This window comes from Lathyrus oleraceus, chromosome 7 (assembly GCF_024323335.1).
Source record: "Lathyrus oleraceus cultivar Zhongwan6 chromosome 7, CAAS_Psat_ZW6_1.0, whole genome shotgun sequence".
Lineage (NCBI taxonomy): Eukaryota > Viridiplantae > Streptophyta > Magnoliopsida > Fabales > Fabaceae > Lathyrus > Lathyrus oleraceus.
In genome coordinates this window covers 520,719,320-520,791,408 of record NC_066585.1, presented here as the reverse complement: position 1 = coordinate 520,791,408, position 72,089 = coordinate 520,719,320, and the positions used below count along the sequence as shown (strand labels likewise).

The 72,089-nt window shown below is 38.3% G+C and overlaps 3 protein-coding genes across 8 annotated transcripts; 2 read left to right on the top strand and 1 right to left on the bottom strand.

The window, feature by feature from the left end:
• The first annotated feature begins 18,085 nt into the window (after positions 1-18,085).
• LOC127108269 (uncharacterized) lies at positions 18,086-60,152 on the top strand. Of its 6 annotated transcripts, none has more exons than XM_051045712.1 (14): positions 18,088-18,297; positions 19,998-20,123; positions 20,299-20,439; positions 20,532-20,868; positions 21,362-21,437; positions 21,607-22,049; positions 22,547-22,801; positions 25,130-25,384; positions 57,617-57,864; positions 57,950-58,153; positions 58,227-58,319; positions 58,684-58,791; positions 58,870-59,282; positions 59,703-60,152. In XM_051045712.1, the coding sequence occupies exons 2-13, from the start codon at positions 20,121-20,123 to the stop codon at positions 59,128-59,130; spliced, it is 2,424 nt and encodes an 807-aa protein (XP_050901669.1). In that variant the 5' UTR covers positions 18,088-18,297; positions 19,998-20,120; the 3' UTR covers positions 59,131-59,282; positions 59,703-60,152. The 6 variants fall into 6 exon arrangements, with proteins under 6 accessions (XP_050901673.1, XP_050901669.1, XP_050901670.1 ...); XM_051045714.1 differs by having other exon boundaries at positions 18,090-18,297; positions 20,299-20,371; XM_051045713.1 differs by lacking the exon at positions 58,227-58,319 and having other exon boundaries at positions 18,089-18,297.
• On the top strand, positions 26,984-35,909 carry LOC127108270 (uncharacterized). The gene is made up of 3 exons (XM_051045718.1): positions 26,984-27,065; positions 30,787-30,851; positions 34,244-35,909. The coding sequence occupies exon 3, from the start codon at positions 34,246-34,248 to the stop codon at positions 35,692-35,694; it is 1,449 nt and encodes a 482-aa protein (XP_050901675.1). The 5' UTR covers positions 26,984-27,065; positions 30,787-30,851; positions 34,244-34,245; the 3' UTR covers positions 35,695-35,909.
• A 4,746-nt stretch (positions 60,153-64,898) lies between the features above and the next one.
• LOC127106516 (probable pectinesterase/pectinesterase inhibitor 36) lies at positions 64,899-68,126 on the bottom strand. Its single transcript, XM_051043800.1, has 3 exons — positions 67,648-68,126; positions 65,807-66,139; positions 64,899-65,681 (listed from the first exon to the last, which is right to left on the bottom strand). The coding sequence occupies exons 1-3, from the start codon at positions 68,093-68,095 to the stop codon at positions 64,990-64,992; spliced, it is 1,473 nt and encodes a 490-aa protein (XP_050899757.1). The 5' UTR covers positions 68,096-68,126; the 3' UTR covers positions 64,899-64,989.
• Between the last annotated feature and the right edge of the window lie 3,963 nt (positions 68,127-72,089).

Sequence of the window (72,089 nt, the reverse complement as noted above, 5' to 3'; positions counted from 1 at the left end):
TCATTCCATATTATCTCTTGATTTTTCCTCAGTAATGTTCTTGTCTACTTCAGTACCTAGATTCAGTTGATTCCTCATGCGGTTGTATAGTCTTTTCTTCTTGCAGTACCAGTCTGGCAAGTTCTCCAGGGACTTCACAATCTTCCTCACTCCCATTGTCGGTTTGGTAGATCGGATTTTCAAAGTCATAATGAACAGTAGCAGAGTTATTACCAACAGGATCCAGAATGGATATGGATCGGCAAATTGTTACGTGAGTGTGTGCAAGAAAACATAGTTTGTTTGAAAAAAAATGACAGGAAAGATAAAGAGCGCAATATTTGAATGCAAAAAGTCCATTGATTTATTGAATATGAATATGCTTATGAAAATGACAAGACATTTAACCAAATTTGATACACTAAATAAGCAATAACAATTATTCCTGACTAAAGGAAATCGGGATAGTGTCTTCAGCCTTCCAATTATGGAGTCTGTCACCAATTGTTGGGAAAATCCAGCTATCCAGGTTGCAATCGCTATCAGCATCTTCCACAACATTGACAGTCTCGTCATGGTTAGGCAGAGGGGCAGTGATGTCATTAGGAGTCTCCGGAGGATCAGAGGTAGCCGCCTGTATCTTTCCATTTCGAATGCCGCGTTCCACATGCTCACCTGTCAATATAAGTTCAGTGAAACCCGATGAGGGACTTCTCAATAGATGGCTGTAGAATGGGCCAGTCAGTGTGCTCATGAACATGTCCACTAATTCTCGATCAATCATGGGGGGTTTGACTCTGCCAGCCAAATCTCTCCATTTTTGAGCATATTCTTTGAAGCTTTCTTTAGAGCCCATAGTCATATTCTGCAACTATAGTCGAGTAGGCGCCAATTCAGAATTGTATTGGTAGTGCTTGTAGAAAGCTGTCGCTAAATCAGTCCAGGTGTGGATGTTAGAGCTCTCGAGCTGATAATACCATTCCAACTGTGCGCCAGACAGACTCTCTTGGAAGAAATGGATCCATAGTTTCCTATCAGTGGTATACGGCTGAATCTTTCTCACATAAGCTCTCAGATGCATCTGAGGACAAGATGCCCCATCGTATATAGTGAAAGTGGGGATCTTGAATTTGCGAGGAATGACCACATCGGAGACCAGACCCAAGCTTCGAAATCCAGACCGGGCGCCTTCTGACCCTCCATAGCTAGCATGCGTTCTTCCAGCAACTTATATTTAGCATCTTTTGGAGAGTACAGTTCATTTTCATAATCTTCATCGTCGTCCTCCTGGTTGAGAGGATTAGCATTCTCATCTTCCGAATCATTTTCTGTCTCCTCTTCTTGATCCTTTGGAAGTCTAATCTTGACTCCCGCAGCCTGTCCTTTAAGCCTTCTTCCCGGGTTAATGTAACTCACAAGTTTCTTGTCTTTCTTCTCGAGCAATAGAGCCTTTAGTTCCTCCTGCCCCTTGGATAAGTTCAAGATCATCTCCTGGAGTTGAGCATTCTGAGCCTGGAGATCTTTGACGGCTTGTTCGAGGTCCATTTTTCTGTTTGGAGGAAAACCGTGAGAACATTGATTCCTTTAGAGTACCTGTTATGCAATGTTATGTTATGCTATGCAATGTATGAAATGTTTTCAATGTTTAGAGTCCTTAAAATGGTTAGTACAATGCCATGATGTTATGATGTTATGATGTTATGATGTTAATAACAAGCACAAGCAAGCCACACAACCATCATTCCTGAGTTTTAAGGCTTGCATGAGTTCCATGGGTAAGTACCCTCCCCACTGAAGTTTGGTTGGTTCAACCTGTCCTAGAATAGTAACAGGGTTCTAGAAGGATCTCAAATCATTGACCTTTCCTTAAGTCCACTTCAGTGCAACACCAAGTGGTTGACCGAAGCTTCCCTAAAGTCCAATCTCAAAGAGTGTAGTATCGAGTCTCAACCAACCTCAGTCGGAACCGAAGTCAGTTATCTCACTACTTTCTAATGGCTAGGATGAGTCAATTAGGGTTCTAAAGGTCTGGTTAATGCTTTGATGACACCACGCGGAAGCCAAATTTTTCCTCAAGTAAACATGAGGAACATCAGGACATCCAAAGCGTCACATTAACCGTAGCCATCATTTTAACCATTCCAGTATACGCCGGATAGTCGCGATGATCTATTGCTACTTACCTAAGGTACACTAGATCCGGGTGTAGGATCTTTCACTCAAGCATAAAATACCCAAGCAATCCCTTAAAAGTAAATCAGACAATTTAAATAAGTGATCTTGTTTTTAAGGTAACCTCTCTTTAATATTATCCCCAGCAGAGTCGCCAGTTCTGTCATACGGTGAACTGACTTTGGGGTGTTTTGCTTTTAATCGCAATGTCGCGGATAGCAAGAGTCGCCACCGACTTTTCTTTCATCCAATAAGGAAAGGCGGAAAAGAACAGGAAAGACCTTAATTTAGATTTTGGGTTCGGGAGGTACATTATACAAAGGGAAGGTGTTAGCACCCTTTGTATCCATGGTTATCCATGGGCTCTTAATTGCTTGATCACTTATGTTTGTCTGAAAAAGTGTTCGTGAATTGCTTAGAAAATGTTTTGAAAAGAGAATTTAACTTTGTAATGATTCTTGTATGAATGTATACAAAGTGGTTATCTCGTTCAGTTTTGAAAGTTGTTTAGAAAAATATAACTCGGTAATGATTCTAGCACGAATGTATACCAAGTGGTGATTTTCTAAAAGATGTTTTGAAAAGGTGTGAGGTATGAAAAGTATTTTGAGTTGTGATTCAACATTTAAGAGTTATACCTACCCAAGGTCTTTATAGGCATTTCCAATCCTTATGAGGGTAAAATTGTCCTTACTATTGAGAAGTAAGTAGTTTTATCCTTTGGATGTAAAAGGGTCATCGTAGGGTCGTCGATTGGTCATTGAAGGCAACAGTTGTAAGGATACCTTAGCATTCGAAGGGACGATCATCATTTAACCGTAGGCTACACCGAAGGGTCATTGAAGGACAAAATCATATATTCGAAGGCAACATCCGAGGGGCTATGATTTATTTTAGAGGGACATGATGATTTAATCGAAGGGTCTTGGCTAAGCGTATCCCTACATTCGCGGGACATGACCGTTATACCGTAGGGCAACGAAGAGAGGTCCGAGATCACATATTCAAAGGCCGTATTTTACAATCAATTAGATAATTAGGAGGAACCCCCCCACATTAAAATTAATACATTAAGATCAATTAAGCAATTTAGGGGGGATCTTTGCCATAAGATTAATACATTAAAATCAATTGAGTAATTCAGGGTGAATCTCCACAAGGGTCTCCCACAAATAAAGTGGAAGACCTAAACATCAATCTTTTCCTGGGGTGTGTGAACCTTTGCAACATTCAGCAAACGCGTTAGAATACCAAATCAGGGTGCAATCGAGGATTACACCGCAAAACGAACACAGCAGTATGCATGTCAGGCAAACAACGCAGAATTAACATAGAATAGATCAGATAAGCATAGGACATAACAACCAAAATGTTAGCGACTGTCACGTTCGCCTCTGCCTCGCCTAGCGAGAGCCTAGCGAATATTCGCTACATGCTCGCTTAGCGATGTGCTAGCGAGCGTCTGCGGGTTTTGAATTTTAGAACAGTATAATCTCAGCATGTTGCAAGCCTTATGGTATTCAATTACAGAAATAATATGGTCAAACATTCAGGATAGGCAGGCATACTTAAACTCACATGCAAAATCTAACTACATATCCAAAAATTCGATTATGATGCATTATGTATTTAGAGATTACAACTTGGAAGCATAAAACAATAGTGATGCGCAAACCTGTTGCAGCTGAATTGTAACACTGAACTGGCAGATCGCTTTTGGTATCGGGTGGAGTTGGATGGCGGTAACTTCGGTGCGGATGAGCGGCCGTCAGGGTTTCTTTTCTTCGACCTCTCTGGACTAGTCTTTAGGGTTTCTATGCCAGGGTTTCCGTCCGTCGTCGTCTGTTTTTCGTCCTCCCTTTTTCTGACTGAAGCTTGGCTATTTATAATGCTCTTGTTGTGACCTAATGGGCTCAGAGTGAAGCCCGAAAATTCTGATGTTCGCAAGCTTCGCTAGGCGAGGGAGTTGCTCGCCTAACGAGCAAGCTAGTTTGGGCTTTTTCTGGATTTGGTGCTTCGCTGGGGCGAGTGTCATGACGAAGGGTTCGCTAGGCGAAGGAATTGCTCGCCCAGCGAGCAAGTTAGTTTGGGCCATTTTGGATTGAGTCCGTTGTGAGCTGGGCTTTTGTTCCTTTAAGATCAGTGCCTTGCAGAATAAGTCGGAGTGCCTTGAAAAATGTTTTGCAAGATTAATGGGCAAATTTTGGGGTATGACACTAACGACCATGGATGGTGAGGATTTTCCATCCCCTGTGAATGCAAACGCGGTTAAAAAATACTTCGTATAAAGAGACCCGCTGGACGAAAAGAATAACATAGTCCAGGCAAAAATGGGCATCCCGGCGAACCAAAAACAGAAAGAAGGGTTCGGGCAAAAATTAGGGATAAAATGAAAAAACTGTACACCCGGCAAGTCGAAAACCTGAAAAGGCGACTTGGGCAAAAAAGGGTATCCCGGTGGACTGAAAACCCGAAAGGGCGGTCCAGGCAAAAGAGGGGTTGAAACGAACAACTGCGTCCGACATGATCGTTTGCGCTTTGGTTAAAGCATCATGGATAATACCCGGTAGGGATCAGTCAGAATCGTCTTGTTCAGAAGGCAGAAAGCACGGAGAGTCTGAGGACATATGGGGTGTAACCGAGTTGGAACTCGATGAGATCACGGGTTTCACATTGCCATTAGGATAGATTTTTCCTTTTGTGCGCAATTACCTCTTTTCAGGGATTGCTTCCTTTGTATTGCTCAGTATGAGCCACACTTTTTCAATCAATAAAATGCATATTCAGTCAGATAATTTTGTTTTTGTTTTTCATTACCGCTTTGATTGCAAAAACATCCAATTATTGTGATAAAGAATCTTTGCATTTTAAGACATACAGGTCCCTTCCGATGCATGTTTATAAGATTGAAAGCTTGAAATCTTATTCGGAATTTTGAGTGACCCAAGTGTTGAAATCTTGACACGCCTGGGGCACGGTTTTATCTAACGATCTCTTTTGCAGGTGCTGTTAGATATCTTTTCACTCACTTGCAGGTTGTGATGTGGAGGCTTTTGACGAAACAAATCCCAATGGAGTCCAATCAGGGACGGATGAATGGAAGCGATGAAAAGACGACGGTGAGACGTACGACGATCCTTGAAATTAATCAAGAAGACTCTTCAAAGTCGGAAGATTGAAAAGTCTGTATAGTCCCCAGGAGTTCGCTCTCCGTCGAGTATGGAGCGATTGGGAATGCAAGATGATGGAGCAGAAAAGGTCCAGACAAGTAGGGATGTATATCCCCAAGCGGAGTCGTGAGGACTAACTCCCCAGCAGATTCAAGGTCTCCCTAGCAGGGTCAGGATGGTTATCCCCAGCAGGTCTTGGATCAATATTCCCCAGTCGCCAGGTCTGAAGGTGACAATTTCCCCAGTGGAAGTATCTGTGGGCGGTGGTTTCTCAAGCAGAGTCGGGATTGATATCCCCAGCAAGTCAAAGACTGTTGTATCCCCACAGAGTGCATTGGTGGTTCTATCCCCAGCATATCCCTAAGCGGATCGGGTGCAAAGGAGGTTTTCCCCAGCAAGGGTTGCCTTTTTCCAGCAGCAACGCTATTCCCCCAGCAGGGCGGAAATCGGAGTGTTGTCGAGTTCCTCAGCAGAGTGTCTCGAGCTCCCCAGAAGAGTCCCTTGAGGGGGATGCCTTTTTATACATTCATCATGAAAAAATAGCATAGCATGTTGCATAATAAATTGCGTAACATTTCCATGATTATGGAGCATTACGCAGAAAAATCAATCATGCATCATATTGCAAGCATGAGCTAGTCTCAGACCGTGGTTACCGTTTGAGAAGTGGTTGCCTGAGGGTGAAGGTGCTGCTCTGAGGAGTTTGGCACCGTTTTTATCAACAGTACTTCCCCAGTAGTGTGATACTGGAGGAAACTTTTTCCGTCGGGCAGAGATGGGAATGTTATGCGATCAGCGCGACTCAAGCCGTGGTTACCGCTTGAGAATTGGTTTTGCCAGAAGTTGGAAGATGTTACTCTGAGGAGTCTAGCATCATGACGTCAGATCAGCAAAGTTCCCCAGTAGTGCGATACTGGAGGAAACTTTTCCGTCGGGCGGAGATGGAAATGAAATCAAAGGACGTTACGCGATCAACGCGACAATCGGGGTTCAAATGGAGAAAGGGAAATGTTGAGACATTTTCTAGAGATCGGGGTTCAATTGGAGAAAAGGAAATGTTGAGACATTTTCTGGAGAGCGGGGTCCAAATGGAGATTGGAGTTGAAGATTATATCCAGGATGAGGTCCTCAGGATTATCTTCTGTTCATGTGTCACCTTAGACTTTGGCGGATGCCAATGGAGGTCGTTATAGGTGTCTTCTGAAGAAGAGATGCACATGTTACCTTCCTTTTGTGAAGGTGTACCCTCTGATATGTCGCCCTCAGAGTGGTGTTTGGTGTTATTTCCGACGTTGCCAACGGAATTATCACGAGAGATGGGAGAACGGGGTTCAAACGGAGAAAGGGAAATGTTGAGGCATTTTCTGGAGAGCGGGGTTCAAATGGAGAAAATGAGAGACGAGGTGTTTTTTGGAGATCGGGGTTCACGATGGCGATCGCAAGTTATCGTTAGGCGACTGGGGTTCAAACGGAGAATGGGGTTCATTATGTTGGCAAACAAAGGTATCGGGGTTCAAATGCAGTGATTTGGGATCATTTGCGCGAAAGAAAATTTTGGGGTTCAAGAAAATGAAAAATAGAAATTTTGGGGTTCAAGAAAAGCAAAAAAATAATAATCCCCAGCGGATATGTGGTGTTCAGGCCATGGTTATCCATGCGTTACCATTTATTTTGGTATCCAGGTCGACGTTGTTGTTTCGGTGATCAGGCCGACTTTCTCCGTACCAGACGGATTTTTCTTCAAGATTGTTTCTTCGCCGATTCTGACAGGCACTGTTAATTATTTCCCATCAGAGTGCAAATTGTTCGTCTGTTCTTGGTATTCAATCACTCTTCATCCTGATCATCTGAAAGCCAAGGCTGTTCATATCGACAGGTTCACAGTGGATTGAATAGGGGCAGCTGTAACACCTCAAAATTTGCCCTCCTCTCTTGGGACTAGCTTAACATATTGCATTGCATTTTTTAGGTCATTAGGCATTGCATTTGCATATCATGTGGAAACATTGTGCAAGTCATCCTCCTAAGTCTTGATCAGAAGATAAAGAGGTTAAGATACAAGCTAAGGTTTCATTGGACTGGATCACTAATCATCTGAGGATGTGTGGTCTGAATTAGGGTTTCATGTTCTTCAAGGAGATTGAGCTTGATCTTGGTTGCTATGGTACATCATCATCATCATGGTCTTGATATCATCCAAGAGGTTCAAGTGATTGATAAGACACCTTGAGATTAGGGTTTTGACTACTGGTCAACCCTAATTAGTTGCATTGGGCCAATCAGGGCATGGCATGAAGATGAGGTCTACAATGGATATGGGGATCATCACATGATTATGTTGAGCTTATGGGAGCTAGGGTTTCATCATTTGAGCCATTTCATTAGAAGTTTGAGGCTCAACTTGATCAGTGCATGACCAAATTCATCTATCAATCAAAAAAGTCAATTGTGGTCAACTGGGCTTGAACTGATGGATTTGGAGGTGGGAGAGAGTTGGATATACTTCATTCATGATGAAACAAGTTTCATTTGGCATTTCAAACATCAAGAATGAAGAAAATAAAATCAGATGGAAAGTTTCCAAAAATAGAAAGTGACTTGTAATGAAAGTTTCCAAAAATGGAAAGTTTTTCACCACAAAATTACATGTCCAAAAAAGCTTCAAATGAAATTTTGTTCAACATGAAAGTTGTAGATCTTGCTCTCACCTTTCCAAAAAGTCCAAGAACTTGAATTTCCCATGTATGGTTGACAAGTTATGGCCCAATCATTTTCCAAAAATGCCTAAATTCAAAGTGGCATAACTTTCACATGGAATGGCCAATTTGGGTGATCTTTCTTTGAGCAAACCCCATTTCACACGTACTTTCATGATGTATGATCAAAATTCATCAAAAATGGTCATGGAAAAAAGTCATTTTTCAAGTGATCACTTTGTATTTTTGGCATGGAATGGTGAAATTGAGAAATACAAGGCCTATGCACATGGAACCAATTCTAACACACTCCAAATGCCAAATAGAACTTGTGGGAACTGTCATGTACTGTTGCATTGGCCAAATTTGGAAAAGGACTTTTTGGACATTTCATTAAGAAACTCATTTTCACTAATCCAACTCAATTTGCTAATTTGGATTAAAAAGTTGATTAAGCAGTGGTATAAAGCCTTAACTGTAACAGAAAATGCTAATGAGATTACACATTTTTCATTCTCCAAGATCTAACAAACTTTTTCATCCAAAACCTCTCAAATTCTCTCAAACTTTTTCCAACATTTTTCACCAATTCTCATCAAAATCTCCATCAATCTTGTTCATTCTTCTTGGATCTACACTCTACAAGTGATTGTGCATAACGGTTTCACAAAATCCATGCCATAACCTTGCCAAATTGCAACTGTTGGAAGCTTGCTCATCAATGGAGTTTTGAAGATTCTTGCAACTGGTGCTGTTTCGAGCTAACCTAATCACTCCAATCATCTTCCTCATCAATAATCTTCATCTGTTTCATCTTCTTACACCTGGAAAAGCAAGAATCGAGCACTGCCATCTTCAAGAGGTAATTCTTCGAAATTCTTAATTGCATGAATTGTTAGGTGGTTTGTGTAGATCTTCCAATGTAGATTATCATGATGCTCGTGGTTTTTGATTTGGTTGAGTGTAGAGAGAGATATCGTGATTTGAACTTTGACCTAGGAAGTTTCTTTCGATCGATCCCGTTGATAGGTTCAGAATTAGGAAAAATCGAATGCATGTCCATGATCTAGGTTGAGAGACGGTGATTTTGATGTATGGCATGTGCGTTTTGGTTGAGAAATGCTCGTAACGGATTTCTGGACATTGTTGTTGACGTTCTGGACGAAGAACGTGTTCAGAGGCGCGTTTGATCCAAAATTCCTTTGCCTGCATTCGAAATAGTTGTTTCCCGCGCCTCAGAGCCAATCAGAGCGCGCCACTGAATTAATGCCAACGACGTCGTTTTGGTCATGTTGTTAAGAATTACCAGATTGCCATTATTCCAATATTCATTTCATTATTTCTTATTTCTTTTTCAATTTCATTTCATTTTTGATGCATGAACTTAGAAAAATCATAGGAGATTCATTATTTGTCCAAATTTTGTGAGGTTTTTTGCATGATTCTCCTTATGATGTGTAGTTTTTAATGGTGATTTTTATGATTTTTGTGCACGTGTGAAAAAATAAAATGCCTAGGGATTGTTTGGATGTATGCAATTTGTACATGCTTTGCCATATCATTCATAAAATGATGATGCTTACGAAGAAATTGATGAAATTTTTTGTGCTTATTCTGGACTCTTTGATGGTGATTTTGGTATGTAGTTTGTAATTTTTGGATACCTGGTTGAGGAGATATGAATTTTTGATTAGAGGTGTGACAATTTGTGTCACACCAAGCTTGATGAACTTCATGATTTTATTTGATATGCTTAGGGATGTTGAATTGAGCCAATTTTTTGCATTAATGAGCCTATGTATGTTGAGATCACATGTGATTTTTTCTGTAATTTTTGATGGCATTTCCTAATTGATTGAGATTTTCTCTTCTGTTGGATCATTTTGTGACATTTTGTGACACATGTTGGCATTTGATTTGTGAAATTCTCATGATTAATTGGATGGATGTGAAATTTGACATGTGGATTCTAGACACATTATAGGTCATTATGGTTTTGATCCCATTCATTTATCTTGTTGTGTCACTGTTTTATGATTTATTGAAGTTGATGCTTGTTTTGATGCCTTGTGTTGGCTTGCTTGAACTTGTCTGAACTTCTTGATTTTCATTGACCTACTTCCTTTTGTCCAATTGAGCTGAAATTTGATATGCCATTCATTGGATATGTTCTGTTTAGACTTGAATTTTTGTGGAATTAATTGAATTGTTTTGGTATGGATTTGCTTGAGATCTTTCTGTTTGGTCATTTGAGGTTGCAAATTGCATGTTTGATGCTATTTTGTGCATGAAATGATGATGGTGAATGATATGAGCATGGGACCAATTGCATTTGTTTCTAATTTGTTGGAATGTGATTTTGGATAATTTTCACTTGCTGTTTTGATTTTTTCATCTCCTTTGGACCCTAGGCTTGTCCTAGTGGTCTTGTTTCTCACTTTTGAATTGTGTTTCAGGTTGAGATGCAAATGCCTTAAAGGAGAATGATGCAAGTTTGATTAAATTGAGTTTGGATTAATTGTTGTGAACTAACTTGTGTGTTTTTTAGGATGCTTGGCTCATTTGAGTTGATTGTGCTTTGCACATTGCATTGTCTGATTGTACATTGTCTGTTGATTCTTATGCTGTCTGTTTTGACTGTGTGATTGGTATACTGATTGTGCTTGATTGATTCCAGGTACCATAGTCGCTTTAGTTCTTTAAGAACTTACTGTGCTGCTGCTTGGTTGTATAAACCGGTTGAGGTAGACTCTCTTGTCTCCATGTAGTCTGGAAGACCTGGCTTGTTATTTAGCCAGGCAACTGTCTGAAGTCCTCCTTAAGAGGCGATGTTTGTGATTGTTTACTTTTGTCCCCAAGCAGGTAAAGACCTTGATTAAGGCAATTGGCGGAACCCAAGGGATGTGCAATCCATCCCCCGCTATTATGTTGAGTCGTCCCTCTGCTCACACCACTGTGTTGATGCATTGGGACATTAACCCAAGATCTTGTACATTTGTACAGTTGTGTCAGAGTCTCGAGTGTAGAAGAGTTCCTCCTTTCTGAACCCACACTCCTTTGTCTGAAGCTCTCCCTGGACAGGGATAAGAGTTGTGAAGTCTAATCTTCACTCACCTTTCATCTGGCTTCACCCTGACTCTCAATGTCAGGGTTAAGAGCTAAACACCACCTTTGTACAGACGACTTGCCTCGGCAGTCCACCCTTGTTTGAGCCTCACTTGACTGGATATAGTGTGTGCTATTTGAAATGTTTGCTTTATTTTGATTGATGCTTGCATGCTTGTTTTTCCTGGTTAGGATTAGCTTGCTGTTGTGCAAGTAGATAGAAACCATAACATAGGGCAATGATGCATGATAACACTAGGCTCGAGTACAGCTCCCTAGTAGTGTGTCTCCCCTTGGTTTCTGGCTAGAATTTCTTTCCCGTTCAGGGGAACTACGTCGCCCTGATCCTCATACCAGATGAGGTACGTAGGCAGGAGACCGTGCGAGGTCTCTCCGGGCACCCTTTTTCTTTTTGTGTATGTTTGCTTGTTTCTTTTTGTGTGTCAGGATATGGATGTAAGCCCAACGATTGGTTGTCCGTATCCTGAGTTTGTTTGTTTGGTTCGGAAGCCGATGTAAGTCCAGCGATTGGCATTCGGGTTCCAGGTTTGCTTGTGTTTGTGTGTGTCTTGTTTGGCGTGCGTGAGCCGAACTACGGCAGCTCTGATTCTCGTTCCAGACGAGATACGTAAGCATAGGATGCGATGTCCTAGCGAGCCCTCTTCCTCTTAACCCCACCTGTGTTGTTTCGGTGTGTGTGTGTGATGTTTGTTATAGCAACCTTTTCCTATCTTTAGAGCGTGGATCCCGTCGAGTACGACTGACGTGAGGGGTGCTAATACCTTCCTCTTGCGTAACCGACTCCCGATCCCATTCTCTTTGGTCGCGAGACCATGCTTTTCCCAGGTTTACTCTGAGCGTTTCCTTTCCCTCTTTTGGGATAAATAACGCACGGTGGCGGCTCTGTGTTGTTTTTGTTTTAGCCCGCCGGTTGTTTTTCGTGGATGCGACACATAAGGTTTGTTGTCATGTGGCCCCATCGACAACCTCCGTCAAATGCCATTGTCCACTGCTCTACTGTATGTTATTCATCCATTTTCCTGCATCTTCATTAGACAGTCTAATTTCATCACAATAATATTGAAATGATAACTGAGTTAGAGCATACCCAATATTCACCACCTTATTGCGAAGATTCTTATCTTTTATTGCACACATGAAGTTTTATGCAATATGTCTAATGCAATAGACATGGGTAGAAGGAGGATCATGCCATCCGTTGTCATGGTTGTTATAGGCACTCTCAATGATAACATGTCTATCAGAAATCAAACAGATATTAGCTTGTGGAGCCACATGCGTTCTAAGAGGTCGAAGAAAGAAACCCCAACCACCAGCCGTTTCACCTTCAACCAAAGCAAAGGCAATGAGAAAGACAATGTTGTTGTCGTCTTGTGCAACCTCCATAAGCAAAGTACCTTTGTATTGGCCGTATAACCAAGTGCCATCAATTTGAATAATAGGTTTGTAAAATGCAAAACCTTTGATGCATGGGTCAAACGCCCAAAAGAGACGGTGAAAGATTATATTACCTGTAACACAGGTTCCGTCTGACGTCATTGCTGACAATATCTCCATAATAGCCATAGTTCCTGGAACATATGTTTTTACTGCCCATAAAATCTGTGGCAATTCTTTGTATGAATCCTCCCAGTTGCCGAATACCTGTTCAACAACCTTTGTCCTCGAAATCCACGTTTTTTTTGTAAGATGAAGTATAATTATATCTTGTTCTGATATGTGATATAATTATACTCACCTTCAATGATGGGTCTTTCTTAACAAACGGCAAAATGTCTTAACATATCCATGCAACACTTAATTTACGGTGATCTTGTTCAACGTTAGTTGCAATGCAATTGTGAGGTGGGTCTATTGAAGCTATCTCCCAATAGTCGTTTTTCTTTTTGTAAGATGCATTCAACCGAAACTTACAAAGGATATTACGACATCCAATGACATGCCCTCTCGAATCAGTGTGTCTCACTGTAAAATCAGCAGAGTTGTTCATGTGGAATTTTTTGATAGCTCGCACACATTCTTCTATAGTGCGGAACATGTCCCCCGCCTTTAACTCGCCTTCTGATTATGGATACATGTTATAGAAAACACTGTTAGATGTTTCATCGTCATGCATATCCATGTTTCTCATATGTTGAGGCGGATTGTAGATATGACTATGAGGTATTGGCGTTGGTTGATCATCATCTTCAATGTCGTTGTTCAACATATGATCGACCTGTATCTTAGTCTCTGATAAGTGCACATTTATGCACAATTCTCCTACTTTTTACTTAGGCATTTCTTTATTTTATTTTGTTTATTTTTATATTTTATTATGTTTTCATATTTTATTTTATTTTTAGTTTAATTTAATTTTCGCACTTATTTTTCAGCTTTAGCAGTCTGCGCGGAAACGATCATAACTGGAGTTCCGGGAATCCGTTTGAGGCATTCTAAAAATCGCCGGAAAGCTAAGAGAGAGAGCTATGAGTTTCGTGTTGGAGTCGAAGTCAGATTCGGAGCTCAAAATTCCAAAATTTCGTTTCAAGTTACAGCATTAGAATTTGTATTTTTGTTGGGTCATTTGTAGTGGGCTGGGTCGACCCAGTTGAGTTGTAAAACGGGTCTTTGTTTTCCCCTAGGTCTAGCAGCGTACACCATGAGGAATTGGACGGAAAAATCACGATTCATGCACGAATTTGAGAGCTTGCAAGGAATGACTATGGAGAACTAATTTCCCAAGAATCAATTCACTGTAATCGGATGCCACTTTGAGGTTCTTTTCTAATTTTCCATTAATCTGTTCCTTTGAATTATATCTATAATCACAATTACTTGCTTAATTTAATTGTTTTTACATGATAGAATTCTTTAATTTGATTGTTGTCTGCTTTTGAATCAATTTCGTGATTAGTGTAGCTTTTGCATTATCGCGTTCGATCATATTGCGTTTGCTTAATTCGCAATAGTTTTAATCCGTTTGCTTTACTCGGAATTCAGGGGCATACTTCGTATAATTGCTATTGCGCTTGTCAGTAGCTGTTGTAATCGAATAGGATCAGACTCGTTTAGGGAATTGGAATTTTATAGGGATCAATGATAAGTCGGAAGATGATATAGTGGGTTGATTCGTTTCAGCTTATTCAAATAATCACTTTTCATAATCACTTATTTTCTGCATTTTTGTAATTGAACACCAAATCAACCCCCCCATTCGATTACGTTTAATCATTACAAACAAGAATCCTTGAGACGATATCCGAGTTTAATTGTCGCTGTATTACGTTTTTACAAAATTACTCATCAACGACGTTGACTTCTGCTTCTGCTTCTGGGTCGACGTCATCTGAGCACTGTGAGTCAAATTCACCAGATTCATCCTGACTGGTTCTTTGAGATTGTTGAGATGGTATACATGGTTGAAGAGTAATATACAACTTAATATAATTGCAGCCTGAATGTTCATGACTAACAAACATGTATTCAACATCTTCATCATCCCGTACCTTAAGCGAGAAAACTTGCATTGACTGTTCTAAAAAAATATTGGATTTTGATACACGATCTTTGACACAATACCCGATCCTATGCAGGATTGTATTCTTTTTTCAAATGCAAGAAATTTGCATTTATCTTGATCGTAAGTCGAATGGTATCGATGTTTCGAAAACAAAATCCGTATAACTCATACTCGTATGTCTCACAATTGCAGTGAACATTGACACTATATTTCGGTGAAGATGACATTGTAATATTTCTGGTGCAGATGAAAATTAATTTCTTGTTGCAGATGAATGTGTGTTTAGTGTTTGATGTTGATAGTAAGACACTTAAATAGGTAAGTGATTTGTCTCACATGCGAGCTAGTCCGAAGTGATGTGTCACACATGCAAGCTAGTCCGAATGATGTGTCAAACACACAAGCTACTCTGAAGTGATATGTCCAGCATACAAGAGAGAGGAAAGTCACGTGTCACATATGCAAGTACTAGCTCCAAATGAATTAACGCCTCCTTATAATCCTTGTACATGAGCGTCAATCCATTTGGCTACACCATATCTTGCATGCATACAGACCCCGTAACCAAGCATTCAGACCTAGGTGTGTCATGCATGTGTATATGGAGGCGCCAATTTGAATGGCGACACCATGTACAAAATGTACATGGGCGCCAATTCATTTGGCTACCACATGCAAACACATTTTTCTATGCTCCACACTTTTTTCTATAAATATGAAGGTAACTCTAACACTTCTTCCACACCATCACTCACTACTTCCTCTACAACATCAAATGTTCATCTGTAACAACCTCTTTCATCTCCGACAAGATGTCTATCCTCACAATGGGCGAATCGCACAGAGGAACAATTGCAAACATAACAACTTATATAAGTGTTTTATTGTTTTACTATTTGTATAGAGTGCCTTTTAATAGAGTACCTTTTAATAACATATCAACTTAGTAAAGTATTTTCTTGTTTCTTTTATAGGATGTTTCAAGGTTCCGTACTCGGGTCCACGAATATGTCCACATGGACTCGATGATTCGACCATATGTTGAACTCGCCGGTTTTGGACATATAAGCAAAATTATGTCTTGGTCGGTGGATAATAAATTCATTCTTGCTTTATGCGAAAGATGGCGTCCCGAGACACACACATTCTGGTTTCCAACCGGTGAGTGTACCGTGACGTTTGAAAACGTCTACATGCTTTTGGAACTGCCTATTGAAGGTAAAGTTGCAAATGGTAAAACCAACTATGCGAATTCAATTTGCATGGACCTCTTGGATACTTATTTGTTAGATGATAACTCAAGAGGTCAAGGTATACTCCTTTCACGCCTTAAGTCATATTATAACAATTTACATTTAGATGAGCATTCTACCGAAGAGGCTCGAATAATAAAAACTAGGTGTTACATTATGCTTTTAATTGGTTCTTTTTTATTTCCCGAAGGAAGTGGTTCTAGTATGCATGTTATGTATTTACCTTTACTAAGACATGTAGATAAAATAAGAAGTTATAGTTGAGGATCCGCTTTTCTGGCATATCTTTATAGTTTTTTGTGTAAAAATTCACACAATGACACATCTACATTTTCTGGATGTGCTATTTTTCTCCAAGCATGAGGTTGGTCAAGACTACCGTCCCTAGCGCCCGTCAACAACAACGCTTTCACATTCCCGTGTGCACAAAAGTAAGTTCTTTAAAATGCTATATATTTACTTACTTTAATGATTATTATCTCTAACTATTATTTTTACCTTTTTGGTGCAGATGGTCGACACGTGGTATGGGTTATAACAGATGTCTTAGACATTGTATTACCCAATATCGCAATCTCTTAGATCACCTTCGACCGACAGACGTATGGATAATAACCTCATTATTTTGTTATAATTTGTTAACTTCTTCTACCAAGTTTATAATCTAAGTTACTTTCACATTTCTGTTCATTTGTCGTCCATACCTAAATTTGGATCATGACCATGAAGTCAACGAAGAAGACGTAACCGTATGGACTGCATGCACATCGATAATAAGATTCACAACTATGGAGATGCACAACAATGATTGTGTGAAGTTGCAGTTCGGTATGCTTCAACACATCCAAAATCCCCCAACAAGCCTATGAGAATGGCATTTGCGCAAAGTTAACGACCAATGGAACTTCAATCCATGTCAAAGCTTCGCAAGACTTGAGTGTCGCAAATGGAAGCACCGCCATGACCATGTCTTAACTGACGCAGTGATGCCAAATGAAGAAAAACCAAGTCGTACTTATATGGCTTGGTACATATCGATTGATTTTGAGTTCATCGTCGAGGATATGTATCTATACAACCTATGTCAACAAACTTACATACCAGACGCCTCAACATCTAATCCCTAACAACATTGTCAACCCGACTACACACACCCCTTATCCGTCAAACTTTCCGTTCCACAAACATACAACCCTAACATGCCATACACCTAACCACAATACCAAGAGTATACCCCATACCACCAACAACAAATAGATCATCAACCAGAGACCCAACATCGCTTCGCATCCAACACATCACCCTACCAAAGCCGCCTTAGTCAGAACACTCAACGATCATTCAACACCAACCGTCCTTCCTCCTACTATAACCAAGAAGCCCAATCCTCACAAAACTGAAACCTTCAACAACCATATCTATACCAAACACCCCAATAATCTTTCAAACCTTTCCTCGACGCATCATTCACACCCATGTCTCCCTTCAACCGTCCCGGTCGCCCACCAATAAGTCAAACACAACCCAACTACTCTGGCATGGGTCATGAACTCAACTATGGCGATACACCTTTGATGCATACTCAAGACTATGCCGATTTGTCTGACTATTTCAACATGTCATCTCCTATAGTTGGTAGCGATGCTCCTGGCCCCTCAGATGCTCAAACACCAGTGGTGAATCATCAATGCGGGTTAGGATCATGAGTTCGGGTAGCTAGGGGATATGAGATCGGAGGTCGGTTAGGTGATCCCGGTCATCAACATTAAACTTTTTTGTGTAAACAATAATTTATATTAATATCAATTGATCCTATTTCGAAATTATGTATCACGTAGATTGTTTAACAAAAGAATTGCAAAATACACTGATGTGCCAATCCAATTGACGCCTTTTTTCAATTGATACACATAGACGCCAATTGAATTGGTTACACCATGTGCCCTAGCCAATCCAATTGGCGCCTGCACTCTATTTTTAAGAGGAGACGTCAATTGGATTGTCGACTCTTTTTAAAAGTGAGATAGTTTGAAATTTTTTTTAAAAGTAAGATTAGTTTTGTAAAAATTTCCAGAATGGATGACAAGTTGAACAAGTAACTAATATTATATTAAATCGGAAACATTTATTTAATTTTATGGTTATTTTTTTACTTTTCACATGTCAGGGTCAATACGTGTATGTGTTCGACTTTGGCGTACAAAATATATTTTCTCTAATTTTCTCGCGCTTCTTATTACCAATTGTAACATAAAATCGCAGAACCTAACCTAACACAAGATCGCAGAATGTCTCGCACATTTATCCACCGATTCTTCATCGAGCATTCGTGCTGACCTTCTGCTACATTCGCATTTTTCACTGAGCACTTTTCAATTCGTTCAGAATCAATTACTGAGGTATGTGATGATATCACCGATACTGTTATCTAGTAGTTTCTTTGCGGTTATTTTTTGGGTTCAATTCAAGTCAATTTTGCTGGTTCTGAGCACCTGTTTTCTGATTCAATTGATTTTCTGTATCGTTAAGTAGGTTTTAACTTTGCTTAGGGTTTTGATTTTACTGATTTTAACTTTGTTAGATTTTCTATTTGTTGTTACTTGGGTTCTTGGTAGTTTAGTTATCTATTGGGATGCTTTTCAACTTTAATTTCCTACTCATCCATCCACTTTTAGTTTAGTTGTTGTAATTGAATTTAATTCTAAGGGTGTAGATGAATCCTATGTTGTCATTAGCATGCAATAGCGTAACATGCCTATTTTGGACACTTGTGTCCTGGTGTCTTCTCCTCCTCGTGCCTGTTATATTACAGGTTAATCAATCCCGGATAGCGGAGCGGAGCAGCCGGCCCCAAAAGTGGGATAGCCAGAGGACTCTTTGAACTATAGAGCAGCTAAGTTTACAACAATTAGTCATTTGTGGCCCGGTTTTCTTCTCCTCCTAGTGCCTGTTATATACAGATTAATCAATGCTGGATAGCGGAGCGGAGTGGCCGACCCTAAAAGTGGGATAGCGAGATGACCGCTATTTGATATGTATATTATTTTACGAATTCCATGAATAATATTATACATATTTTATGTAAAATATTATATAAATACATAGAAAGAAAAACAAATAACAAGAGACCAAATAAGAGTTAGAAAACCAGAGTAGAAAAGAAGGTAAGAAAATGATAAAAAAAAGAGGGAAAGGAAAGAAGGAAATGGGATGAGGGAAAAACAGGGAAAAGAAAGAAGGAAAAGAAATGAAAGGAAAAAAACAGGGGAAAAGAGAGGAATCTGAAGGATGATAAGGCGGCAGCGATCCTAGAGGGAGGGAGGAAGAACAAGGCTACACACTGTGGAAGGAAGGAGATGTAAGATTTTTCTCTTTTCTTGTGAAAGCTGCGTGAGCGAGAGAAGAAGAGCCAACGAGAGAGAGGAAGATGCTTCTCATGTACTTGTATAACCATGAATAGGACTGGAATAATTGATTGGAACATCATAAACATATTCAACATCATTCGCCAAAAACTACTGAAGACTCAACACCATAATAATCTTGCACTAGTCTGTACTTATATTTTCTTTCATTTCTAGCATGTATGTGTAGGTAGAGAAAATAAATTAGCTGTTACTTTTTACTCTGATTGTTTCACTCTTGATTTTACCACTTAGGCATATTGGTTAAAGCATTATGCATAGGGGGTAATGTGAGATTTGAGTAGGTGTCAAAGGTTTAATTTACCGTGAAATCAAAAAAATTCCAATAGGCTTGAACTTGAATCTGATGGGTATTGTTCTTGGCTTACAGTTGCGTTGAACTTTATATTTCTTTAGTACATCATTTAGTTGACATTTCAATTGTTTGATTGTGATTTACACCCTATTAGTGTCATGTTGTGCTTGTTCTACCTTTGCATAATATTATCTGCCGTGGATGTGATGGTAATTGGATATTCTTTTTTCTTTTAACTTGTTTCCTTTTAGTAAGCTCGATGGACAAATGTATGAAATTTCCAAGAGAAAGCCCAAAGTATAATGTGTGTGTGTATTAAATTAAATCAGTATATGTATTTATATTTATATGTGTATATTGCATTTCTGTTGATTCACAGATTGGATTTTTGTCACAATGCGAGTAAACAAGGGAAAGAAAGGTATACAACTTGGGGCAAAGAAGAAAAAAAGTAATAGGGAACAAAAAGCTGATGCTGAGACACATGTTAAACTGAACAGTGATGGTATATAAATGTTTTATATCTCTGTACTTTTCATACTTCATTGAACTGTAAGTTTGTTTTTCTGGTGATTTAATGTATGTAAGTTTATTGAACTGTTAGTTTTTCCATTATTTGTATTGGTATCTAGTATATACATGTATCTCTACAACTCAACCATTTTTTTTGTTCCTGACAGAGAAGATGTCCAGAGATGATGTTAACAATAGTTCACAGCTCAAACAACCCATACTACCTTCTAGTGGAGAACCGTAAGTTCAGTTTCTTGTTTCAGGAATACTATTGCTCCAGCATAGCTGAGTTGAATTATCAAAAGAAAGTTATCAAAATTTCTACTAGTAATTATACATTTCAATTGATGAAGGTTACTAGATGTTCCAGAAATTATAAAGTGGATGTTCTTCAAAGCAGGGGATTGAGCAAAGTTCCACTTTAAAGCAAGCTAAAAATCAGAAAACAACGATGACAACTATGGACACCGCTGGCAGATCTCTTGTCAAGCATGGTCAACGGAAACAACAATCATTGACAGCTGTGAGTCCAATCCATGTCGGAGGATCTGATCAAATACAACCTTCTACTTTAAAGCAAGCAAAAAATAAAAAAACAACTATGACTACTATAGACACTGCTGGGAGATCCATTCTCCAGCATGGTAAACGGAAACGGCAACCATTTACAGCTGGAAGTTCAATCCACGCGGCAGGATCTGCTCAAATACAACATAACAAGCAAGATCACAGGCCAGGTTTTCAAACATGTTTTGCGAACCATTACTTTTCCATCATTATTGTTCCTCTTTTTGTCACTGCAATCCTCACGTGAGGCCATTGTGATTTTCTTGGTTGCTACATACTGGTTGCACACAACCCACTCTTCTTCCTGCACTAACTAACAAGTTCAAGTTATTACAGTAAAGAGAAGCTTGAGAGTATAAAAAATTAGAAATTAAAGACAGTGTGCATGTTTGTGGAATAGGAATAAGTGATCTAGGTTTTCATTTGATAGCCTTATTGACATACTGTTAATGCTGACTTACCGAGCTTATTAATTTTCCCCCATGTTTCGGGGTATATAAATGTTTCATGTTTCTGTACTTTTCATACTTTGTTGACTTCAAGTTTTTTTTTTCCTTTGGTGATTTAATGTATGTATTTGTGTTTCCATCATTTTTTCTCTTTCTTGGCATCTATTGTATACATTTCTCTCCAGCTGAAAACCAATTTTTTGGTTCTTGATAGAGATAAAGAAGCCCAGAGATAATGTTTACATTAGTCCACAACTCAAACGCCCCATGCTACCTTCTAGTGTAGAACCGTAAGTACAATTTCTTGTTTCAGGAATGCTATTGCTCCAACAGTTGGCTGAGTCGAATTATCAAAAGAAGGAACTTATTGCAATCCTTTTCAGCTATTATAACACATTATATTTACTTCAGTCAGTCATCACAATTTCTACTAATAATTATACTTTTCAATTGATAAAGGTTAGTAGATGTTCCAGACAGTATAAAGTCCAATGCTGAATTGTATCGAGGCAAGTTGAGAAGTTTCAAAACATCGAAGAGAAGCATACAAGATTTTCCGAAGCAGAGGATGGAGCAAAGTTCTACATTAGGGCAAGCAAAAAATCAGAAAACAATGAGGAATACTATAGACACTGCTGGGAGATCCATTCTCAAACAGGGTCAAAGGAAACAACAATCATTGACAACTGGAAGATCAATCCCAGTGGCAGGATCTGCTCAAATACAACATTCTACTTTGAAGCAAGCAAAAACTCAGAAAACAATGAAGACTACTATAGAAACTGCTGGGAGATCCATTCCCAATCATGGTCAAAGGAAACAGCAATCATTTACAGCTGGAAGTTCAAGCCAAGTGGCAGGATCTGCTCAAATACAACATAACAAGCATGGTCGCAGGCCAGGTTTTCAAACATGCTTTGCCAATCTTTACTTGTCCATTATTATTGCCCCTTTCATCAATGCAATCTTCATCTGTGAGGCCATTGTGATATTCTTGGTTGCTACATTCTGGTTGTTAACTACCATCACTATACCACGGTAAAATGATTCAAATCCTGGCTTGTGACTTGGACTAGGCTTTTTAATGCACTGCACACAACCCATCCTTCTTCGTGCACTAACTAACAAGTTCAAATTATTACAGTAAAGAGAAGCTTGAGTATAATAAAATTAGAAATTAAAGAGAGTGTGCATGTTTGAAAATGGAGAAAGTTTGTGGAATAGAAAGAAGTGATTTTACTTTACACATGACAAACTTTGTCTTACTCTTAATACTGTTTTCCCCCCTTATTTTATGTTTTGGGGGTATTATCTCTTATATTATGCTACCGACTTACTGTTATTAGTGACTTACTGAACTTATTAATGGTTTGTTTCATGTGTTGAAAAACCAAACTAGTGGGCCGCTCTATGTTTGGTGGAAGTACCAGTTATTCTGTTCAACTCCAAAAGGACTTTGTTGATCATGGATCATCCACTAAGCAGAAGACTACTCGAAAGTATCCATCAATGTCACTCGGTGATTATTTTAAAAGGAATAAGCAACAACTTGAAGTCGAGGGGGGTATTAACTGTGAAAATAATGGTAATGTTCAGGATGATATTACCTATGGAAGTGATGATGGCAAGAAAACTAATGACAATCCAATAGAAGGTAATACTCCTACTTGTTAACTCGTTTCATCATCATCATCTACATTTTATCATTATCACTTACATTTCATCATTGTCATCACAAATGATAGATATGCATATGCATATGACGCTCTTCTGTTGCTCTCAGGATTATTAGCGTAAAATGTCCCTTAGTAATAATAATAAAAATGTCAGTTTTGACACTCACCCTCAAGCTGGTGAGTTGGTGTTTTCCATTCCGAGCTTGGAAACAATATTTTCAAAGTTGTTACTATTCAGCTCCTTTGTTAGAAGATCTTCAAAGTTGCTTTGTGCGGGAGACATATGGAGTGCATGTTAGGCCACTCTGTCAACTTCAATATGCTTGGTTCTGTCTGGCAGTACTGATTAGGGGCTATGATAATAGTAGACCTGTTATCAGTTATCACAGTAGTGTTTCATACATTCATCCCATTTTATCTTCAAGTCCTCCAAAATGATCTTCAACCATAGTAATTCACATATCCCTTATGTCATTGCCCTGAATTCCACTTCAGCACTAGACCTGGATACCACACTTTGTTTCTTACTCTTCCAAGTCACATTATTCCCACACAGGAAAGTGCAATATCATGTAGTTGATCTCCTATTCACAATTGACCGTTACATAGTCATCGTCATTATATGCTTTATGACCCAGACTTCCATTTCCCTTATACAAATTTTCTCTTCCTGGGGTTCCTTTCAATTATTTCACAATTTTGAGTGCTTCTTGGGAGTGAACCTCCTTTGGTTGGTGCATGAATTGCTTAACTAGGCTTACAACAAAGCAATGTTAGGTCTTGTATGTGATAGATGTATGAGCCTTCCAACTAACCTTCAATACATTTTCCTGTCAACAACAGTCAATATCTTCTGCATTCTGCAACTTCAAATTTTGATCTATTGGTGTACTCGTAAGCTTGCATGCTGCCTTACCCGTTTCTTGTAGAAGATCAATGTTGTATTTTTGTTGGCATATGAAAATCTGTTTCTTGGAGTGGGCCACTTCAATTTCTAACTTCTAAGAAATACTTCAATTTCCCCAAGGTCTTGATCTCAAATTCATTGGCTAGATGTTGTCCTAATCCTAACAGGTATTGCTCATTTTCATCATCACCCTTCACTATAATGTCATCCACATATAATGACAACATCGCTACTCTCCCATGATTTTCTTTGAAGCCTAGACCTATCATGACACAAGTAACCTCTAAAACCACTTAAGCTCACATAAGGCCTTTTTCAACTTACCCCGTGCTGTCAACAGTGTTCACCGTATCCACGGGTATGTTCATGTAGATTTCTTCAAGTTATCCATGAAGGAAAGCATTATTTACATTGAATTGGTGCAAGTTCCAATTGTAATTAGCTGCTAAAGATAAGCACACAAGCATTATTCATTTTTACAACTAGAGCAAATGTCTATGAGTAATCTACTCCATAATTTTGAGTGAATCCTTTGGCTACTAATCTCGCCTTTCAATAGATCCACCAATCTTGTATTTTTAAGTGTGTATTCATTTGTACCCTACACGAATTTTTTCCTTCCATTTGATAGAAGACCCAATTCCCAAGTAATATTCTAATCCAGGTAGAGTGGCTTGTTGGTACATGTTCTGGTATCTTTTCTAGGGGCAATTGAAAGATGTGAATCTTCATAGTTAGTGGTGGTGGTATTGAGCTGAATTTTGGTTTCTTATGTTGTATTGGACTGTATTCTGGTTGCCTATGTAAGGTTGGGCTAGACTCTGGTTTGCATGCATGAGGAAAATCAGAAGTTAGTTTGAAATGCCAAGTGGCAGGATCTACTCAAATACAACATAAAAAGCTAGACCATAGGCCAGGTTTTCAAACATGCTTTTCCAATCATTACTTGTCCATTATTATTATCGCTCCTTTCATCACTACAGTCGTCATTTGTGAGGCCATTGTGATGTTGGCTGCTACATTCTGGTTGTTGACCACTATTACTATACTATGGTTCAAAACCTGGCCTGTGATTTGGACTAGGCTTTTAATTGCCCTGTACACAACCCATTCTACTTCCTGCATTAACTAAGAAGTCCAAATTATTAAACTACACTAAAGAGAAGAAGCTTGAGAGTATAATATAATTGGAAATTAGAGAGATCTGCATGTTTGAAATGGAGGAAGTAGTGATATTGCTTTTTGTATGGTAAACTAATTGACTTACTGCTAATACTGTTCTTTCCCCTATTTTATTTTATATTTTGGGGTATTGTCTCATGCTACTCTACTGTCTTACTGTTAATACTGACTTACTGAACTTTGTTATTCTGTTTCATGTGTTGAAAAACTAAACTAGAGGATCGCAGTCATTTCGGTGGATTAAGCAATCGATCTTCTGCTCCGTTCCAAAAGGACCATATTGATCATGGACCATTCAAGAAGCAAAAAACTACTCGAATGTGTCCATCAATGTCACTTGATGATTATTTCAAAATATATAAGCCACAAGTTGTGGGTGATATTAACTATGAAAATCATGATGGTGATGTTGAGGGTGATATTAACTATGGAAATGACGGCGGTGAGAAAACTAATAACAATCCAATGGAAGGTAATATCTGTAAGACCCCAATTTTGGGCCCTAAGATCCCTCATGGCCCATATCATTCATATCATAACCTCAAGGATCATTGCATGCCTTTGTCCCCTTCTAGTGGATAGATTGCCTTGTGGGTTTGTTTCTTGATCACCAAGCATACTCTGCATTTGTATATCTTTGCTTTCATATGTTTATCATTCAAAAAGTACAAAAATATTGTCAGTCTAACCTTGTTGCTTGCAGTGGAAGCAATCATCAGCAATTAGGTCAAAGACAGTCATTGATCAGTCAAAGCAATGGATGGTGGCCATTCTTGCAGAATTTGGGCACCATGATCATTAATCAAAAGTTCATACAACTTGGGACATCATTTGAAGTCAAGTTCTCAAGGAATTAGGGTTTGGAATTCATCAGAAGTGGTCCAATCACCCAAAACCCTAGAAAAGTCAAACTTGGTCAACTGTTGATTTAATCAGTGATTTGATGGATAGAATTGATTTGAAGAAGTGCATTCATGCTTATATAAGCCTCATATATCATGTCCAACCTCATCATGGAAGAAAATCAAGTCAATCAGAAAATTTTCCAGAAATAGAAAGTGGACCTGTAATTTCAACTGCCAAAAATGGAAACTTCTTGATCTTAAACTTGCATCATGATACAAGCTCCAAATGAATTTTTGCCCAACATGAAAGTTGAAGATCTTGTCTTCCCATTTTCAAAAAGTCCAAGAACATCAAAATCCCATGTGTGGTTGTCAAGATATGATCAAATCATTTTCACCAATTTTTGAACTTCAACAAGCCATAACTCTCAAACCATAAGGCCAAATTTGGTGGGGTTTTTTTCCTACAAACCACATTTTTCATCCTCTTTCCAAAAATATAAATTTCATGACCTAAAACCCTACCATTCAAAATGGCATTTTTGGACCAATTCCTTCAAAATTCAAAGTTTGACCAAACTTTGACTTTTTGATTTATGGACTTTTTCACCATTTTGCCAATTGGGAAATGTTCCATATATCATTTATGATTTGTTCCAAGCCTAAAACCATCATCATACCACCATTTTCCCATCATTTTGAATCAAATTGCAAAATTGACAAAATTGGCAATTGGCTTCACAAAAGCAAATATAGTACAGCATTTTCTGTACAACCACAAGCAGCATTGTGTTTGGCCTGCTAGCAGCCTTTCCAGCCCATTTGTGCAGACAAACACACCCACCATTTTCACTTGTTCCACAATTAGCAATTTGCAAAATGATCATTACACACAAAACCAATTTACCACATGATTAAATGATGATTAACAGATGATATTTAAGCCTTCATTTTCTGTTTCCAACCCTAGTTCTAAGCAGCCACCAACCAGAAAAGCTCACTCTCTCATTTTTGCATTTGTGGCCTTTGGCAATTTTTGCTCGAAATCTCCAAACCACTTGAACATTCCTTCATGTTTCCATCATCTAACCACCATTAAGAGTCATTCCTGATCATAAGATACTGACTGGAATAGCATTGCAAGGTCTGCATTTTCATGAGTCCAACAATGGTAGTTTTCGGTTCTGGGATTTCTAAGAGTTGCTGAGCTTCAAGCTACCCTCCAACCATCATTCCAAACTAAGGGCTTCATCTGTTTGAGCTTGTAACCATCAAAGCAGCTCTGCTCCACATTTTCTTCCAAAACAAGTAAGTAACTCAATCTGCACCATTCACCAAATTACAAGATGTTTTAGATAGGTTTTGGTATGTTTGTGCCACTGCAATTTGTTTCATGTAATATGGTTTTGCATTGAGTGATAGATCTGCTTTGCAAATTTTTGTGTCCATGCTTGTTTTGCTCGAGCTGCTTTAATCATGATGAATTAGAGGAAGTGGACACTACATTCTTTTTGTTTGGTGTATGAGGATGTTGTTAGCATATGTGATTTTGATTTCTGAGCACATTGATTTTTTCGAGCTTATGATGATGAATATATGCAGTTATGCTCAAACCCTAGAACTATGCCTAGATTTCCCATGTTTGTGTTGGTTTGGTTGTTAGCTGATATTACTTAGTGATGAGGTTACATTGCATTGTTTTATGGTTGATGCTTTGATGATGATAAACATGAATGTGCTGTCATACTGTGCTATGCCTTACCGTTTGAAATCTCCTAAACTTGCTCATAATATCCATGCTGTTTTGTGCTGTTGTTTGTTTTGTTGGGATGTTTGATGAACACATGAATACTTTGCTACTATGCTGAATCTCAATTGATTATGATTGATTTCCATTGCCCTGCTGTTCAAACCTAACCATTGCCATGAAAACATGTGAGTTGTGTTGAATATTGTTGTTTGTACTTGTTGCTATGCTAACTGGCCATGCTGTAAACTGATGATGACTTTATGCTGTTGTTCAAACCATCCTGTCCAGAATTTCATGCTCATGTTTGTTTGTTGCTGAACCAACTGCCTGCTAAACCCTGATGCAGTTTTTGAACCTTATGACCATGCCTAGGAAATCCATGAGAGTTATGTGGTATGTTGCTGTTGCTTGATGTACATTATGCTAGACTGTTGGTTGTGTTGCTCAAAACTTGTTTGATGTTGATGAGCCATGAAACATGATGATGATTGCTTGCTGCAATTTAGGGAACCCTGCATAGTAATGTTCCTGCTTGTGTTGTTTTGGTGCTTTTGACATAAAGCACATTGAGTTTGTCTTGCTTCTTGCTTAATGATGATGATTACATGATGATTGATGATTGGATGATATGTTGAATGCTATGGTTGTTTGTATTTGCTGCATGATGTTGATGCTACGCGTGAACCATTGCCATGCTGCTGTGTGTGTATGTTGGAATTTATTTGTAAGATGATGAACTTGCTGGAAATATCATGAAGCTTGCCCTGCTGTTTTGAACTTCCCCAGGAAAACCACATGTCATGTATTACATGCTGTTGTGTGTTTGTTGATTGAATTCGATTGGATGTTGTTAAACCATGATGCTATACCATGCTAATAAAACCCTGCTGCTATTTTGCTATCTTAATATGCCTAGGTTTTCATGCTTATGTTGTGTGTTTTGGTTGAATCATTTTTGTTTGATATGGCTGGATATGATGAGTGCTGTTGAACCAATTACTTTGTCAAGAAAATCTCATAAAGTATGCTTATGCTGTGTTGGTTGGTAATGCAATGCTGTTGTATGCTGGTCGAGTTCTGTGTAGATGTTTGAATGAAAATGCCTTGGCCATGCTGTTAATAAACCATGATTATGATGATGACATCATACTGCTGTCTTGCAAAACTTCCTTGTCCAGAATTTGCTCATGATCTTGTTGGGATTGTATGCTATATGAGAAACCTAGTATTGCATGAAAACCCATAAAACTCAAGTTGATTGACTGCTGTTATGTGTTTTTGCTCAAAACCTGTTGATTTTTATGATGGACTTGGATGATGATTACTTGCTGCAGTCTAGGAAACCATGCCCATAACCTTTTCCTGCTTGTGTTTGTTTTGTTGTTCATGTCATGAATGACATTGTTACCACCTTAGTGTTTGCATAATGGTTGCATGATAATGTATGGACCTACTGCTGTGCCAATGTCATGCTGTTATGTGCTGTCGTTTATTTTGTTGCTGTTATGAAACCTCACTGCAGTTTAAAAAACCCTCATGAATTGCATTTGAATGCTGTTGATTGCTTGATGAGTGAACCTTGCCATGAATGTTGCTGTTGTTGCTCAGAATTTGCATGAAGTTTGTATGGTTGTATGCTGCTAAATGATATGCGTTTATTTGCTTGCTTGGTCGGTCGTAGGATGTTGCTTGAAGCTTGCTCTTATGAGCTGGACATGATACCAATTTGCCATGCTTTTGTTTGTTTTGTTTCATGATGATAACATTGAGCAATGCTTTGGCTGCTGTTAGAAACCCTAAGGGTTTATGTGAAAACCAGATTTTTTGAACCATTGGCCATGTTACTGTTTTATTGGCTGAGAGCCAATCAAAACATTTCGTTTTGTAGGGCCAAAACGCAGCACTTCAATAAGTGACTGCAGAATTACACATTTGCCATCGTTGACCCTTCCTTTGACCAATATTCCATGCCTTTTGTTCAAATTTTGCATCCAATTATCACTCAACTTCACCAATTATTTTCTCATTCAATTTTCACTCAAAAATTATGATTTTTTTTGCATAATGATCACAAAGATGTCTTCTATTTTATGGTGAATTTTAATTAATTTTCCATTGGCTGGTTTTTCATTGATAATTATTTTTTTGACAAGTATGCCAAATTGATACACATTGCCATTCCAATTGTGAAATTCTCATGTTGCATCCAATGAGCTTGAAATTTTTTGTGGTTGATCTACACACATTGACCTTCATTTCCATATAAAGTTTGTGCATTTATCATTTGTGGACTGAGAGTTATGATTTCTTGAAGTCATGTGTTGCATTTGGTGTCACAACATGATCATGCATTTTCCCTAATTTTGTTCACATGTTTCCTCTTATCCAATTGACCCCAAATTTTGCATGAATCATCCTTTGTATGTCTATTTCATGTATGAATCTTCTTGGAATTAATCTTGCTGTTTTCCATTTATGTGAGAATTTTCTTCCATGCTTGTTCATTTGTTGACTTCATGTGATACACATTGCCAAATCTTTTGTGAAATTCTCAAATCTTATCACATGACCATGAAATTTCATATGTGATAACTAGACATCTCAAGCTTTGCATTGGTGTTAATTTCATTCATTTCTCTTCTGTTTTCAAATTGATATGATTTTTTGAAGTTGACCTATGTTTGTTGACTTTCACCATGCTTACTTGAATTTGGTTTAACTTCATGAATTTCATTGACTGCCTTCCTCTCATCCAAATGCCATGAAATTTTGCATGTATACCATGTTAGATGTTAGGATTGAGTGTGATTTATTTCATGATTTTTGAAAATGTTTGAGTTGACTTTTGATTGAAGTCTTTGCTGTTGACTTTTGCATGCTTCCTTTGCTATGCTTTGCATTCTTTTGCATATGAAATGACCTTGATGCATGATATAAGTTTGAATCCAATTGTGTTTACCTTCCTACATGATTGATTTTGACTTTGATTGAATATTGCTTGCTGCCTTGGCCTTTTTCTTTCATCTTCGACCCTAGGCTAGCCCTAGTGGTCTTGTAAGCTTACAATTGAGCTGTCTGTTTCAGGTTCAGCACCCATGCTTTAAGGATCACTCAAATGTGATTGAATTTGATTGTTTGCCACATGCTAACTCTTGTTTTGTAGGTGACTCATACTTGAGTCTTTGTGCCTTGCACAATTGGTCCCTCTGTGTGACCATTGGTTCATTTTCTTTTGCTTTTGACTGTCGACTTGTTTGCTAATGAGTTTGACTTTTGCAGGTGCTTTAGTTGCTTAAGTTCTTTGAACTTGCTTGCTTGCTTTGCTTTTTAGCATTTGCTTTGAGGTATAAATACTTCTTCTTCATGTAGTCTGGAGACCCGGTCTGTTATTTGACCGGGCAAACTGTCTGAAGTCCTCCTTAAGAGGCAATGCCTGTGTTTGTTTAAAATTGTCCCAAGCAGGAAAAGTCCTTCAAGTAAGGCAATTGGTGGAAGGTAGGGATAAGAAATCTATCCCCCACTATTCAGTGTGTCCTCTCTTTGCTCCCACTACCTGTTTGAAGCAATGAGATAAATACCCAAGATCTAATCGAGTCAATAATGTGGAGAGAGTTCCTACTTTCTGAACTCCCACACTTTCTTTGATGCTCTCTCTAGATCTGAGATTGAAGCAATGAGGCACACCCCTCATCTCCTTTTCATCTGCTTCACCTGAGCCCCTCAATGGCCAGGTTAAGAGCGACACTTACCTATTACAGTGGGCTGTTAAAGTCAAACCCTCTTGTGTGAGCCCCCCATTGTTTGGCTATAGAGTGTGCTGTTTGTTATTCATTGATTGATTGATTGCTTCATATGTACTTGCTTGCCCATATGCTATGCATTTATCATCATCATCAATTGCCATTAGTGCATGATCATCTCATTTGTTTTGTGATGTTATCATTGTTGTTTGCCCATTGAGGAGAATTGTAAGTCCATCTCTTTTGGCCTTTGCTCCTATGATATGGAAGGATAGAGTGTAAGACCTCATTGGTCACTCATATCTTCTGTTTATCCGTTTGTATGTGAGGTTGCAGTTATAAGTCCCTGTAAGTTGGCATCTGTTATCCTGTGATCATGATTTGATCTGTTTGGTTTGTATGTGAGGTTGCAGTTATAAGTCCCTGTAAGTTGGCATCTGCTTTCCTGTGATCATATTGTTGCTTTTGTTCTTGTATGTGAGGTTGCAGTTATAAGTCCCTGTAAGTTGGCATCTGCTTTCCTGTGATCATAGTTTGTTTATCTGTTTGTGTGAGAGGTTGCAATTATAAGTCCCTGTAAGTTGGCATTTGCATACCTGTGATCATATTGTTGCTCTTGTTCTTGTATGTGAGGATCCATTGTAAGTCCCTGTGATGTGGCATTGGATTTCCTGTGAGCATACTGTGGAGTTAACCTAAGTCCAGATAGATTGGCAGTTAACTTCCATATTTCATCTTTTTTTTTCCTTTGAGGAGATCGGTGTAAGTCCATTGAGTGGCATCTGATATCCTGTTCTATTTTAGGAGACTGGTGTAAATCCATTTGTTGGTATCCGGTATCCGCTTTTTTTTCTTTTCCTGTGGAGATTAGTGTAAGACCATTGAGTGGCTTCTGATATCCCGTTTTGTTTTAGGAGATTGGTATAAGACCATTGATTGGCATCCGATATCCGCCTTTGCTTTGTTTGTTTGTTATTATTAACTGCTATTCCAAAGGACACACTTGAATCATCTGCTATATGATTTCAAGAAGTGAACCTTCCAAGAAGTTTTACTATCCATCCCTCATCCATTCATCATTCATTACGTCTTAGAACCTTTTCACACTATACCTTTTAAATTTTGACATAAGTGTTGTGCAAACATCTTCATGTTTTTCTAACTAAAAACCTGGACTCAAGTCCTTGACCTTTTTCCAAACTTCATTTCATAATACTTATTTGAATTGATCTTAATCATATTTTGACTTCATTTTCATAATCATAATCAGTAACTCCACTCATTCACTTGTTTTGGCTTTGTCCATTAATCTTTTCATACATGAGCTATAGGTTTGATTTATCTTAGTGGTTGATGTTAATCTCACCTTCTGTCTTTAGTGATTGAATTGTAAGTCTTCCTCGCCTATTATAGGGTTAACCCCTCTCTGGCCAGTTGAAGCTGTTCTCACATGGTGGACGTTGTTGTTTGTATAAGGTTGAGTTTTCTCCCGTGGATAACGTAAGACCTAGGGTTTGTGTTTAAAATTGAACCTAACCCACTTTTGGAAATCTTTTAGCCGAACTACGGCGTTCTGATCCTTACCTTTGATGGAAGGTACGTAGGCAACGGGTTCATCCGTTCGAACCCAATACCCAATAATAATAAACTTGTATATTCTTTTCTCATCATCCCAATCATGTTTGTACAATCTTTATGTCATAACAAATAATAATTTTTGCATAACAAGTGTGAAAAGGGCTCCCTAGGAGTACCTAGGACGTAGTGGGTGCCTAACACCTTCCCATTGCGTAATTTACCCCTTACCCAGAATCTCTGATCTTTTTATTAGTTTTCTACGTGTAAAACTTCTTAGGCTTTTGTTCGCTTTTTAGCCAATCCTTTGGATAAATAAAAGTGCGGTGGCGACTCGAAAATTTCATGTATCTCTTAGCTTATGATTTAATCGATAGATCATATAGCGACGAATACACCGCTACAGAAAAGTGGCGACTCTGCTGGGGATCGAACCCAGAATCCTTGGTTGTATTGCCTACTTTTCACCCTTGTTGTGATATATGTTATTATTTGTTATTTGACATATTTTTGTACAATTTGGGATCACTGTATTGATTGTAATGTGTGAATTGCTTGATATACATTTGCTGTTTGCTTTGGTGATCTGTGAGATGAGTTCTATACCCGAACTCGAGTGCTCTCTAGGATAGGAGAATGGCATAGTCTTGTCGACTGGTGTGGAGTAGTCCTTAGCCAGTTGACTTGCGAGCCCATTCACTTGGTGGAGGTCATGTTGAACTAATAATGTCACACAAGTTATTTGTGGTTAGGCATTATTCTTTCAATCATGTTCCGCAGAAGCCAAGGACCTTAGTTTACCAAACCCATCTTGGCCTATTTTTTAGGACCGTAGTGCGGAGGTCGTTCAGATGTCAGTTCTGATGCGATTGTCACGCGATACTACACTCATAAGAGTTTCTCTTGAGAATATTCTTGGAATACGAGTATTCGTTCCTCCGATAATATTCGAAAGATGGAACGATGATTATGGGAACCTCTGATAGAACATGTCTGGCAGGTTTAAACCCTAGTACACTCCCTTTGGGTGGTTCTTAACCGAGACTCCATGCTCGTGACTCTCAACAAACCCGTGATTCGTGGTTGAGTCGTTCAAACATTGTTAATATCAATGGATCCCGGATCAGGTGTAAAACCTAAATCCACCAAAGCGGCTGGTTGATATTAAGAATGTCTGAACCGGTTCATGTACCGTTAATATCAATGGAACTTGGGTGTCGATAAGGTGAAAACCTAAATCCACCAAAATGGATGATTGATATTAGGGATACATAGAGCTTTCCCACGACCTTTGTTTGGTGTGCTTTGCTTGATCCTTGAGTGTGTTTGTTGCATTCATGCATTCACGCATTCATCCGCATTCATGTCATCAAAAGAGAAAATTTTCAAGGAACTTAAAGGGTTATTTGCAAAATTTTCAGACATGGAAAGACCGAAAAGGCATACAAAGAAGTACAGCTTTAAGCAGCCTGATGTAAAAGAGTTAAGGAATCTGACATCATATGTATTAGATCCCTTGGGTTTCAAGGCTCGATATGGGAAGCTTCTGCCGTTGCTGACTACTCAAGTGGATGAGGGATTGATGAGCACTCTTGCTCAGTTCTATGATCCGCTCTATCATTGCTTCTTATTTCCGGACTTCCAGTTGTTGCCAACTTTGGAAGAATACTCTCACCTTATTGGGATTCCTATTCTGGATCAAGTGCCGTTCAGTGGCTTAGAGAGTATTCCATCTGCTCGAGAGATTTCCAGCTTGTTGCACATAGATGAAGATCTGATTAGAGCTAATCTGACTACCAAAGGCGGAATTCAGGGTTTTCCTTCCGAGTTCCTCATTGCTCAAGCCACTTTCTATGGGAAGGCCATGAGTGAGGATGCCTTTGAGGCTCTGTTCGTTTTGCTTATCTATGGATTGGTGCTGTTTCCCAACTTTGACAAGTTCGTCGATATGAATGCCATTAGGATCTTTTCAGTTCTTAATCCGGTTCCGACCTTGTTGGGTGATGCATATGTTTCCTTGCATCTGAGGAATATGAAGAATGGAGGAGTCATTGTCTGCTGTTTACCCCTGCTGTACAAGTGGTTTATTTCGCACTTGCCGCAGACAGTTGCTTTCAAGGAGAACAAGGGATGTCTACGGTGGTCTCAGAGACTCATGTCTCTCACCAATGATGATATCACCTGGTATGATCGCGTGTACGATACCGTTCAGATCATTAACTCTTGTGGTGAATTCCCCAATGTGCCTCTTCTTGGTACATGTGGTGGGATTACCTACAATCCTACGCTTGCACGTCGTCAGCTTGGGTTCCCCCTAAAGGATAAACCCCATAACATTCTGTTAGAAGGTGTATTCTTTCAGGAGGGTAAAGATCCCCAAGGCCTGAAAGCCAGATTTGTCCGCGCTTGGCGCAATATTCGCATAAAGAGTAGGAATGAATTGGGTCCAAAGAACTGCATTGCTTTGGAGCCATATACCTCTTGGGTCAGACAGAGGGCTGCTACCTACTTGATGCCATACGATCATCCGAGACCTACACTGTTGGATGTGGCTGGGCCTTCAACCCTCCCTACCCAACGTGTAGAGGAGTTGAGAGAAGAAGACCTTTCGCGTGCCTGGATCCGCGAGAGAGAGGAATTGCTGCAGCAGCTTAAGGAGAAGGATGATATGATTGAATTTCTCGAGCACCGAGTGATCGACGATCCGAACGACACTTGGACTTCTCTGCTTCCTCAGTCATCCAAATTCTGGAAAAGGAAGTATGATCAACTTGCAAAGGAGAAGGCTGATATGGAGGCTGCCTATGAGAGAGAGATCAAGAAGTTGTACACTTCTCGTCTTCCGGCATCCCGAGCTAATAGGGATCCATAGGATGTCATTTACCTTTCCTCTTTGTAATATTTAAAAGAATGCTGTACTTCTTTGTCTTAATATTTTGAATGAAAATATTTTCCATGAGCAATTAAAATGTTTAAAATTCAAAATATTGCAAATGTACCCTAAGGGTTCCTTGAAAATTAAAGCATTTGCACAAGCATTTCATGCATCATTCTTGCATAAACAGGTACCCATCTTTTCTGGTCTTCCGGTTCTAACCTCTGCTCTTCATTTATTTTGAAGACAAGCTGACTCACCGGTATTATACGAGAGTCAACTCTGCAAGGATCATGGAGCAATTGGAACAAGAGAATCAGACTCTGAGGGATGAAGTCGCCAGACTTGGCGCATTGATGGAGCAACTTCTTGCTGCCCAGAATCAGCCCGCTCCCCAACAGCCAGCAACTCCCGTTCAGCGGACGGTTATCTCTGAGATAGCTACTTCGTCGGTGCCTGTTAGTGCCCAGCAGCCAAATGCCATGCCTCCCGGTTTTCCTTGGGGGATGCCTCCCGGCTTCATGCCTGATCTGCCAGCTCCCACCTTTGCACAAATGCCGGCATCTAGCCCGGTCCCTATTCCTGTTCCTCCTGTCGTGCATACCATGCCGAGGGTAGACGACACCATTTATCACTCTGAAGCGTCTGAGGGCTCAGATGTACATGAGAAAATGGATGCAATGAACGACCAATTCCTTGAGCTGAGGAAGGAATTGAGAACTCTCCGTGGCAAAGATCTCTTCGGCAAGTCAGCAGCCGAACTTTGTCTAGTTCCCGGTGTGAAAATACCAGTCAAATTCAAAGTCCCAGACTTTGAGAAATATAAAGGGAACACCTGTCCTTTGGCACACTTAGTCATGTATGCCAGAAAGATGTCCACGCAGACAGACAACGATCAGCTCTTGATCCACTATTTCCAAGACAGCTTGTCTGGTGCTGCTCTCCGTTGGTACATGAGCCTGGACAGCGTCAACATCCGATCTTTCAACGACCTTGGCGAAGCTTTCGTCAAGCAATATAAATACAACGTTGACATGGCGCCTGACAGAGATCAACTCAGGTCTATGTCACAAAAGGACAAAGAGACGTTCAAGGAGTACGCCCAGAGATGGCGTGAGCTGGCAGCTCAAATCACTCCACCATTAGAAGAGAAGGAGATGACCAAGATCTTTCTGAAGACTCTTGGGTCATTTTACTATGAGAGAATGGTGGCCAGCGCTCCCTCTGATTTCACCGAGATGGTGAACATGGGGATGCGTCTTGAAGAAGGCGTCCGTGAAGGACGGTTGTCTAAAGATGATGGTTCTTCCTCTAAACGGTATGGAGCGTTTAAGAGGAAAGAAGGTGAAGCTCATGCTGTGCAGTCTCAGCCGAAACATCGAAGACCCTCTGTTCAGAGGAAGCCTGCACATCATTCCAAACATCAGCATCAGGTAGCTAGTGTGGCGCCTGTATTCAAGGATAATGCTCAACAGTATCAGCATCAGCAGCAATATCCACAACCGCAATATCAACAGCAACAGCAGCGTCCACAGCAACAGGCTTACCAGCCTCGTGGAAGTACAACCAACCAAGCAAATGTGAACTATGATAGGAAGAAGGTCAGCTTCGACCCGATTCCGATGACATATACAGAGCTTTATCCCTCCTTGTTGGAGAGAAAGTTGGTTTCACCCAGGGATCCTCCTGCAATTCCTGCCAATCCGCAATGGTGGTACAAACCAGACCAGCATTGTGTCTACCATTCCGGTGCTCCGGGCCACAACGTTGAGAACTGTTTCCCGCTGAAGAATAAGGTTCAAGACCTCATGAGAAGCGGAATTCTGAGTTTTGAAGACTCAAACCCTAATGTTACCAGGAACCCATTGCCTTCGCATGGGAAGTCTGTGAATATGATCCAAGAAGACCTTGGGAAGTACAAAGTGAAGTATGTCAGTCATATCCGGCAGTCATTGGTTGGATTACATAAGATGCTGTGTCAGCACAGTTATTTGAAGCATAACCATGACCAGTGCCGCGTCTGTTCTACTAACCGCTTGGGTTGTGATCAGGTTCGCCGAGAACTTCAGAAGATGTTGAATGAAGGTACCATTGAGATTCTCCAGAATCGAAATGTTGATACAGTTGAGCCCGAAGTGAGTGTTATCTCCCCGGTATTCAAACTTCCAGAGCCCGTTGTTATTCGTTATAATAGCAACAAGCCTAAGGCTTCACCTTCTTTGGTTATCAAACCAGCTGGCCCTGTGCCGTATTCATCTGATAAAGCTGTACCTTTCAGATAGTCCTGTTGCTGTCCAGGATGGGGTTGAAGTACCTTTGCCGTCTACTTCCGTGACCACTGTTGCTGATGTTAGTGGATTGACCCGGAGTGGTCGTGTGTTTTCCGCGCCTGCCAAGGCTGTTTCTTCTGAATCTGTTGAGCGTCCTGTGGGGACTGCTGTGAATGTTCAGAATCCGGCACTTGCTGTTGCCCCCCTTCCTCCTCCGTACCAAGACTCCTGTTTCTTCTGTTGGCCCGAGTGGCATTGTTGATGAAGAATCTGATGAGATGCTGAGGCTCATCAAAAAAAGTGAGTACAACATTGTAGACCAGCTTCTACACACGCCCTCCAAGATTTCCATTCTTTCTCTATTGCTAAATTCAGAGCCTCATCGGGAATCTCTGCAGAAAGTCTTGGACCTGGCGTACGTTGATCACGACGTCACCTTGGAACAATTTGATAGCATTGTTGCAAACATCACCGCTTGCAACACTCTGAGCTTTTGTGACGCTGATCTCCCTGAGGAGGGAAGAGACCACAACATGGCTTTACACATATCCATGAATTGCAAATCGGATGCAATGTCCAATGTACTGGTGGACACTGGATCGTCCCTTAATGTATTGCCAAAATCCACACTCTCACGATTGTCATATCAAGGTCCTCCTATGAGGCAGAGTGGGGTTGTTGTAAAAGCTTTTGATGGGTCGCGTAAGACCGTGATTGGGGAAGTGGATCTCCCAATCAAAATTGGACCAAGTGATTTCCAGATCACTTTTCAAGTAATGGATATTCACCCATCATACAGCTGTCTCTTAGGCAGACCATGGATTCACGAGGCTGGCGCCGTGACATCCACCCTACACCAAAAGCTGAAGTTTGTGAAAAATAAGAAATTGGTTGTAGTAGGGGGAGAAAAGGCTCTCCTGGTCAGTAATTTGTCTTCTTTCTCGTACATTGATGCGGAGGATGAAGTTGGAACTCAGTTCCAAGCTTTATCTATTGATGAACCAATCGAGAAGAAGTCTCCTTCATTCACTTCCTACCGAGATGCAAAGCTGGCCATTGAATGTGGTGTAGTTGCTGGATTAGGGAAAGTGCTTGAACTTGAAGATAATCGATCCCGGGCTGGCATTGGCTTTGGTTCTGGGGCATTCAATGAGCAAGGTTTGTTCACCAGTGGAGGATTCATCCATGCTGATCAACCTGCAGAAGAGGAAGCTGCTGCTATCATTGAAGAAGAAGATGCAGAAGATTTGAACAATTTTGTCATTCCTGGTGGTGTCTGCCACAATTGGGTCGCTGTGGATGTTCCTACAGTTGTCCATAGATCAGAGTAATTGTTCATTTTGTTTAAAACCCTTCTCCCATGCCAAAAGGAGAAGTGATGACATTGTTGGCAAAGCATATATACAATGATATTTTCATTCAATTTTTGCATTGTTAAACATTTGTTTTTCCTTTGTTTTCACTTTTTGCTTTTCTTTATGAAATCAGTGATCACAAAAAACCATAAAAACAAAAATAAAAGCTGTAAAAGCAACATTCTTTCATCTGCATAATGATTTGCTTGTTTAAATGTTGAAATTTTTCTTAACCAAAATCATTATGCAGGTTGATCATAAAACCCATTGAACATAATGATCCAACGCCATCTCCCAATTTTGAATTCCCTGTATTTGAGGCAGAAGAAGATGACGTTGAAGAGATTCCTGATGAGATCACCCGTCTCCTTGAGCACGAAGAGAAGATCATTCAGCCGCATCTCGAAGACTTGGAAACGGTCAACTTGGGATCTGAAGATTGTGAGCGCCTGGTGAAGATTGGAGCACTTCTTGAAGAGTCTGTCAAGGAAGATTTGATCAGCTTGCTACGAGAATATTCAGATATCTTTGCTTGGTCCTATGAAGACATGCCGGGTTTAGATACAGATATTGTGCAACATTTCCTGCCTTTAAAGCCTGAGTGCGTGCCTGTGAAGCAGAAGCTCAGAAGAACTCATCCAGATATGGCAGTGAAGATCAAAGAGGAAGTTCAGAAGCAAATTGATGCGGGGTTTCTGGTGACTTCGACATATCCTCTATGGGTGGCCAACATTGTGCCTGTTCCTAAGAAGGACGGAAAAGTCCGTATGTGCGTTGACTACAGAGATTTGAATAAAGCTAGCCCAAAAGATGATTTTCCTCTACCACACATTGACATGTTGGTAGACAATACAGCTAAATTCAAAGTCTTTTCCTTTATGGACGGATTTTCCGGATATAATCAAATCAAGATGGCACCAGAGGATATGGAGAAGACAACATTCATCACACCTTGGGGAACATTCTGTTATCGAGTGATGCCCTTCGGTTTGAAGAACGCCGGAGCCACGTATCAACGAGCTATGACTACCTTGTTTCATGATATGATGCACAAGGAGATAGAAGTCTATGTTGATGATATGATTGCTAAGTCCCGAACGGAAGTCGAGCATATTGAGCATTTGTTGAAGCTTTTTCAGCGTTTGAGGAAATTCCAGCTTCGTCTGAATCCGAACAAATGTACTTTTGGAGTCCGTTCCGGAAAGTTGTTGGGTTTTGTGGTAAGTGAAAGAGGTATTGAGGTTGATCCTGCAAAGGTCAAAGCAATACAAGAGATGCCCGCACCCAAAACTGAGAAGCAAGTTCGAGGTTTTCTTGGCCGCTTGAACTACATTTCCAGATTTATATCCCACATGACTGCCACATGTGCGCCGATATTCAAGCTCCTTCGGAAAGATCAGTCTCATGATTGGACCGAGGATTGCCAGAAAGCTTTCGACAGTATCAAAGATTATCTGTCCGAACCTCCGATTTTGTCTCCGCCAGTAGAAGGAAGACCTCTGATTATGTACTTAACAGTTCTTGAAGACTCGATGGGTTGTGTACTCGGTCAACAAGATGAATCAGGGAAGAAGGAGTTTGCTATCTACTACCTCAGTAAGAAGTTTACTGACTGTGAGTCTCGGTACTCTATGCTTGAGAAGACGTGCTGTGCTTTAGCTTGGGCAGCTAAGCGTTTGCGCCAGTACATGATAAATCATACGACTTGGTTGATATCCAGAATGGATCCAATTAAGTATATCTTCGAGAAGCCTGCTTTAACTGGGAGGATTGCCCGTTGGCAGATGTTGTTATCTGAGTATGATATTGAGTATCGAGCTCAGAAAGCTATCAAAGGTAGTATCTTGGCTGACCATCTAGCGCACCAGCCAATTGAAGATCATCAGTCTGTTCAGTATGACTTCCCTGACGAGGAAATCCTGTATTTGAAGATGAAAGATTGTGATGAACCTACGCTTGATGAAGGTCCAGAACCTGGTTCCAGATGGACGATGGTGTTTGATGGCGCTGTTAATCAATATGGAAATGGAATTGGGGCAGTGATTGTTAATCCCCAGGGATCGCACATTCCATTTACAGCAAGGCTAACCTTTAAATGCACGAATAATATGGCGGAATACGAAGCCTGTATTATGGGACTTGAAGAATGCATTGACTTAAGGATCAAGTATCTTGATGTCTATGGTGATTCAGCTTTGGTCGTCAATCAGATCAAAGGTGAATGGGAGACGAATCAACCAGGTCTCATCCCATACAGAGATTATGCAAGGAGAATTTCAACCTTCTTTACAGAAGTTGAATTTTATCATATTCCTCGAGAGGATAATCGGATGGCAGATGCCCTTGCTACGCTTGCTTCCATGATTGTTGTCAGATGGTGGAATGATGTTCCCAACATTACTGTGATGCGCTTGGATAGACCCGCTCACATATTTGCAATTGAAGAAGTGAAAGATGACAAGCCTTGGTATTTTGATATCAAGAATTTCCTCCAGAACCAGGTCTACCCGCCTGGGGCATCTGTGAAAGATAGGAAAACTTTGAGAAGGTTGTCAGGCAGTTTCTACCTCAGTGGTGAAGTGCTGTATAAAGAAATTTTGATATGGTTTTGCTCAGATGCGTGGATAGACACGAAGCAAACCTATTGATGACTGAGGTCCATGAGGGTTCATTTGGTACTCATTCCAATGGACATGCCATGGCTAAGAAGATGCTGAGAGCAGGCTACTATTGGCTGACAATGGAGTCTGACTGTTGCAAGTATGTGAAGAAATGTCACAAGTGTCAAATTTATGCGGATAAGATTCATATTCCTCCGACACTCCTAAATGTGATTTCATCACCATGGCCTTTCTCTATGTGGGGAATCGACATGATCGGCATGATTGAGCCGAAAGCGTCCAATGGACATCGATTTATTCTCGTAGCAATTGATTACTTCACCAAATGGGTTGAAGCCGCTTCGTACGCGAATGTAACCAGACAGGTGGTTGTGAAGTTTATCAAGAATCAGCTGATTTGCCGTTATGGTGTGCCAGAGAGGATCATTACTGATAATGGATCCAATCTGAATAACAAGATGATGGATGAGTTGTGCGCTGAATTCAAGATTGCACACCATAATTCCTCTCCTTACAGACCTAAGATGAATGGGGCTGTTGAAGCTGCTAACAAGAACATCAAGAGAATTATCCAGAAGATGACTGTCACCTACAAAGATTGGCATGAGATGCTGCCATTTGCTTTGCATGGATATCGTACGTCTGTACGCACTTCAACAGGGGCAACCCCTTTCTCTCTTGTTTATGGCATGGAAGCCGTTCTCCCAGTAGAGGTGGAGATCCCATCAATGCGAGTCTTGATGGAAGCCAAGTTGACAGACGCTGAATGGATTCAGAGTCGATATGACCAGTTGAATCTGATCGAAGAAAAGAGATTAACTGCCATGTGCCATGGTCAGTTGTATCAGTAGAGAATGAAGAAAGCATTCGACAAGAAGGTCAAGCCTCGTGTGTTCCGAGAAGGTGACCTTGTGCTCAAGAAAGTTTTGTCTTTCGCGCCCGATTCCAGGGGCAAGTGGACTCCAAACTACGAGGGTCCATATGTTGTTAAGAGAGCCTTTTCAGGCGGTGCTTTGATGCTTACAACAATGGATGGGGAGGATTTCACTCGTCCTGTGAATTCAGATGCAGTTAAGAGATACTTTGCCTAAAAAAAAAAAAAAAAAAAAAAAAAAAAAAAAAAAAAAGTATATGCAAATGAAAAAGAATGAAAAAAAACAGAAAGCTCGCTAAGTTGAAAACCCGAAAGGGCGGCTTAGGCAAAAATGAGCGTCTCGGTGGAGAACCCGCAAGGGTAATCCAGGCAAAAATTAGAGACTTGAAAACAAGATATATATTTGCATCCCGCTAGATTGAGTACCTCACTCTGGGGCAATCTAGGCAAAAGTTAGGGATTCGGCAAGTAACTGCATCCTGACAAGACTTTCTGGTTCATCAGTCGTCGTTTCGTCAGCAGATTCTCGATTCGTCGTCAACTGAAGCTTCGGATACATCGAGATTCAAATTGGTAGAGAAAGGATCATTATGTTCAATGTAGCCCTCTTCCAATATATATCACTGATTTCAAATTTGTACAGATCTATGGAGTCTTGCCATTTGCAGACTACCATTCTATCAAATCAATTCGAGCTTTTTATCCAATTATTTGCACTCTTATTTGTTTCAATTCAACAAATGTTTTGCATGTTTTAAATTGATAAAATGTCATTGTTTTAAACAAATCAAATTTTTCAAAATTTTTGTTTTAAACAAAGTGAATATTCACAAGATTGAAAGGATACTCAAGAATATCTCAGTGCTCTCCCGAGGGTGGCATGATTCCCAACAGGTAAGACATTCGTTCATATTCCTGGTTTGGTGGTATCTTCTTTCTTCAGATCTTTGTTGAGGCTGTTCCTCGAACAAAGTTGTTGTTGGGGCTGTTCCCCAGTACGGTTGCAAGTAAGTGTTGTTGAAGACTTCGTTCTCTCCAGCAGCAGTTTTTCCCCCAGCATGGGTGTTTTTCTTGAGAAGTTTCGGCGGTTGATGGTTTGTCATCTTTGGTGCCCCGTCACTTTCTCCAGCGGGTTGTATGCCCCAGACTTTATTTGTCTCTTCAGCGCAGTCATGAGTATGGTTGATTGATTGATACTCCCCTCGGAGTCGCGAGTAAAGCTGTTATTAATATCCCCACCAGGGTTGCAAGTGGAGTTGTTACCGCTTTTCCCCATGCAGTGTGCCAGCGGAACTGTCTGTTTCCTCAGCATGATCGCTTTCTTTTTTGAAGATCCGGTAAGTCAGTGGTTTGATACCCGGTACTTTACCTTTTCCCCGGCGAAGTCGTCTGTGGAATTGTTGCTATCTCTCCATCAGAGTGCTTATTTCTCTTCAGCAGAGCAGGATTTATTTTCCTACTCAGTGGTTGGTTTGGGTTGATATCCCAGTATATTGCAACCATCTTTTCCTCAGCGTAGTCTGCAGGATGTTTGTTGTGGCAGTTTCGCCCGTTGAATACTCCTTCAATCCCAGTATGGTCGGATGATGGCTCTAGCCTCCAGTGAACGGATTTATTTCCTGACTGTATATTCTCCCCAAGTGGAATGGTTCGTTGCAGAATCAACTTGTTTGATCTGTCCTCCCTCAGTGGTTTGTTCCCAAGAGAGTAGCCGACAGTTTTCCCCAGTAGAGTTGCTTATGCAGTTAGATTCTATCTGGATAATATCATCCTCCCTCAGTGGGTTGTTCCCCAGTGGAGTTATGTGGATTTGCTTCTACAGCAGTTCGTGCTTATGCAATGCACCTTTTGTTTCTCAGTTGACACTGGGATCCCCTGCATATACTTTGGGATTTCTCTCTTGTTCCCCTACAGATATGTCTTGGTGGCTGTTTCGCCCGTTGTGACTTTCTGTACCCTGATTGGGTTGTTTCCTGATATCTATGATTCTCTACTTCTTCAGCAGTACCTGCAGATCTTTGCTTTACAGCATGTGGATCTCCGCAGATTGGCTCTCCAGTTGGTTTTTCCCCTGGAAGTATAATACCGGACGTTTGTTCCTGAACCTGTTTGTGTTAGAATTGTCTGTTTTGTCAGCATTCATCAAACATAAACCACGCATATTCACGCATATTCATAAACATTCAGATATTCATGTTGCATTTCTTGCCATGTATCTTTTGTTTGTCGTGTCTCCTGCTATGGTGATATAGATCTCTTTACAGATCTCCCCAAGCAGATGTCGGGTGTTTAAATCTCTCCATATAGAGTCAACCCCATAAGCAGAAAATGTCTGTCTTTTCTTCTGCAGTTCCCCACCGAGATATGTCCTCGTGGATGACGGTTTCTTCCGTTTCCTCCCAACACATATATTGGGATGGATTTTCCTATTTGAGTTATATCCTCATTAGGACGTGTCTTGATTAAGTCTGTCTTTTCGGATTATTCCCGAATTGGCTATTTGTCAGATGTCTTGTGCTTCCCAGTGGGTTGTTCCCCAGCGGAATGTGTTTTGGGCCTCTACCCAGTAACCGGTAGTTGTAAGTCCTATTTTTCCTGGCTTTCTTAACAGAATTGTGTTGTATACACCTTTTATTCTCCAGCCAGAGTTTTTTGGTTTTCTACCTACTACCCGGTATTTGTAAATCCTATTTTTCTGCTCTTCAGCAGTTTGTGGTTTGTTATAAACCCTATTTTGTTTCCCGTGCGGATTTATGATTTGTTCTATCCCCACGCGGAGTTGTTGGTCTTCTACCCCGTATTCGGTAGATGTAAACCCTAATTTTGTGGTTATCTTCATCCAATATTTGATGATGATTTTCCTTTGCTTGTATAAGTTGCTCAGATCAGCACTTATATCCTCAGCAAGTTTTTTGTGGATAATTGCCGTATGCTAGCAATTTTATCCCCAGTGGGTCTTTTCACCGTATGCTAGTGATTTGTTCCCCGGATCATTGGTTGTTTACCAGTGCATCCCCAGCTAGTCTTCTTTGGATAACTGCCGGATGCTTGCAATTTATCCTCAGCAGTTCGCCTTTCATTTACCCTTTTGTCGGTAATGTCTGTTGCTCCTTTTGATTGGTTGTCATTATATACCTGATTTGGTATCCCGATGCCTTTCTTTTCGGTTGATTTATCCTTTATTAACCCAGTAACCGGTTGTGGATAGTCTTCCATGCGAGTATATTATTCACGGTCTGCCGGTAATGAATAGTATATCTCATGCACTCTTCAGTCGAAGCCTTTTGTGTTTCCCCAGTCGAGTAAGATTCGTTATTTCCCTTTGTGGAGTCGAATATTTCTTTGTTGTCGGATAATTGCCGGATGCTTGCAATTTATCCTTTGAGTTGTCTTTCGTTTACCCGTATGCTTGGTATCGATTGTCTCTCTTTTTGGTTAGTCACCTATTATATACCCAGTAACCGGTATCTCTGGTGTCTTTTCCTTTCGAGTGTATTATTCACGGTCTGCCGGTAATGAATAATATATCTCATGCGCTCTTTAGTTGGAATCCTTTGTTGATTTTCCCCAACTGAGCAAGATTCGTATTCTCTGTAGAATCGAATGGCCATCCTTTAACCAGTTTGTGTTTTGGATGATGAGTGTTTTGGAAGTGAAAACCAATTCACATTTTCGGTAGATCACCTATTATATACCCAGTAACCGGTATCTCTGGTGTTTCTTACCATGCGAGTTTATTATCTACGTTCTGACGGTAATAGATAATATATCTCATGCGAGTATCTTATCCACGGTCTGCCGGTAATGGATATTATATCTCATGCACTCTTTGGGTTTGTGTCCCCAGTTGAGTAAGATTCGTTTTCCCGTTGTGGATTCGAATGTCCATCCTGTAAGTTGTTTTGCTTTTTCAAGCCCTCCTTTTGGATGATGAGTGTTTTGGAAGTGAAAACCAATTCACGTCTTCGGATTTTATCCTATAAACAACCCAGTAACCGGTTCAGGATAATTTTCCTTTCGAGTATATTATTCACGGTCTGCCGGTAATGAATAATATGTCTCATCTGAGTATTTTATCCACGGTCTGCCGGTAATGGATATTATATCTCGTGCGCTCTTGAGTCAACCTTTTGATTGTTTTCCCCTCAGAGTAAGATTCATTTTCCTTGTGGAATTGAATGTCCATCCTAAACAAGTTTGCTTTTCTAGCTCTCTTCAGGATGATGAGTGTTTTGGAAGTGAAAACCAATTCACGTTTTGGTCGGTCACCTATTATATACCCAGTAATCGGTATCCTTGGTGTTCCCTCCTTTCTGCTCCCTATTATGACCTCGGTCCCCCTGTGGAGTCAGATTTTCCTGAGTTTGTTACCCGTATGCCTGGTAACATCTCATTTCTTTGTTACTTCCCCAGTGGAACTTTTTGTTGCTTCTCCCCAGGAGTCAGCCTGTGTCTCTCCAATGGATTTATTTTCCATTCGGAATTCTCTTCCCAGTGTGAGTTCTTCACTCCCCAGTGATTTCTCCAGTCTGTTTTTCTGTTTTCCTTAATCAGAGTCGTGTTTTAATCACGTTATGTCAGTTTTGTTTTTCCCCAGTTTAGAGTCGTGTCTTGTTCACACATCTCATTTCCTTTATTATCCCCATAGAGTCTTGTTAGAGTCTCTGTTCCTGGTGAGTGTATTACTCCGATGGATCGTCTTTCTTCTGTGTGAATTATATTCCCCACAGAATTTGTGTCTTTTGCACGCATACATTTGCATCATGAGGTCTCTTAGGGACCAAAATTTGTCTCATTACTGTTATTTAAGTCCATTCTACCACGTCGAGATGAAGATTTCTAAACTTCACTTCTCCGGCTAGAATGACCTTAAATAGGGGCATCTGTAAGACCCCAATTTTGGGCCCTAAGATCCCTCATGGCCCATATCATTCATATCATAACCTCAAGGATCATTGCATGCCTTTGTCCCCTCTAGTGGATAGATTGCCTTGTGGGTTTGTTTCTTGATCACCAAGCATACTCTGCATTTGTATATCTTTGCTTTCATATGTTTATCATTCAAAAAGTACAAAAATATTGTCAGTCTAACCTTGTTGCTTGCAGTGGAAGCAATCATCAGCAATTAGGTCAAAGACAGTCATTGATCAGTCAAAGCAATGGATGGTGGCCATTCTTGCAGAATTTGGGCACCATGATCATTAATCAAAAGTTCATACAACTTGGGACATCATTTGAAGTCAAGTTCTCAAGGAATTAGGGTTTGGAATTCATCAGAAGTGGTCCAATCACCCAAAACCCTAGAAAAGTCAAACTTGGTCAACTGTTGATTTAATCAGTGATTTGATGGATAGAATTGATTTGAAGAAGTGCATTCATGCTTATATAAGCCTCATATATCATGTCCAACCTCATCATGGAAGAAAATCAAGTCAATCAGAAAATTTTCCAGAAATAGAAAGTGGACCTGTAATTTCAACTGCCAAAAATGGAAACTTCTTGATCTTAAACTTGCATCATGATACAAGCTCCAAATGAATTTTTGCCCAACATGAAAGTTGAAGATCTTGTCTTCCCATTTTCAAAAAGTCCAAGAACATCAAAATCCCATGTGTGGTTGTCAAGATATGATCAAATCATTTTCACCAATTTTTGAACTTCAACAAGCCATAACTCTCAAACCATAAGGCCAAATTTGGTGGGGTTTTTTCCTACAAACCACATTTTTCATCCTCTTTCCAAAAATATAAATTTCATGACCTAAAACCCTACCATTCAAAATGGCATTTTTGGACCAATTCCTTCAAAATTCAAAGTTTGACCAAACTTTGACTTTTTGATTTATGGACTTTTTCACCATTTTGCCAATTGGGAAATGTTCCATATATCATTTATGATTTGTTCCAAGCCTAAAACCATCATCATACCACCATTTTCCCATCATTTTGAATCAAATTGCAAAATTGACAAAATTGGCAATTGGCTTCACAAAAGCAAATATAGTACAGCATTTTCTGTACAACCACAAGCAGCATTGTGTTTGGCCTGCTAGCAGCCTTTCCAGCCCATTTGTGCAGACAAACACACCCACCATTTTCACTTGTTCCACAATTAGCAATTTGCAAAATGATCATTACACACAAAACCAATTTACCACATGATTAAATGATGATTAACAGATGATATTTAAGCCTTCATTTTCTGTTTCCAACCCTAGTTCTAAGCAGCCACCAACCAGAAAAGCTCACTCTCTCATTTTTGCATTTGTGGCCTTTGGCAATTTTTGCTCGAAATCTCCAAACCACTTGAACATTCCTTCATGTTTCCATCATCTAACCACCATTAAGAGTCATTCCTGATCATAAGATACTGACTGGAATAGCATTGCAAGGTCTGCATTTTCATGAGTCCAACAATGGTAGTTTTCGGTTCTGGGATTTCTAAGAGTTGCTGAGCTTCAAGCTACCCTCCAACCATCATTCCAAACTAAGGGCTTCATCTGTTTGAGCTTGTAACCATCAAAGCAGCTCTGCTCCACATTTTCTTCCAAAACAAGTAAGTAACTCAATCTGCACCATTCACCAAATTACAAGATGTTTTAGATAGGTTTTGGTATGTTTGTGCCACTGCAATTTGTTTCATGTAATATGGTTTTGCATTGAGTGATAGATCTGCTTTGCAAATTTTTGTGTCCATGCTTGTTTTGCTCGAGCTGCTTTAATCATGATGAATTAGAGGAAGTGGACACTACATTCTTTTTGTTTGGTGTATGAGGATGTTGTTAGCATATGTGATTTTGATTTCTGAGCACATTGATTTTTTCGAGCTTATGATGATGAATATATGCAGTTATGCTCAAACCCTAGAACTATGCCTAGATTTCCCATGTTTGTGTTGGTTTGGTTGTTAGCTGATATTACTTAGTGATGAGGTTACATTGCATTGTTTTATGGTTGATGCTTTGATGATGATAAACATGAATGTGCTGTCATACTGTGCTATGCCTTACCGTTTGAAATCTCCTAAACTTGCTCATAATATCCATGCTGTTTTGTGCTGTTGTTTGTTTTGTTGGGATGTTTGATGAACACATGAATACTTTGCTACTATGCTGAATCTCAATTGATTATGATTGATTTCCATTGCCCTGCTGTTCAAACCTAACCATTGCCATGAAAACATGTGAGTTGTGTTGAATATTGTTGTTTGTACTTGTTGCTATGCTAACTGGCCATGCTGTAAACTGATGATGACTTTATGCTGTTGTTCAAACCATCCTGTCCAGAATTTCATGCTCATGTTTGTTTGTTGCTGAACCAACTGCCTGCTAAACCCTGATGCAGTTTTTGAACCTTATGACCATGCCTAGGAAATCCATGAGAGTTATGTGGTATGTTGCTGTTGCTTGATGTACATTATGCTAGACTGTTGGTTGTGTTGCTCAAAACTTGTTTGATGTTGATGAGCCATGAAACATGATGATGATTGCTTGCTGCAATTTAGGGAACCCTGCATAGTAATGTTCCTGCTTGTGTTGTTTTGGTGCTTTTGACATAAAGCACATTGAGTTTGTCTTGCTTCTTGCTTAATGATGATGATTACATGATGATTGATGATTGGATGATATGTTGAATGCTATGGTTGTTTGTATTTGCTGCATGATGTTGATGCTACGCGTGAACCATTGCCATGCTGCTGTGTGTGTATGTTGGAATTTATTTGTAAGATGATGAACTTGCTGGAAATATCATGAAGCTTGCCCTGCTGTTTTGAACTTCCCCAGGAAAACCACATGTCATGTATTACATGCTGTTGTGTGTTTGTTGATTGAATTCGATTGGATGTTGTTAAACCATGATGCTATACCATGCTAATAAAACCCTGCTGCTATTTTGCTATCTTAATATGCCTAGGTTTTCATGCTTATGTTGTGTGTTTTGGTTGAATCATTTTTGTTTGATATGGCTGGATATGATGAGTGCTGCTGAACCAATTACTTTGTCAAGAAAATCTCATAAAGTATGCTTATGCTGTGTTGGTTGGTAATGCAATGCTGTTGTATGCTGGTCGAGTTCTGTGTAGATGTTTGAATGAAAATGCCTTGGCCATGCTGTTAATAAACCATGATTATGATGATGACATCATACTGCTGTCTTGCAAAACTTCCTTGTCCAGAATTTGCTCATGATCTTGTTGGGATTGTATGCTATATGAGAAACCTAGTATTGCATGAAAACCCATAAAACTCAAGTTGATTGACTGCTGTTATGTTTTTTTGCTCAAAACCTGTTGATTTTTATGATGGACTTGGATGATGATTACTTGCTGCAGTCTAGGAAACCATGCCCATAACCTTTTCCTGCTTGTGTTTGTTTTGTTGTTCATGTCATGAATGACATTGTTACCACCTTAGTGTTTGCATAATGGTTGCATGATAATGTATGGACCTACTGCTGTGCCAATGTCATGCTGTTATGTGCTGTCGTTTATTTTGTTTGCTGTTATGAAACCTCACTGCAGTTTAAAAAACCCTCATGAATTGCATTTGAATGCTGTTGATTGCTTGATGAGTGAACCTTGCCATGAATGTTGCTGTTGTTGCTCAGAATTTGCATGAAGTTTGTATGGTTGTATGCTGCTAAATGATATGCGTTTATTTGCTTGCTTGGTCGGTCGTAGGATGTTGCTTGAAGCTTGCTCTTATGAGCTGGACATGATACCAATTTGCCATGCTTTTGTTTGTTTTGTTTCATGATGATAACATTGAGCAATGCTTTGGCTGCTGTTAGAAACCCTAAGGGTTTATGTGAAAACCAGATTTTTTGAACCATTGGCCATGTTACTGTTTTATGGCTGAGAGCCAATCAAAACATTTCGTTTTGTAGGGCCAAAACGCAGCACTTCAATAAGTGACTGCAGAATTACACATTTGCCATCGTTGACCCTTCCTTTGACCAATATTCCATGCCTTTTGTTCAAATTTTGCATCCAATTATCACTCAACTTCACCAATTATTTTCTCATTCAATTTTCACTCAAAAATTATGATTTTTTTTGCATAATGATCACAAAGATGTCTTCTATTTTATGGTGAATTTTAATTAATTTTCCATTGGCTGGTTTTTCATTGATAATTATTTTTTTGACAAGTATGCCAAATTGATACACATTGCCATTCCAATTGTGAAATTCTCATGTTGCATCCAATGAGCTTGAAATTTTTTGTGGTTGATCTACACACATTGACCTTCATTTCCATATAAAGTTTGTGCATTTATCATTTGTGGACTGAGAGTTATGATTTCTTGAAGTCATGTGTTGCATTTGGTGTCACAACATGATCATGCATTTTCCCTAATTTTGTTCACATGTTTCCTCTTATCCAATTGACCCCAATTTTGCATGAATCATCCTTTGTATGTCTATTTCATGTATGCATCTTCTTGGAATTAATCTTGCTGTTTTCCATTTATGTGAGAATTTTCTTCCATGCTTGTTCATTTGTTGACTTCATGTGATACACATTGCCAAATCTTTTGTGAAATTCTCAAATCTTATCACATGACCATGAAATTTCATATGTGATAACTAGACATCTCAAGCTTTGCATTGGTGTTAATTTCATTCATTTCTCTTCTGTTTTCAAATTGATATGATTTTTTGAAGTTGACCTATGTTTGTTGACTTTCACCATGCTTACTTGAATTTGGTTTAACTTCATGAATTTCATTGACTGCCTTCCTCTCATCCAAATGCCATGAAATTTTGCATGTATACCATGTTAGATGTTAGGATTGAGTGTGATTTATTTCATGATTTTTGAAAATGTTTGAGTTGACTTTTGATTGAAGTCTTTGCTGTTGACTTTTGCATGCTTCCTTTGCTATGCTTTGCATTCTTTTGCATATGAAATGACCTTGATGCATGATATAAGTTTGAATCCAATTGTGTTTACCTTCCTACATGATTGATTTTGACTTTGATTGAATATTGCTTGCTGCCTTGGCCTTTTTCTTTCATCTTCGACCCTAGGCTAGCCCTAGTGGTCTTGTAAGCTTACAATTGAGCTGTCTGTTTCAGGTTCAGCACCCATGCTTTAAGGATCACTCAAATGTGATTGAATTTGATTGTTTGCCACATGCTAACTCTTGTTTTGTAGGTGACTCATACTTGAGTCTTTGTGCCTTGCACAATTGGTCCCTCTGTGTGACCATTGGTTCATTTTCTTTTGCTTTTGACTGTCGACTTGTTTGCTAATGAGTTTGACTTTTGCAGGTGCTTTAGTTGCTTAAGTTCTTTGAACTTGCTTGCTTGCTTTGCTTTTTAGCATTTGCTTTGAGGTATAAATACTTCTTCTTCATGTAGTCTGGAGACCCGGTCTGTTATTTGACCGGGCAAACTGTCTGAAGTCCTCCTTAAGAGGCAATGCCTGTGTTTGTTTAAAATTGTCCCAAGCAGGAAAAGTCCTTCAAGTAAGGCAATTGGTGGAAGGTAGGGATAAGAAATCTATCCCCCACTATTCAGTGTGTCCTCTCTTTGCTCCCAGTACCTGGTTGAAGCAATGAGATAAATACCCAAGATCTAATCGAGTCAATAATGTGGAGAGAGTTCCTACTTTCTGAACTCCCACACTTTCTTTGATGCTCTCTCTGATCTGAGATTGAAGCAATGAGGCACACCCCTCATCTCCTTTTCATCTGCTTCACCTGAGCCCCTCAATGGCCAGGTTAAGAGCGACACTTACCTATTACAGTGGGCTGTTAAAGTCAAACCCTCTTGTGTGAGCCCCCCATTGTTTGGCTATAGAGTGTGCTGTTTGTTATTCATTGATTGATTGATTGCTTCATATGTACTTGCTTGCCCATATGCTATGCATTTATCATCATCATCAATTGCCATTAGTGCATGATCATCTCATTTGTTTTGTGATGTTATCATTGTTGTTTGCCCATTGAGGACAATTGTAAGTCCATCTCTTTTGGCCTTTGCTCCTATGATATGGAAGGATAGAGTGTAAGACCTCATTGGTCACTCATATCTTCTGTTTATCCGTTTGTATGTGAGGTTGCAGTTATAAGTCCCTGTAAGTTGGCATCTGTTATCCTGTGATCATGATTTGATCTGTTTGGTTTGTATGTGAGGTTGCAGTTATAAGTCCCTGTAAGTTGGCATCTGCTTTCCTGTGATCATATTGTTGCTTTTGTTCTTGTATGTGAGGTTGCAGTTATAAGTCCCTGTAAGTTGGCATCTGCTTTCCTGTGATCATAGTTTGTTTATCTGTTTGTGTGAGAGGTTGCAATTATAAGTCCCTGTAAGTTGGCATTTGCATACCTGTGATCATATTGTTGCTCTTGTTCTTGTATGTGAGGATCCATTGTAAGTCCCTGTGATGTGGCATTGGATTTCCTGTGAGCATACTGTGGAGTTAACCTAAGTCCAGATAGATTGGCAGTTAACTTCCATATTTCATCTTTGTTTTTCCTTTGAGGAGATCGGTGTAAGTCCATTGAGTGGCATCTGATATCCTGTTCTATTTTAGGAGACTGGTGTAAATCCATTTGTTGGTATCCGGTATCCGCTTTTATTTCTTTTCCTGTGGAGATTAGTGTAAGACCATTGAGTGGCTTCTGATATCCCGTTTTGTTTTAGGAGATTGGTATAAGACCATTGATTGGCATCCGATATCCGCCTTTGCTTTGTTTGTTTGTTATTATTAACTGCTATTCCAAAGGACACACTTGAATCATCTGCTATATGATTTCAAGAAGTGAACCTTCCAAGAAGTTTTACTATCCATCCCTCATCCATTCATCATTCATTACGTCTTAGAACCTTTTCACACTATACCTTTTAAATTTTGACATAAGTGTTGTGCAAACATCTTCATGTTTTTCTAACTAAAAACCTGGACTCAAGTCCTTGACCTTTTTCCAAACTTCATTTCATAATACTTATTTGAATTGATCTTAATCATATTTTGACTTCATTTTCATAATCATAATCAGTAACTCCACTCATTCACTTGTTTTGGCTTTGTCCATTAATCTTTTCATACATGAGCTATAGGTTTGATTTATCTTAGTGGTTGATGTTAATCTCACCTTCTGTCTTTAGTGATTGAATTGTAAGTCTTCCTCGCCTATTATAGGGTTAACCCCTCTCTGGCCAGTTGAAGCTGTTCTCACATGGTGGACGTTGTTGTTTGTATAAGGTTGAGTTTTCTCCCGTGGATAACGTAAGACCTAGGGTTTGTGTTTAAAATTGAACCTAACCCACTTTTGGAAATCTTTTAGCCGAACTACGGCGTTCTGATCCTTACCTTTGATGGAAGGTACGTAGGCAACGGGTTCATCCGTTCGAACCCAATACCCAATAATAATAAACTTGTATATTCTTTTCTCATCATCCCAATCATGTTTGTACAATCTTTATGTCATAACAAATAATAATTTTTGCATAACAAGTGTGAAAAGGGCTCCCTAGGAGTACCTAGGACGTAGTGGGTGCCTAACACCTTCCCATTGCGTAATTTACCCCTTACCCAGAATCTCTGATCTTTTTATTAGTTTTCTACGTGTAAAACTTCTTAGGCTTTTGTTCGCTTTTTAGCCAATCCTTTGGATAAATAAAAGTGCGGTGGCGACTCGAAAATTTCATGTATCTCTTAGCTTATGATTTAATCGATAGATCATATAGCGACGAATACACCGCTACAATATCCCTACTATATTTCATTTTCATCACTTATACCTTTCCTTAGTTGTTCACTCTTTCTGTGTTAGTTTTTGGTTACCTATCTGTTAGTATTTAGCTGTTTCAGCTGTACATTGTTAGGCTCCTCTTATCTATATTAATGCCAGCCCCTTTGTACAACAGTTTGTTAATTCATATATGAAATCAGATGATTTATTCAGTAAATCATATGTGTATAGGGTTTGCTTTTTTTTTCCTGCTATATTCTCTACTGCTTTGTATCAGAGTTGGTTGAGCCTTATATTATATAGGTATAATTAGTCCCCAGGTCCTTTAACTTAATTTTAATTTTAAGTTCCGCTTTAATCCCTTAATAAAAAAATGTTACACTTTGATCCTTTAATATTAGTTCCTTTAGTATTATTGGTTCCTTCCGTTAGTTTAGCTGAAAAAACATTAATATTTGTCAATGTTGCATGTCAACTAGGTAATGACTCAGCAAAAGGATTAAAAAAAAGACATAATTGGTCAAAATATGAGTCATTATATATATTAAAAATCAATTCTACTAAAACCTATTTTAAAAAGAACAAATAGGATTATCTTTCAATTCAAATACATTAGCGTACATGTAAAGCTTAAAATCAATTTTACTAGGGAAGAAAATGAATCCAACACAAAACTAGAACAAAAATACACTAATTCTACATTTTGAGGAAGTTTTCATCACTGTTATAATTTACATTACAAACTTACTATATTATAGTAATTATGGTGATTGAGATAGACAATACTTGTTAACTAATCAAATATTAAATTGGGATCATTTGTTGAATCTGCCGCTGCTGCCGCCGATTTGGAATATGGCAGTTGAAGCGCGAACAAGACCACACTTTGTTTTTTGATAAAGGCACATCAGGAATATTATCACAACTAAAAATTACGGAGCCATCTCGATCATGGAAGAATAAGGGATCAATGTATATTCCATTTTCCTATGCTCTGTTTAACTCCACACCTTAAGAACAGACATCAAATCCAACAATTAAAAATCTCTATCTACCAAAATTAAAGACTTTAAAACTACTCCGATCCATAAAAACTGAAACTACAAAAAAAAATAGAATAAGAACAAAACCCATTTTTTAAATCTAAAAAAAAATCCCATAAAAAACTGAAACTTAAAAAAAAAATACGAACAAGAACAAGGGACTAAATTAGTTCATATCTGCAAAATTAGTTCATATATGCAAAATATATCAATTCAAGTGGTTCTTTATAAGCATTGTGTGAAAGTTATGTGAACATAGCCTTGTAAATCATAATGTTTTAAATACTAGTGTTTGTGTGCCTGTGTCAGATTTAACTATATTTACATCTGAATATCAGATGCATCCTCAAAAACAGACATACCAAAGCTATAGTAGTCAACCCACAAGCCAACCGAATATGTTGCAAATTGTCGGGCTTCAAACTCCAAATCTTTTTATCCAAGACATGTACTCTGTTGTTGTCAACACAGCGCCAAAAACAAAACTCTATCCTCCAATGAAACATGAAACTTCTTCCACTGAAACATGAAACTTCTTTCCTTGAGATCTAAGAGTCTTTGTACGTTTGCCGTTGAAAGGCAGCCCTTGTTGGATTAAATGGACAATGTTGTGGTGAAAGCTGATTGAATCTAATGAAATAAAATTAGTGTTACAGTGTTTCATATGTTTAATAACAAATAATAATAAATTGAAAATAAACCAAACAAAAAACCATGTAAGATAACATACTGCCAAGTAGATTGCCACATATGCATAGTTTAATGTTTTTTTTCAAAATTTAACAGAATGGATCAATTTGACTAGCGGAATAGTTAAGGAACTATAATGTAATATTTTTTAACTAAGGGACTAAAGCGAAACAATAAATTAAGTTAAATGACCAAAAGATAAATTAAACCTATTATATATCTCTTATGCTGTCTGAAGAAAAAAAAGACTGGACAAATGATGTGTATACATATGATCATATGATGTGTATACATATGATCATAGTTAACTCAATTTACTTTCTTTATCTTATATATAACTTGTATGATATTGTACTGTTAACTAGGCGAAGCATCAAAAAAAGGGAAAAGAGGAAGGACACGGTGCTTGGAAATTCATGCCCGGTCACTTGCTGAAAGACAAAAAATCACCTTAAATGAAGAAGGAGAGCCCATTGGACCAACTCAAAAGATAGTTTCTGAATTCAGCAATTTTTTGGGATCAGTAGCAAGGATGTCAGATTTATGTCCTCTTACTTACACTAATTGGAAGGCTATACCAAACAAGAAGGAGAACATATGGGCTTATGTCAATGTAACAAACTCATCTAGTGTGTGTGTTTGGGTACTCTGATAAAATATATTTGTCTAATTAGTAATCACGATCCTTTTCTTTGCAGAAAAAATACATTGTTCCAGAAAAAGGAGAGAAGGTTGTGTATGCTATCATAAATGATGCTTGGAGGCGTTACAAATGTTCTATTAAAAGAAATCATTTCACTAAGTATGAAAACTTGTGTGATCGGCTGAAAAACCGTCCAGATAACATACCAGAAGCACACTTTAGGAAATTAATGAATTATTGGAGTTGTGAAATCATTCAAGTAAGATAAATTTATTTGAATTGTGTACTGTTTTTCAGATTTAATGAATTGAGTTTCTCATTGATGAGTGCAGAAAATTAGTCATCAAAATGCTAACATTACAGCTCAACAAAAATGTAGACATCGAGCGGGTCCCATAAGTTTTGCTATCATAAGGGAAAAACTGGTATCTCATTTTTACTACTATTAGCGAACAAGCAAATTCTATGTTTGGTTACGACTAATTCTTTGCTATCCCGGGCAAGCTTCATATTGGGATTTAAGTCCCACTGAATGGACTTTCTTTCTGGAAATGTCCACACTTGTAGAATGGAACCACCTACACCAACTACTAGGGCAAAATTCTGATGTTGATAAAGAAATGGATGTGAATGACTAATATTATTGTCACTTAAAACTAACAACCTCAGTGGAAGAAATCTACATATTTTGGTCTTGTGAAGCTTGCCCCGGATGTCGAATATTTTGAATTCTACTGTCAGTGATGATTTTTAACTACTACTATTAATAAATCATATTTTGCTTTGTAGCGTGCAGCCAAGGATGATAGAGAGCCCCCTACTCAAGCTGAGGTTTTTATTGAAACACGACAAAGCAAGAGAGGAAATCAGCTAGACCAAGTTACAAGTAACACAATTGTAAGTTTTTCTTTATAATTTTATCTAGTCAAATGTAATCATATATATGCTTAATTAATGTTGCTTTAATTTTGCTAGACAAATCTTCAAGATTTGATCATAAATTCTGGTCAGCCTTCTGACGAGGCATTTCAAACTGTCTTCGGCAAAGAAAAAGCAGGAAGAGTGCGCTGCCATGGAAGAGTTACAACACCTTCTCTCTTGAAAAGAAATAAAGAAATAGCAGAAATTGAAATGAAGCATGCTGCTGAAGTTAAACATTTAACTGAAAAGGTTCAAGAAATGAGGGTAAAACATGAAATGTTGGAGACCAAACACAGTGAAGAGATGCAGCAATAGAGGGAAAATTGGAAGTTCTTCTAAGGGTCATGCTAAACCAAAGCAACTCAGGCCATGATATGGGGGATTTGGTAGCTTTGTTATCAACCCCAAATGAAAATAACAATGCTCTGCATTCATCTGCATCTGCACAGGCCCTAAATAATCATGCGGTATGCTTTCCTTACAGTTGAAACAACAATTTCATTCTCAATAGTTTCCAAATTTCATGTCTTACCACAATTCCTCCACTGTTGTGAAGCATGTACACCTCTGAGATGATGATGTGTGTCCCAGTGTCCACCCTGTACGACACTCGCACAACACGTGTCAGACAAGTGTCTGCGGTTTTTTTCTTTGTTTTGACCCACTTTAGACACTCATTGGACGCACTAAAGAATCTCAAGTGTCCCAAATCTATTTCCCTTCTTGGTTGGTTCCTTACAAAGCATTTATATGTATTTTTTAAAAATATGACATATCAGAAAACAAAAGAATATTTTTGTTTGGGTGTTACTCACGGGGTGCATCTGATTGATGACTAATTCTAAATTGTCTTTTTCTTGGCTGATTTTAGTATTTTTATCTTGTAGGTAAATCATATCGCAATGGGGGAAGAACAGTCGAATGATGACTTGGAAGATGATGAACAATTGTACGAAGATGACTTGGAAGAAGAAGATGAAGCACAATTATACGATGACTCGGAAGAAGAAGATGAAGCACAATTATACGATGACTCGGAAGAAGATGAAGAACAATTATACGATGACTCGGAAGAAGATGAAGAACAATTATGCGATGACTCGGAAGAAGATGAAGACTATGCAGACTGATTCATCAATGCTGGGGCGGCTTTTCATTTTCTTTTGTGATAGGAACGTAAACACCATTCCTTTCTACTTTGGGTTGGTAATAGAACCTGCAAGTTATATTAGATCTTTTTACACGTTTGGCTGTAATCACTTAAAAGAGAAGCTAACATTATGGTCTATTTTTGGTCAAAGTTTACCAAACTTAACAAAGCAGTTTGGTTATTGGAAGGAGTTTGCAGTTGCTTATCTGATTTTGGGCCTGTTTAGATGAGCTTATTTGAGCTTATTTGTTTCCATATGTTTTGTGATACTGTTTAGGAGACTTAATTGAATCAACTTATGGCATTTTTCATTAAATATTTTGAAATTATTTATATAAATTCTTCAAGTAAATGAAAACAACTTATAACATACGTAAAAAAGCAATATATTTTTCCATTCTAAATAAACAAATTATTCATCACTAACTAAAGAGAATCACTTGATGACCAACGAAGAATATAAATAAATTAGGGATTTTTTATCCCATCCTATAGGGTGAAAAAATACTTTATGGAAAATTCAAAATACTCTTTAGATTTTGAAGATGCATTTTTGGACGTATTATTGTCTTTTGTCAAAACGTTACAACTGATTCGGAGATTCGGAGATGTATCTCTGAAATATTTTAAAGCACACTTATGCACTCTATTGAATCACATTAACATATTTTGTAAACACGAATTTGAAGATGTATCTCCAAAATATTTTAAAATACATGCTATGCATCCCTTTCTGAAAGGTCTATTTTAAACATGGATAATGCTAACTTGTGCTCATGGGACACAAGTTAAGAGATAATTATAGAAATTGTTTTTTGAAAATTGTGTGTTCACTTTATTATAAACTTATCATTATTAATTTATAGATTTTTTCAATACAAATTTTTTATTTATGTATTTCTTAGCATGTGCCCCAAGAGCACAAATTAGCATTGCCCTTTAAACATTTATTGACTCGAACATGCATCTCCGTTTAAAGTTTACGAAGATGCATCTCTGTAACCAATCAAAACAGTACAAGTTAAGTCAGTTTTATGGTTACTTAGGTGAAAATGAAGATTTATAAATATTAAGGTCCCTGTTATGTGATGAGTATTAAATCATACAACTGATATGCAAAAAATGACATATATAAATTCGAAGTCAAAATAAGTTATCATGACATACACAATAAAGTCGAAATAAGTAAAAATAAAATACAATCGAACATAAATCCAAACTACAAATACTATCAGCCACTGTATATGCTAGATTCGAGCTCCTTGGTCTCCTCTGCTCCCTGTGCTCCGACGTTGTCTCCGGTACATCATGTCTCTCGTGCATCCGTCATAATGACATTTAAGACATTCCTTACCTCAAAACCATCTGGAAAGATACCTCTGTCAATACCTGCCTGTGTAATTTCCACAATACGATGTCATCTAAGCAAGACATCATGAGTATGATCTAATCTAACTTGCTCCTCCTCTAGTATCTCTCCTGATGAGCTGACCTCGGTGGATCTCTTGGAGCAGCCCACACCATATATGGATGTGACACCTTGAAGAACCACCTGATGTACCACTCTACATAGCTCCAATCGCTCTCAACTATGATACTCCGTGCCTCTTCTAGTACCACATGACTAAGATGATTATCAAATATGACATTCATATATCTACGCGTCATAGCGGGAGGAGCAGAGACAACAGGATGTCTAGGAATAGTCTGGGTGTAACCGAATTACCGTATGACACATTCAGGAAAATGAGAAAAATGTCAGACGTGAACCGCAAGCCAACCATATAGAGTATAAGACTATGTCGTCAAATGATCGCATCTCACGGTGATCGACATAGGTGTTAAAGTGCATATCTTCTGCTACCAAGCGGTCAAGATACACTCGAAATGACTCTGTCGCCTGGTTCCATCTGAGCGGGGAAAATGCAGAAGCACACGTCATATCCTTAGTATATGTCGGTACACACAACCACTCAGAGATGCGCGAGAAGTGCTGGAGGATCCAAGCCTGGAAAGTGTTAGAACACACAAATCATGTTGCAAAAATGTAATGAAAATGACACACAAACATTAAAAGACCAATACATATTACTGTCAAAAGTGTTATGTTACTTGTCACCTGATTCTTCTTCCACCTACAACTCTCAGATAACTTAGAGTACAAGTAGACTAAACAAGAAGTCACCCAGTTATACTCATGGATCCACTCAAAGTCCTTGAAGTATCGTAGGTAGAGGACATCCATATACATGGAACTCTTGTCCATAAAAATGACAGTGTCAACCAAATATAATAGATATGCTCTAATAGCACACACTATATGCTGCCCCACCAACTCCTCATCACCAGCAATCTGCTTTGCTCTAACCAACTCATATGTATATACCTTTTTTAGGATTTAAACCTAGCATGATCCCCTCTAGTTTTTTCAAACTCCCTCAAGGAAGCGTCTGTTTACTTCCAGATAGTTAACCATCAACTCAAGTACCTCATCTTTGTTAATCCTCCAATGATCTAAAGGCTTTTCCCTAATCGGAAGATGAAGCAAACACGACACATCATCGAGTGTGATAAACATCTCACAAAGTGGTAGATGAAATAATGAGGTCTCAGTATGCCATCTATTTCTCTACAAATGCATTAAGCATCATGTGATTCATCGTAACATAACCGGTATTGCATAAGTTCTTCATCCTAGATAGCTGTAAAGCAGCCTGAAACTACTCGTCAATAGGCTGATGCAAGTCAGTAATAATCTTCCGCCCATTAATGAATTTCAATGGATCACGGTCCTACAGAAAAATAAATCATCGTAAAAAACTTATAATATAATAATAAACGTAATAAAAAGAATGAATCTAACTAATTTTATCTCTCATTCTCAAATGTGTCTAGTAGTATGGTTCGGGTAAAAAGGCAACAGTGAAAACTCTAATGTGACTCCCCCAAATACCTCTGCTATCTCATCATCATGAGGCCCCTCCAGTGCCTGGGGTGGGGTGGCACTGGTGCCTCTAGTGACTCAGGTTAGGGGTGGCAAAACGGGCCACCCGTCCTGCCCCGCCTTAAGCCCGCCAAAAAAGGGGACTGGACGGGCAAGCCTGTCAAGTTAAATTGGACTTAAAACTCTAGCCCGCCCTATCAAGGCAGAGGGTTGGCGGGCGGCGGGCTTGCCCTCCTATTCATTTATTTATTTATTTTTTAATAAATTAATATGCTTATTTTTACATTTCAATTAGATTTTTCACTTATTTTTTAGAATAATTTTTTATAAAGCATATTTCTAACAAATTTTACTTTAAAAAATATTACATATATTCACAAATAAATGTATAAAATATAATAATCAACAAGTATTTCAAAACTATAGTTCAAGTATTAACCTTCAACCAAGCAAAATAATATTTTGAGTGCTCATAACTAGGTTGGCGGACTGGCGGGTCAACCCGTCCTTTTTTGCGGACTTAAAGGGGGGCTGATTGAGTGGGTAGGCGGACACAAAATTCCAACCTAATCCAACATTTTTGGCGGGTGCGCGAGTCGGTCTGACGGACCACAACCCGTTTTGCCACCCCTAACTGAGGTACCTCTGGTGACTTGAGTACCTCTGCTGCCCAAGTAGGTGAAACCTTTCGCCTAGGGGAAGATGGAGGAAGTGATGCATCACTAGGTGACGTCCGTCTCCTACGGGAAGAAGAAGGTGGAGATATATGAGCCCTAGACATCGACGCATCCGCATCAACCGAGCTAGAGGGAGCAAGAGCCTGCAAAACGTGACTCTTTTCCCTCTGGACAGATGCATGATGTGCAATCCTGCTGTGCCTCAATCTGTCATCTTTATCAGCCATAATTCCTGTATGTAAACCAGACAAGTGTCATATAATTATTACAAGCAACCATACAAGCCAGAAAAGTAAACAAATACAGAATTATAAAATACGAAGATGCATCTTCGGTTCCTAGAAATCCAAAATATACGGAGATGCATCTCCGGATTTTCCTGCAACTTTCATTTTCGTCGATGACGCCAATGCTGACCACGAAGATCCCAAAAATAATGCATTGATCGTTACTTTTAACTATGAAACACATTTCTCATAATGTATCAACTATCATACATGCATAAACTATGTATTTCAATACCTAATCATCAATTTCTACAAAGCTATACAAAAACTCAAAAAAGTTTACAATAATTAAAAACTTACAAGAAGTGGGGAATCTTTGAAGTTGATGTAGTTGAATGAGCTTTTTGATGTCGTTTGACAATGATTGAAGAAACTTTGATGTTACTTAATTGATTTTGATACAATGTGATTTTGAGAGTGTTTTAGATTTTTTTAACAAGTGAGGAAGAAGAAGGGTTCTGACACGTTATGTACAAACAACGTCCAAAGATGCATCTCCGTAATATTTATGAAGATGAATCTCCGTAGTTTTTTCATATTAAGTCAGATTTCTATTGACTTAGGATGCGTTTGGAGATAATCTCCAAATTTTAGGATGTTTATAGTATTTTAAAAATTAAAAAATATATTTATATAAAAAATAGTCATTTTCACTTTATGCTGTTCTATATAAAGATTTCTCTATATTGATGACCAAGTTTTCAACAAAATTTAATAGGTATCAAGAAAATGCATGAATATGCTAATTGTGTTATGATAACTTAGAAAAATTTAAATTTATTATTCATTAACTTTGAATATTTTTTTTAAATTTTAATCCGTAGACAAATTAATTATAACTACTAAAAACTCACAACCATATAATTGTAATACTCAGAATTTAAAAGCAAGAGTTTATATTATCTTATGTTTGAACAATATTTAAGAATATCTTAATTTTAATAAGCTGAGATGATTGGGAAGAAGATGTTTGCATCAACAATTTGATTATGTTGATGGTGCTATCTTAGGAATATAAGACAAACTAGCTTAAAACTTGGATTTATAAATATAGATTTATATAACATAGTGCTAACTCCTATGTAGCATATTATTAATACATAACATTTTCACAATTCAAATTCCAGACATAAATGGCACCCCAGAATCTGGAATCCAATTTCCACCTTGCAAAAATCTAGTCACTGTAAAAGGTGAAGCTTCCTCAGCACTCTTCAACACATGAAAACCAGGCCAATTAACCCTATTTTCAGTAGAAGCACCATTTCCAGTATTCATATATTCACCATAGAACAAAGATGAAATTGCAAAACTACCCTCCCATTCACCCCAACCCTTAGGATGAATCAAACCATCCAGATCACTTTTAAGAAACACCGTCCTTGAGTATTTCTTCCAAGGCCTACCTAAAAAAGTCTTCACAGAATCCTTCACCGTTGCGAACTCCGAATCGGGCCTAACCCTAGAGGTCTGTATCGAAAACCCGGTCGGTTCGTTCGGATTGTCCCGTCCTTGCGCGGTGATGAAGTTTGATTGGTAACTCATTGGTTTTCGAATGAAAATGTCGCAGTTTTGGAGTACGGCGGCTGCGTCGCCGAATATGAAGTCGATTGTTCCGTATATGCGACAGTCGCGGTAGAATTGTCGATTCGAGAATAGGTAGAGCGTGTCTTGGTAGGCTTTGAAGCTGCATCGGTAGAAGACCGATAAGTCGGAACTTACTTTGAGGGCTACTGCTTGGTGGTTTTGGGGTCCGGCTGTGTTCTCAAATGTCATATCTCTCGCCCAAAATCCATCGCCGGATACATCTGTTTCATATATATATATATATATATATATATATATATATATATATATATATATATATAAAACCAAATCATGTTAGTATAATGAAGTAATAATGAACCAAAAATGGATATTCAAAATAAGTTACCAAATGTGGCGGAGTTAAGAGTGGTTCCACCATGAAGAACATTCCTATTTCCGGTAACAACAGTCTTATCAATTCCATCTCCGACAAACATAACATTATGCAACTTACTTCCGATCTCAACTTTTTCATTGTAAACTCCGGCTTTAACATGTATAACAACTCTTGAAGGACGATTATGCCCCCTTGAAGCAAGTGCATTAACTGCTTCTTTAATTGTTCTATAACTTCCAGAACCATCTTGTGCGACAGTGAAATCTGCTTCATGGTTTTCAACACTCCATGATTCTAATAGTCCATCGTTTTCTTCTAATATTGTAGTCCTTTGAAATTCTTCTGAAAAATTAAACATGATTATAAATATTCATGTTGTTTTCAAACGTGTGGGTGCAACATAACGTGGTTAATGCATATTCTAGTCAGCTTTTTTTTTTGATTTGTTTTGTTTGTTTTTTTTACAGTAAAGAACAATATTCTGAGTTTTGATAAAAATATTGAGATTCTTGGAAAGTGTTATGCTATATATAAAAGTAGAAGGAAGTTGAAACACGTAGTTAATAGAAAATGACAAATCTGAAAAAGATGGAAGGACAAGTACGTTTTGATAAGCGCTTCTATACGCCGCACCGCTTTTGGATATAATCCATTTCAATTTTGTTTTTCTTATAGTAGTAATATTTTTCTTCATAGATTAAATAGGTTAGTAATTAGATTAAATATGTAAAACTATATTTTAAAAGTTGTAGTAAATATGAACATTTTAAATAGTATGATAGAGAAAATATATTTTTCATGTTGCTTAATCATAAAAACTTTAAGGTTGTGAAATTGTTGAAAATATAAGGATAAAGTTTCAAGTGAAAATCCCACTTTTTTTGAATTTAAACAAAAGTCCATTTATTTAAATAATTTTAAATTTGTTCTATGATAAGAGTGATTGTTAAATATTTTAAGAAATACATAAATAGTTATTCTATATAGATAGAATGGATAGCTCAAATGGTGTTTTTCTTTATAAAATGATGTTTTTGTTTATATTAATTTTTTGACTATGAAATAATACTTTTTTATTTTATTTTAGAAAATTGATATTTTTAAGGCTTCCTAATATTAGATATAAAGAGTATTACATATAAAGAAAACGTATAATTTGTCATTTATGTAGCATTTAGTGCATTGGCAGAACGTAGATGGGGTTAGTTAATGTAAATTAAACTCATATTTACCCATTATACTACTTTTCCAATTTTCTTGAGAAATATATATCTCTATTTTTATGATTTTAATGCATAAATATTTAACTAATATTAAAATTATATATTTTTTTTATAATAATTGTCATTTTTCTTTCTTTTATAGAAATAGAGATTATACATATGAAAAATTCTGCTAAGTCTATAATTGATTTTATGTTTGGATCATTAAAATTGATTATAAATGTTTATATTAATTTTGACTTATTTATTTGTTTATTGAGTTAAATTAATTTTGTCACTAGATTAAAGTTTAATTTTGTAGCTTTTAAGTAAAATTAAATTTACACTTAAATTTGTTGAATTCACTTTTTCATAAAAAATATTTAAATTTAAACTATTTTAAATTCAATACACATTTTTAAATAAAATCAAGTTTATAAAATTAATTTTTTGTGACATATAACCAATTTTTTTTTTTTTAAATATAAGAAAGATACAATGCACTCCCTCTTTCATGGAGGAAAAACCTTCTTTAAAAGTATAGAAAAAATTGAAAGTACTAGTTTTGGACAATAATAAACAAAATTTACTATAAATTATAATAATTTTTTTTAATAAAAAAATAATTATGTTATAATAAGTTATTACCTTTGCCTTTGACTTTGTTATTTGAATACAAAACAAGCATTTGGCCAAGCAAAGTTGTCAAGTTTCTACCCAAAACATGATCACCTTGAACATACCCTTTTTCCTTCAACCCATCCAAACAAGTCCTATGATTTGTCATCAATGCACTCACCCATATAAGAGCATCATCTTTACTATAACCCCTCTTTTCAAACATCATATCCCTAAGCCTAAACTCACTCTCCTCATAGAGTTTAGCACAATCTCTTAAAGCCAAACCACTTGTTTGATTCAATGATAAGCTACTCATACTCTCCAAGCCATGCAATTTCATAGACTTATCAACCCAATCCATGGCTTGTGAAACTTGTGTTTTGGCCATTTGGAGAATCTCCATTTCTTGGAGACAAAAGGAAGAGGTTGTGGACATGACAAACAAGAGAAACAAAACGGTGGCATAGGTTGTCATTTTTTCTTTTGTTTATTTGAGAAATTTGATGAGTGATATGTTACTTGCATGGCTTGATTTATAGCTAGCTGACGAAGCATAAACACATGGGTTACTAGCCATGTGTCACTAAAACTTGTTACCTAACCTAGGTGACATTTGTAGTATCTTGGTACATCGAAATTACTTTCAAGTAAATAAATTTTCTGAAAATTGTGTTTTCTTTATATGAAAGAAGAATGTTCGTTTCCTTAAGATGATAAAGTCGATTGTATAAGGAATATTTGTCATTATGAATACCATAAATAGAACTCTATTACATTTTTTTTAAAGTAATAAATATCAACCAACGGTTAGCACATATTTTTGATAGTGAAAAAAAAAAAACTAGAAAGAAGATTTGAATTGTAGTTAAAAATATTGTTTTTTTTCTTTCAAATTTTTATACAACTTTTTTTTTTAAAAGTTAAGTGTAAAACATTTAAGATAAGTTAAAGAATTGTAAGAATTTTTTCTATAAAATAAAATCTTTTGTAAGAACTTCGACTTCAAGATTGATGATACAACAAATATAAATGTAATCTAAAACAAAAATAAATAAAAAATTAGTATCATATTCCAATTTCCGATTTTATCCTACCTTAATTGCATTGGATTTTCTTTTTAATTTCCATTCATCAGAATATTGAATCTTCTTTAATTTGTATAAATCAAAATCAAAGTTTGACCATTGATTTTTCTTCGTTTTGGTGTCAATTGCATTGGTCCCCCGTCTTTCCCTTTATTCCAATTTTTGATTTAACGTTTTGTTAATTTTAATACACATTTTAATCATGGATCATTTTACCAAAGTTTCAAATTAAACTAAACATTTCTTTTTGGTCATTAATTAAATTTGAACAAAATCAAATGAAACTCACATTACATCTAACAAAATTCACAATCAAACAATCATAATCCTTGATCCATTAATTCACAATTAAATTTGTTTATGTGTTTAATAAAAAATAAAACTAAATAAATGATTGATAATGGTAATGAATATATTTTCAAAGTAAAAATAACCTTGGTCCAACACGAAGTGGATTTTCAAAACCCAATACACTTCAAATCATTTTTCACAAGTCGCTCCACAATGCAAATCAAACGCTTGACCCAACATCAAGCTTTTTTCATAATCAAAATCAAAACAATTAATTCATACTTTGACATTTTCAATAATAATGAAGGAAAAATGCTTACCTGGTGAAAAGTCCAGTCATAGTCTCGAGTGTTAGGCCCAAACCGTAATAGCTTGTAAGTCATAAATACTCGTCTTTTGCCAAAATTCAAATACGTCTCATTTTTGCAATAGATCGAAAGAAAAAAACTATCTGGATGTAAGGTCCAATCATAGTCCCGAATACTAAGCCCAAACCATAATAGTTTGCAAGCCCGAGTGTTTGTCTTTCGTTTAAAACACTCCTAAATATCCAAAACTCTTTCACAACAAATTGGATGAAAACGACTACTTGGGTGTAATGTCCAATAATAGTCTCGAGTATTAAACCTAAGTTGTAATAGCTTGCAAGTCATAAATACTCGTATTCCAACCCTAAAACATACTCAAACATGTCAAACGTATTTTCTTGCCCCCGCGTGATCAAGAACTTTTTCAAAATGAACATTGTTTAGTCCGTTCTACTACGAATAGAAACAAATGCTGTAAGCCTCCAATTGCGAGTACAAGCAACATTTAACCGTTAGAGCGCGATCTAAACACTCGTTCAATAAAACTAACCAACCAACAAAAACGTAGTTTTCTCCTCCAAACTACGAAGCTTTGAGTTCTTCATTGTATCCGAGGATACGTAGGAGCGAGATCCACAATCTCGTCAAGCACCCTAATAAAAACCTTTTTGCGACCCCTTTTCTTTTACACTTTTAATCACTCAAAGAAAACAAATAACATAAGCTAACATTCAATCGCAAATTTAACTAAAAGGTTCCCATTGAGTACAACGGACGTGAGAGGTGCTAATACCTTCCCCTTGCGTAATCGACTCTCGAACCTGAATATGGTTGCGACGACCATTTTCTTTTGCTCTTAAGAGTTTTATCGATATTTTCCCTTTTCCTTCTTTGGAATAAATAAAGTTCGGTGGCGACTCTATTCAATCATTTCCGCAAGCGCGCGAACTCTTCGTGAAGGGTCGTATTTTTCGAGATGCGACAATTGACGACTTCGCTGGGGACATGCTCCAAGCTAGCGAGAGTCAAGCCTAATTTATTTCGATTTGTGATGTTTGTTAGCTTTGTCTATTTTCTTTTTTATATCTTTGTGCCTTTATTATATATTGTGTTTTACTTTATTGTAATCATGTATCTATTGTTTGGGTCCTATGAGCTCTTGATATGGACATCCCGATTGCTTCAAACACATTGTGGGAAAGACTCTCTACCCGAGTCTAGAGAAAAAAAGATAGGGCAATGGTTGCATAGTGCAAGTCTGCGAGATATATTTATCGTTAGGGTCGGCACGAGAATCTCACTTAGAGTAGATTATTTTGAGGATATTGTTGCCCAACAAGTAATTTTTTGTAAGCTTTAATATTTTCATTAGGATCTGTGACTCTAAGGACCTTTGTTGAACATTGAACCCTTTGGCTAACTAGGAATGATGGTTACGTAGTATGGGTCTGCGAGATGTATTTCTCGTGAGGTCGATACAAGAACCTCACTCAGAATAGATCCCCTTGAAGAAATTGACGCCCGCCAAGTAATTTTCCACAAGCGGCAAACATTCTTGGCAATCCATGAGTTTGGAAACCTTATTTAGAACCTTGAATTAGATTGTTTCATAGTATGTGTCTGCGAGACGTAGTTCTCGTTGGGTCGATACGAAAACCTCACCTAGAAGAGATTCCCTTGAAGGAATGGACGCCCAACAAGTATTTTTTGTAAGCGGCAAACATTTTTGTGGATCCATGACTTTGGGAACCTTTGCCAACCCTTGATCATTCCTGGTGAGAACCATGTGTGAACAAGCAATCAAATTTATCCTCCATCTGTACCTCGGACTTATGAGACCTTGTACCTGGAAAAACCAAAAAATACATGGCATTCATTCATTCATTCATACATTATATACATAAAGAAAAAAGTTCTTAGTGTCTATGTTTATTTTAGGAATTTAAGCATCAACAAGCATTGAAAATGAATCCATCCAGAAGAAGCTCCTTCCTGTTCAAATATAAACCTCAGATTGACAGCTTGAAAGAATTGAACTCCAAGTTAACACCAATAAAGCATTGAAAATGAATCCATCCAGAAGAAGCCCGTTTGTCTCTAAGGATCTCAAGTGGCCTCGAAGGCTAGCTTCTCTCACTTCTAACACTATCATATGATATAAGAGAGAGTGGGAAACCAAATATATCATCTTCAGCTGCGGGGAGTTCCCCAATGTGCCACTCATGGGAACACGAGGGTGAAGGTAGAGAAAAACAAGAAAGGGGGGTTTGAATTGTTTTCACGGATAATAAAAACTGTTAGGAACGTTACACACACAAAGATAATAACAAACATCAAAAAGGTTTATCCTAGTTCACTTGAAAATCAAAGCTACTCCAGTCCACCCCGCATATGTGATTTCGTCTTTAATAAGGACGTAGTCCAATAATCTAGAAAGATTACAACAAACGTCTAAGAGTACAATGACCTCTTAGCCCTCTCAAGTCTACATAATTCACAAGTCACTTGAGGGAATATACAACGACTATTTTAGAATTACAAGAATGTGTTTGGTGCTTCTAAATAAGAAATATGAGCACAGTAAGAACAATGATCAATGATCACACTTAGAGCAACAACTCATGTGTGATGACTTAAAACAAGAATTTAGTATATGACTTAATTTGGATGTGTAGAATTCTTGTGTAATAGCTTCGTGTCATGGTATGATAATAGTTGGGCTTTTTTATAGTGCTTGGAGATGATACCGTTGAATGGAGCATTGATGCTGATATCTTGCTAATTA

Coding starts and splice junctions, on each gene's coding strand:
- LOC127108269 (XM_051045712.1), top strand. Junction 20,869..21,361: donor CAAGCAAGATCACAGGCCAG/GTTTTCAAACAT, acceptor GGTTCTTGATAG/AGATAAAGAAGCCCAGAGAT. Junction 58,154..58,226: donor GGAGTTGTGAAATCATTCAA/GTAAGATAAATT, acceptor TGATGAGTGCAG/AAAATTAGTCATCAAAATGC.
- LOC127108270 (XM_051045718.1), top strand. CDS start 34,246: ATGGAAAGACCGAAAAGGCATACAAAGAAGTACAGCTTTAAGCAGCCT.
- LOC127106516 (XM_051043800.1), bottom strand. CDS start 68,095: ATGACAACCTATGCCACCGTTTTGTTTCTCTTGTTTGTCATGTCCACA. Junction 66,140..67,647: donor TAACAAAGTCAAAGGCAAAG/GTAATAACTTAT, acceptor TTAATTTTTCAG/AAGAATTTCAAAGGACTACA. Junction 65,682..65,806: donor TCTTAACTCCGCCACATTTG/GTAACTTATTTT, acceptor TATATGAAACAG/ATGTATCCGGCGATGGATTT.